This window comes from Cervus elaphus, chromosome 11, assembly GCF_910594005.1.
Source record: "Cervus elaphus chromosome 11, mCerEla1.1, whole genome shotgun sequence".
NCBI lineage: Eukaryota > Metazoa > Chordata > Mammalia > Artiodactyla > Cervidae > Cervus > Cervus elaphus.
The window spans coordinates 100,094,523-100,163,640 of record NC_057825.1 but is presented as its reverse complement, the minus strand read 5'-3'; the positions used below and the strand labels follow the sequence as shown (position 1 = coordinate 100,163,640).

Sequence of the window (69,118 nt, the reverse complement as noted above, 5' to 3'; positions counted from 1 at the left end):
CACTGTCGAGTTCACTTTGGAGAAGGAGACCTGAACTCTTCCTTTTTCCAGACACGACCCCTTCTCCTTCCTTTTACAGCTGTGGTTTGTTTTTGAAAGTGATGCCAAGCTGGACCCTGTGGGGCTCCGGGGTGAGTAGGCTTTTTTGGCCTCCAGCCTCCTGGACCTTCTCTGAGTTTCAAAGGGCAAAAGACTTGCTAATCAAGGGAGGAGCAGTCACGAAACCACCTGGGGCAAAATTAAAGGGACCAGAGAGGTTCACCATGATTAGACTGCACCACCTAACACCTTGTGTTGTGTTCAGTTGCTAAGGCATGCCTGACTCTTTATAACACCACGTGGACTGCTCCATGCCAGGCTTCCCTGTCCTGCACTATCTCCAGGAGTTTGCTCCGATTCATGCCTATTTGAGTCACGGATGCTATCTAACCATCTCATCCTCTGCCACCCTCTTCTACTTTTGCCTTCAGTCTTTCCTATCACAGACCCTAATTTTGTCAGTAACCTCGCCCTTTTTGAAACTTCCCAAAAGAATGGGAGACTGTTACTGCCTTGATCCCTATCACACACCCTACCTGACTGTATAACCTCTCCCTGTTCACCAGGGAGGGGAGCGCAGTTCTTGAAGTGCTAGCCTACTGTGTTACCCCTTTGCCTGGCAAAGTAATAAAGCCACTTTTTCTTTCTCCTCCCCATAACTCTCGGTATTTCTGTTTGGTCTTGGTGCACAGAAAGCCAAGATTTTGGCATCAAAAGGACAACATGAACATGCTTGCTGTCTCCATTGCTGTACCTACCTATCCATTCAGCTTTAGAAGTTTCAAAATCCATTTCTTCTATACCATTTTCTCTACCACTTTGTTGTTCAGACCCTAAGAGTACTCTGTAGCCTAACCTCTCTTCCAGTCCATCAACAAACTTTGTTTTGCTTGTGTATTCCCAGAACAACGTTGAAAAAATGTATTTTGGAGAAATATCTTTTATTAAGATCACATAAAACTGCTCATGTAGGTACATTAAGTGCGAAATTTCTAAATGCACTCACTGCCTTGGAATGAGCAGTCTGTCACATGAAGACTTCCTTTTACCATACTGTAACATTTAAGCTTAATATAAGTTTAAAAAATAAAAGAATTTCGTGTAAGGTTTTCCTGCTGGACATCCAGCCCTTTCTATATTTTTGACTTGATCCAAAATTCTTAATCATGAGCTTGTCTTACATAAGTTAGGTTCTGCCTATTAGACTCACCAAAACATAAAGCTGAGTAGGCATAATAATCCATAGTAAGTGGTGCATCCAGAATTGGGGTGAGAGGCCGGGGGCACAGTAAGGCACACAAACAGATGACCTAGACATCCATGTCACCTCGCATTTATGCACTGAAAACAGGAAGGGACAGGGAACAGCCTTCCAAAGAGTGACATAGCCGTTGAGGACACACGTACGCTGGTTAGAACCAACCAGATCCAACACAGCAGACAAGTCGACTTCCACCTGAGCCTCAGGATACAGGATACGCTCATTGTAATACATCAGCTCAATGACACACCCGTAAGTGCCAATGACAGTTCCAAGGCCCAGCACAAAAGACCAAACAGTGGGTGGTGACCCAATTCTGGGGCCCCTCTCCAGAAATATTTGGAATGATCCTCCCACCTCATTAGCCTATGAAATTACCCAGCCCATAAAAACTAACCACCCCATGTTTCAGGGCCTCTCACCTGAGATGGCCCACCCTCTTGTCTATGGAGTATCTTCCTGAATAAACCTGCTTTCACTTTACTATGACTTGATCTTGAATTCTTGCCTGCATGAAGCCAAAAACCCACCCTTGGCAGACATCCCAGGGACTCGCCTGATATCTGGGACGAGCATCCTCCCCACCCATTCTCTTTCCTGATACACATTGATGCCTCTCCCTCAGCCCTGCCTCTGGCTGCATAGAAGGTGGAGTCTCTTTATGACCATCTGACCAAGGAGGAAAAAAAGCAAAGCTTGAACTTCTCTGGTATTACAGGGGTTAAGACTCTATGCTTCCACTGCAGGGAAGTGCAGGTTTGATCCCTGGTCCAGGAAGTTCCACATGCCACTTGATGTGGCAAAAAAAGCTTGATTTGCGGACTTCCCTGGTGGCCCAGTGGTTAAGAATCTGCCTTGCAATGCAGAGGATGTGGGTTCAATCCCTGGTTGGGGAAGTAAGATCCTACATGCCCCAGGGCAAGGAAGTCCATGTACTATGAGGAGCAACAAAAGAGCCCATGTGCTGCAAGCAAGACCCTACACAGCCAAATAAATAAATTAAAAAAAAAAAAAAGCTTGATTTGCTCATAGGTCAAAGTGGTGTGTGGGTGCAAGCTGAAAAAGAACCGTGGCTGCACTACAGCCCCTCCCTAGGGTGATCTTGAAAGATGGTGCCAAGGGAAATTGTCCCAGTGAATAATTTCTCTCACACTTGTTGTAAACAGAAATGTAGGCAAGGTTGGACTATATGTGGACTTAAGGCACTAGCAATAACCTCAGCTATGCAGATGACACCACCCTTATGTCAGAAAGCGAAGAGGAACTAAAAAGCCTCTTGATGAAAGTGAAAGAGGAGAGTGAAAAAGCTGGCTTAAAACTGAACTTTCAAAAAATGAAGATCATGGCAAATAGATGGGGAAACAATGGAAACAGTGACAGACTTTATTTTCCTGGGCTCCAAAATCACTGCAGATGGTGACTGCAGCCATGAAATTAAAAGACGCTTCCTCCTTGGAAGAAAAGCTATGACCAACCTAGACAGCATATTAAAAAGCAGAGACATTGCTTTGCCAATGGAGATCCGTCTAGTCAAAGCTATGGTTTTTCCAGTAGTCTTGTATGGATGTGAGAGCCGGACCATAAAGAAAGCTGAGAACAGAAGAATTGATGCTTTTGAGCTATGGTGTTGGAGAAGACCCTTGAGATTCCCTTGGACTGTAAGGAGATCCAACCAGTCAACCCTAAGGGAAATCAGTTCTGAATGTTTATTGGAAGGACTGATGTTGAAGCTGAAGCTCCAGTACTTTGGCCACCTAATGCGAAAAACTGACTCGTTGGAAAAGACCCTGATGCTGGAAAAGATTGAAGGCAGGAGGAGAACGGGACAACAGAGGATGAGATGGTTGGATGGCATCACCAACTCGATGGACATGAGTTTGAGTGGACTCCGGGAGTTGGTGAAGGACAGGGAAGCCTGGCGTGCTGTGTAGTCCATGGGGTTGCAAAGAGTCGGACATGACTGAGCGACTGAACTGAACTGATGGTACTAGCATGGCTTGGCTGGTTGCACAGGAGCCCGGAAGGAGAAAGAAGACCAAGGACAAGGATACAGGCATGTGATGGATTATGTGTTTGGGCAAGAATTGAGCAGATGCCCACCAGAGAGCACCAACTGTGCAAGAGGCAGTAAACAACCAAATAGAAAGAATGACTCACCAGTCAATACCAGCCAGATGTTGTGACCACCTCGTACTGGCAATGAATGGAGTAGCCAAGTGGCAGGGATGGGAGCAACACGTGGACCCAAGAACCTGGGCTCCCATTCACAAAGGCTGATAAAGTTCCTGCCATTGCTGAATGTTCAGTCTACCCCCAATGAAATCAATGCCGAGCCCCTAGAATCAGTATTCCTCATAGACCACAGTCAGCTGCTTGATGCCAAGTTGACTACAATAGATAACTTCCATCCTGGGAACGGGCAGCGATTCATTTTGATTGGAGTTGCTGTGTTCTGTATGGTTGGCCTTTTTTGCCTGCCAGGTCTCAGCCAGCACTGCTATCTTGAGTGTTTATGGAGTGTCTGACACATTGTCACAGGATGTATCATCGAATCAACACCAAAGGACCCACTGCACAGCAAAGAAGGTATGTGACAGTGACGCATGACCATGGAATCCACTGGCCCTACCACATTCTGTACCACCCAAAAGACACCAGCCTGAACAGAGAGAAGGCATAGTCTGTGAGGGCACAGCTGGGCACCAGCACAGAGATGCTGCAAACTAAGGATGGAGCAGCATCTTCCAGGACACAGTCTGCACTCTATCAGACAGTCAATATGGGGCTGTGTCCCAGTAGGAAGGATAGGTTCAGGAACCAAGGGGTGGGAGTAGGAGTGGCTCCACTTACCATTAATCCCATTAGGGTATTTATGTCACCAGAACTGTGAACTTTGAGGATTTTGAGGTCCTGTTTTCCAAAGAGGAAATATTTCCATCAGGAGCTACAGCAAAAGTCCCATGGAACTCATTCACAGTTGGCACCAGGCGCTTTGAGCCAGAGGACCAGCAGGCAAGAAGCACTAGTCGCCATCCTGACAGCAATGCTAAATAGGCAAGTGCAGCAGCCGTGACCTAGAAAGGGCATGGTGACCAGGAACTCAGCAGAGGTGCTTCCTGTCAGTGAGAAGAATAGAAAATGGGTAGTAGAGGAGGGAGATGGTGAGTAGTATTCGGGGCCTCAGGACCAGCTGCAGGGGTGGGGGCTGTGGTTCATCCCATTAACCATCTGTTGTCCCCAGAAATAGCAGAGCTGCCCCCAGAACTTACACAAAGTGGGTCTGAGAGGCGTGAGGAGTAGCAGACACTAGGATGTGCAACCCGGGTTGCCCTTCATGACGGAAGGTCTTTTGCCGCTTGCTACTGAAAACAGGGCTGGCTTCTAGCCCCCTGTTATCAGCCCTCTCCAGGAATTCCCCTCAAGTGAAAGGAGAACTTCACCCAAAGTCACACCTCCACCCTGGGGATAGCATGCATCCAATGACTGGCTGAAGCTGGAATATAAAGGCCTGGGCTCCTCACCCCAGCTCAGGGCAACTCAAAAAGCCATCCCAGGGACTTCCCTGGTGGTCCAGTGGTTAAGAATCGCACTTCTATTGCAGGGGTCACAGGTTTGATCCCTGGGTCAAGGAACTAAGATCCTAAAAGCTGTAGGATATGGCCCGAAAAAGAAAAAAAAGGTGATCCCAGCTTCAGAACCCTGTGGTCAGCTAAGGCCTTTGTTAGAGCCCACCTTCTCCACCTGACAAAAGCTGCTTCCTCCCCTTCCTCCGTAGATGTGAAACTCCCAATCCACACGCTAGTCTCTGTCTCGAAGCCTGCTGCCCAGGGAACCCTGCCTGAAACAGGCTCTTTCATGGAGCTCAACAGGGTACACCTGTCCAGAGAGCGGGATTCCTAGGTGGCTAAGTGGTAAAAGAATCTGCCTGCCAATGCAGGAGACACAGGAGATGCGGGCTCAATCCCTAGGTCGGGAATATACCCTGGAGAAGGTAATGGCAACACACTCCAGTATTCTCGCTGGGAAATCCCATGGGCAGAGGAGCCTGGTGGGCTACAGTCCATGGGGTCACAAAGAGTCAGATGACAGCACACACACACACGGACACGTCCTGAGGGCTGGGATGGGGGGCTAGGTCGTGGGCCCTCTCTCTGCCTGGTTGGGGCACTGAAACACCCATCCAGCCGTCCTTCCGGGGTGTCCCTTAGCACACGCCCTTTCCCCTGTTCTGCGCTTCCTTAGGGCCTGCAGGTTTCAAGTCCTAAACTGGGCATCATCTCTCCTAATTTCAGGATGTGGCAGAGAGACAGAAAGCACCTATTTATTGGCTTAGTGATGGTGTGTGTAGAATTTAGTTTTTAGGCATTACACCTGAGGATAGGCATTCCTGAAGGTTAAATGGACCCACTCTAAGTGAATTAGGGTTGTTGTTCAGTCAGTAAGTCGTGTCTGACTCTTTGCGACCCCGTGGACTGTAGCATGCCAGGCTTCCCTGTCCTTCACCATCTCCTAGAGCTTGCTCAAACTCATGTCCATTGAGTCAGTGATGCCATCCAACCATCTCGTCCACTGTCATCCCCTTCTCCTCCTGCCCTCAATCTTTCCCAGCATCAGGGTCTTTTCCAGTGAGTCGGCTCTTCGCATCAGGTAGTCAAAGGATTGGAGCTTCAGCTTCAGCATCAATCCTTTCAATGAATATTCAGAGTTTATTTCCTTTAGGATTGACTGATTTGACCTCCTTGGTGTCCAAGGGACTCTCAAGAGTCTTCTCCAGCACCACATTTGGAAAGCATCACTTCTTCGGCGCTCAGCCTTCTTTATGGTCCATTTGAAAAGACCCTGTTGCTGGGAAAGATTGAGGGCAGGAGGAGAAGGGGACGACAGAGGATGAGATGGTTGGATGGCATCACCGACTCAATGGACATGGGTTTGGGTGGACTTAGGGAGTTGGTGATGGACAGGGAGGCCTGGCGTGCTATGGTTCATGGTGTCACAACAAGTCGGACGCGACTGAGCAACTGAACTGATACTGATACTGGAAAAACAATAGCTTTGACTAGAAGGACCTTTGTCCCAAAGTGATGTCTCTACTTTTTACTACGCTGTCCAGGTTTGTCATAGCTTTTCTTCCAAGGAGGAAGCGTCTTAATTTCATGGCTGCAGTCACCATCTGCAGTGATTTTGGAGCCCAAGAAAATAAAATCTGTCACTTTTCCCCCATCTGTTTGCTGTGCAGTGATGGGACCAGATGCCATGATCTTCGTTTTTTGAATGTTGAGTTTTAAGCCAGCGTTCTCACTCTTCTCTTTCACCCTCATCAAGAGGCTCTTAGTTCCTCTTCGCTTTCTGCCATTAGAGTGTTGTCGTCTGCACATCTGAGGTTGTTGGAATAGAGTTACCTTTTTTCCCCCGCTGTGCCAGGCCTCAGTTGCAGCATGCAGGATCATCAATCTTCATGGCAGCATGCGGGATCTCTTAATTGTATCATATAGGATCTAGTTCCCCGGCTAGGCATGGAGCCTGGGCCCCCTGCATTGGGAACTCGGAGTCTTAGCCACTTGACCACCAGGGAAGTTCCGAGGGTTAGCTTTGATGCCTATGCTTTAGTCAGTCCCTTTCCTCCAATAACTTGGAAAGTAATTTGCTTGAATCTGATGCAACCCCTGGGCTCCAACTGTCAGGCCAAAAGACAGTAATTACCTTTTTTCCCTTCAAAATGATACGTAACCCAAAGCTCTATTCATCTATTATTCAGAATGGAAAGTGTTTACAGTATTCACCCACTTATTCATCAGTATGTGAAGTCTTTTCAGAGCAGGCAATTTCCCCCTAATTCATAACCTAAAAGCAGTGCATGAAAGCATCCATTTGTGTTATCAAGATGGGGCTGCACATGGAACTGTAAGACCAAAGACACCTCAAATCAGCTCTTCCCAGAAGCACATCAAAATCCCTGATGAGCATCACATTCAGGCAACCTCCAGGAAGCCTGCCTTTGGAGCAAACCCTCCTTGCCTCGTGGAGGCAAGAATTGCTCCCCTTTTCCCAGCTGGACAGTGGAGGGCCTGGAGCCCAGGGAGTGAAGTGGCACATGACTCCTACTGCTTCCTTCCCTCCCAGCAACCAGTGCTTTTCTGGCTCAGCTCAGGTTACCCTCATCTTCAGCCTGGCCTAGTTCACAGTGGGAAGAAACCCAACTCCACGGGCCGCTGCCCCTGGGAACGGACTGCTCATTGCAGTGTAGGGCTGGGGTAGGACCTTCGGTACAGAGGTGCACAACCATGTGCAAGCAAGTCAGGACCCAAGTGACCCAGCTGGAAGGCAAGCAGGAGAGCAGTCATTTAGGACCATGAGACAGAGAGGTGACTAGAAACTGCATCTTAACTTCCCTGGTGGTCCACTGGCTAAGAGTTCCCCCTCCCAGTGCAGGGGGCCCAATGTTTGATCCCTGGTCAGGGAACTAGAGCCCACAATTAAAGATCCTACATGCTGCAACTAGGACCTGGGGCAACCAAATAAATAAATATGAAAGAAAGAAAGAAACTGTATCTAAGAGTGTTGGCCTGAAGCCTCTTCAATGCCTCCTGCTTGGAACCCAGTAGACCATCTTGAATGCCCACTTCCATAAGGCCATTTCCACCTGAGGAAACCTTCCCTGTTTCCTTCCAGGTGCAAGGAGCTCCACTAGTGGTGACACTCCTGTCCTGTCTCTACCCCTTCATTTACTTTCAAGGAGAGTAAAAGATGACCACTCTGCGGACTTCCCTAGCAGTCCAGTGGTTAAGACTCCAGCTTCCAGTGCAGGGGGGCGAGTTTGATCCCTGGTCAGGGAACTAAGATCCCACATGCTGCACAGCACAGCCAAAAAATAACGACAAACAAACTGTCAAAGTCCATACATAAAGCTGCCCATTCTGGTGGAGGTGTGGGGTAAAGAGGGGCACTGCTCATGCATCGGGCAGCTCCACCCCTCCTTCCTCTTGGAAGTAAGCTGCCTGCATGTTACAGAGCCCCGCTGCTCTTGCTGATGTAGGCTCTACCCCTCTAGAGCTCAAGGTCAGGGGAAGCTTTCTCTGGGTCTCCTGCTGCTGTGACTGAGTGGGTTAGTCGGCCTCTTTACAGGATCTGTATTAACAGCCCACTTAGCGAACAAACCTAAAACCATATCCTCCAGCTCAGCCTCTCTACCAGTAATGAAGGAGATATTTTGGCCTCTCTTAGCCACTCCTTTATTTCTTAGACCCGCAGAGACACCTTAGTACAGCTTTCCTGACCCCATCATCTTGCCCTTCTCTGAATTCCCACTGCACTTTTTTGTTGTATCTCTAGAATGACCTTCCATCACCTGTTTCCTTTCCCTTCCCAGCGGAGAAGATCTCAGAGGAGACACTGGAGATCAGCTGGGGAAACAAAGACGAATAAAGTGAAAATCTTGAGGCAGACGTGGAAACAAACAATGGCGAGGCCACGTCATGAGGATGCTCAAGAGGATTTTGGACAAGGCTCCATCAGGGGTGCTAAGGAATGGAGCCTGACCCTGCAGGGGAGGGGAAAGTTCAGCATGTAGATTCACCAGCTCAGCATCCTCCCCATTTCTGGGAACCACTGGGCCTCAGCTGCTCAGCCTCCATCCCACCTTCTCTTAGTGAAATACTTTGGTTTCCTTTTCATGGAAACACCCCTCCCTACCCCGCCTTCCTTTCATCCATATGATCCTACTCCTAGCATCAGGGCTTGACGAGTGACCCTCGACCAAGCCAGTCAGGGCATCCAATGCTCCTGGCCAGGAGTGTGAACCCTGGGTCCTGAAGAGTGAACCCTGAGATGTTTGTAAATGGCGGAGAAGAAAAGCTTGCTGTGTTTTCAGCTGAACTTGGTGCTCGAAGGAAAGCCTGAAGCTAGCTGGTCTCTGTATCACCACTAGGGAAAAGCCTGGCTAGGAAATGGAGCCAGCTTCCAGGAGTGGAGCAGAGAGAGAGAGAGAAGTGGTCCAGAGAGCACCTGTGGAGCCACAAAGTCACTGCATTACTTGACTTTCCTGGTTCTCAGCCAGTAAATCCTTTCTTGCATGACCAATTTGAATTTTGAATCATTTTTCGACTTAGGTAATGTCAGAAAAGAGGTTTCAACATGAAGAAGGAAAAACAAGTGTTGGCGAGAATGAAACCTCGTATGTTGCTGATAGGAACGTGAAATGGTGTGGCTACTTTAGAAAACAGCCCAGCAGTTCCTCAAAGTCTTAAGCATAAGAGTCACCATGACCCAGCAGTTCCTCTCTTAGGCATATATGCAAGAGGACTGAAAACATGTTCACAGCAAGGCTTGTACAGAGATGTTCATGGAAGCATTATTGACAATAGCCAAAAAGCAGAAACGTGTCACTTGCCTGACTGATGGATAAACAAAGTGTGGTATGTAACTATGGTGGAATATTCGCCGCACAAATCAATGAAGGATTGACATATGTTACAACATGGATGAGCCCTTGAAAGCATTATGCTAAGTGATACAGTGAGTGAGTGAAGTTGCTCAGTAGTGTCCAACTCTTTGCAACCCCATGGACTATAGCCTGCCAGGTCCCTCCATCCATGGGATTTTCCAGGCAAGCATACTGGAGTGAGTTTCCATTCCTTCTACAGGAGATCTTCCCGACCAGATACTAAAGGACACATGGTCCATTTATACTAAATGTTCAGAACAGGCAAATCCATTGAGACAGAAAATAAATTAGTGGTTGTAAAGGGCTGGGGCAGGGACAGGAATAGGATGTGACTGCTGATGGCCACAGGTTTCTTTGGGGGATGATAAAAATGTTCTGGAATTAGTGGTGATGATTACATAACCTTGTGAATAAATTTAAAAGTACTGACTTATACTTCACAAGGGTGCATTTCATGGTATGTGAATTATGTTGCCATTTAGTCACTTCAGTCGTGTCTGACTCTTTGTAACTACACAGACTGTAGCCTGCCAGGCTCCTCTGTCCATGGGATTCTCCAGGCACGAATACTGGAGTGGGTTGCCATCCCCTTCTCCAGGAGATCTTTCCGACCCAGTGATCAAACCCATGTCTCTTGCATCTCCTGCATTGGCAGGTGGATTCTTTACCACTGAGCCACCTGGGAAGTCAGGTGTGCGAATTTTATCTAAATAAAAATTAAACATGACAAGAATGTTGCCATTTGGTACATCTAGCTGAAAGGTATATGGGAATTCCTTGTCCCATCCTTACAACTTTTCAGCAAGTACACATTTTTTTTTTCAAAACAAAGTTTTTTTTTTTTAATGCTTAAAGTACATTCAAAGTCATTCTGTCTTGATTCCCCCAGAGTGGATATGGAAGGTGGCACCTCTTTCTGAGGATGCTGGAGATTAGGATGACAAGAACATTAAAGTTCAGTTCTGCTCCTCATTTACAGATGAGGAAACTGAGTCCCTGAGGGCAGTGCTGACTGTGTGCGACCCCATGGACTGTAGCCCACCAGGCTCTGTCCATGGACTTCTCCAGGCAAGAATACTGGTGTGGGTTGCCATTCCCTCCTCCAGGGGATCTTCCCGACCCAGGGATCAAACCCCAGGTCTCCTGCATTGCAAACAGATTCTTAAACTGTCTGAGCCAGCAGGGAAACCCTTTTAAGGTCCCACATCTTTTTTTTTTTTTTTTAATTGGCTACAAGATGTGGCATGTGGGTCTTAGTTTCCTGACCAGGGATGGAACCTGCAGTAGAAGGCAAAGACTTAACCACTGGACTGCCGAGGAAGTCCCAAAGGTCACATGTCTCCTTGGTAACTATCTCTTCACACGTTTCAGATTGTTATTGCATCCTTTTCTCTAGAGCTGTTTATTTTTCTCCCAGTCTTTCATCCATGTAGAATGCTTACCTTGACTCTCTCCAATTTCTCATCATCTTTCTGAAGTACGTAGGTCCCAGGTTAGGGGATGGAGACCCAGCATACAGACATGTGTATTAGCTGTGGAACATGTGTAAAAGAAGGCATCATTCCTTCAGAATGGCATTTCAGGAGTTCTGAGTTACTCATGCAAAAGTGCACGCACCTGGTGGCGCGCGGTGTCAGCCCCCTGCCTGCGCCCTGGAGCCTGCTCCCTCCCCACCCCATTGGACTGACTTCAGGATGGGACTGGGGTGAGGTAGGCAGTTCCCCCAAACAGCCAAGATGCACACAGGCTGTGTGTGTCTTCAGGGGTGCCAAGCACCACTCAAGCAGAGTACTGAGCTCACAGTAGACAAGAACAAAGTTGGGAAAGTCAGAAGCCAGGTGGACCCAGGAATGGAGCTGGAAGAAAAGGGCTGAGCATCAGAGAGAAGGAAAAATAACAATTCCTGAGAACAGGGTCAGGGTGATCCAGGCCGTTTGCCTGTTTGAGTGTGGGCCAGCCTGATTTCAAGGCTCAGCCCTGAGATGGGACACACAGAACATCTGCAAGAGAGCAGAGCTGGCCAGTGGCCACGTGTCACTGCGTCCCAGTCAGGAGGGCTGGGGGCCAGCGACCGGGGGGATTCTGGGCATTTCATCTCCATCGTGTAGGCCGGTGCCAGCAAGGGTCTCTTCATTGGTGTTGGCCTCATACATCCCAACCAACACCATGGTGCCATTGCTGAACCCAAGATCCCAAATGTCACCATCCTCATCCAGACCATAGGATAGAGCTCCAAACCCTCAGCCACAGTGGAGGGGAAGGGCCATGATCTCGGTTGGGCAAAAGAGACCCATCCCGGTCTTTAAACAAGAGGTTAGTGTGCAGCTGGGGCTGCGTCTTCACTGCCTGAGCCCACTCACAGAGCAGAGGCCTGGAGAGAAATCACGCCTTCACGTCATTGTCTGAGTCCCCTCGTCACCAGCCCTGCTGGCTCAGACGGTAAAGAATCCGCCTGCAGTGCAGGGGACCCAGGTTCAATCCCTGGGTTGGGAAGATCCCCTGGAGAAGGAAATGGCAACTCACTCCAGTATTCTTGTCTGGAGGATCCCTGGAAGACTACAGTCTGTGGGGTTGCAGAGAGTCGGACACGACTGAGTGACTAACACACACAGTCACCAGCCACCTAGTCACCCAGCCAAGTCACCTTTCAGTTATGGAACCAACACATTCCATTTAATTACGATGGTTCTGTGTTAAGAGTTCCATATCTCGCAACCATGTTCTGACAATAAGGTTGACATTCCAGATCCACACGGGCTGGGTCCATGGGTGTCTCAGAACACCAGCTCGCTGTTCCCTAAAAGCCCTGACCCTCTCCACTGACCTCCTTGTTCTCAGGAAAGCCTGCCCGTTCTTCACTGCCCGTGCGCAGTCTCTGTCTCTATGAAGCTCTCCTGTTTCAAGGCTGAGCCTATAGTCTCAAGGGGCATCCTGTGCCCCTTGTCAGGTTTCTGCCTTCCGGGGGGCCTTGGTGGGGACAGAAGCTTGTGACCCACTTAGGGGCTGAGACACCTGTGGGCAAGATGCCGGCCGAAAAGACTCTCTAGTTAAGCAAACTGCTCTCCCACAAGACACAACAGCCTCTTCCTCTTGTCCCCAAGGCTCTCTCCCTGGTGCCCTTCCCCTCACACACACTGCCTTCTAGCTGTGATGAGTCAGCAGGGACTGGGGCTCCTGCCTTCCAGGGTCCCGGGCTCCACATGCCCTCAGAGTCTTCCACTTGCCAGGCTGACCCTCCTTCAATCACCAGTCATTCAGATAAACCCTCTTTTCTCTTCACAAAATCCTTCCAGGGCTTTCCACTGATGCTAGTCCCTGCAGTGCCCGCCCCCCCCCCGCCCCCCGCCTTCCTGACCTCTTCTCTCACCACACACATCACACACATCCTGGCCGCAAGCTGTCTCTCCTCCTGCTTTCCATCAGCAGGAACTCCCCCCACCCCACTGCTGACACCCTCTCAGGCGAAGCCCTGCCTCGTCCAGGATGCCTGAGGTAGGAACCCCTCTGGGCATGGCACGTTCCCAGCTGTCTGTTAGTCACTTCTCTCTTTCCACGGACGAGTCCATCTCCTAGACTAAGAATGTAAAATCTTTGGTGAACGGCCTCTGAAGCTCATCACATTTCACTCACGGAGACCAAAACAGTGCTTTTTATGCAAAGCACCTTTCATTAAGTGTCCGAAATGAAATGAGAAGAAAAGAACACATTCCCAGCTCCTGAGAAAGACATGTGTACTCTTCCCAGTAATAATAATAATAAATGCCAAGTTGGCTGCTCCTTCCAGGGAGCCCTGAGCTCTGTCACCGTGATGCACACTGGGGCCCAGGTGCCAGCTGACACTGTGAATGGATAAAGGGAACAAGGGGAACCGTCAGGGATCATTCCCCATGGCTTCTAAAGAAAGTGCATCTTCTTCTGCAAGTCCTGGCCCTGAAGTCTGTGCATCCCCACACACGGGCTGGACTTCTGAAGCCACGCTCTTCTGCAGCTCACAGGATATAGAGGGAAGAGCTCAGGGTCTGAAGTCAAGACCTGGGGGGAGGCATCCTTGGTTCCCAGCCTTGGAACCTCGGGGTGGAAGTTGTTAGGATTAGAAGACTGTTTAGGTGCAGATGCCTCGGAAGGAGCAAGCAGGTTCAAGTTCCTTCTAACCTTTTAAAAATTAGGGCACAGTTCCTCAATTTCTGTTGTGTGTGTGTGTGTGCGCGTGTGGCCATGCCACAGAGGATCTTAGTTTCCTGACTAGGGATTGAACTTGTGCGACCTGCAGTGGAAGTGTGGAGTCCCAATCACTGGACCATCAGGTAATCCCTTCTTCAATTTCTCCTGCTTCTCCAACAGGCAGGGAACAAACCAAATTGGAGAAACCGGGACAGAAAAATGACCAGGGAGCCATTGGCAATTACATTCTTATTTGTGGTTTCTGTTTTTTTTGTTTTGTTTTGCTTTTTAATTTTTTTTTTCTAGGAAAAAAAAAACAAAACACAACCAGGGGAGTTTATATGACAACTATCAGTGTCAGGAGGGCAGGGGAAAAGAGAAAGAAAGGCTAGAGGCTTGGGGAGCTAATAAAAACTGGATTCTGAACCACATGGAACGGCTCACAGGGTCCTGGGTGTGGGTCCTCGTGAGATGACTGGTCACTTTGGCATGCGTGTTCGGTGCCCGGTCTCCTGGTCTGTCAGCTCAGACCCCCAGGGTCAAGAGAGCTGTCCATGCCCTGGAAATCTTCCAAGACAAACTCGCACAAGTTACAGCAAGACGAGACTGATTTGCGCTCCATGACTGTGCTCAGGTATCACACGTTCTTGCCTGAGAGAAGAGTCCGGAAGAGTGTGAGTCACCACGGGACGCTTTGGCATCACACTGAGCCCCGGGCGGCCGCTCACACAGACGCAGGCACGGCTTTCACCAGCCCCACGGACATCTGTCCAGACACCCTTGGGCAGCCTGCCCACGGAAGGACAGGGGACATGGCAGTCCCTTCAAGTCACAGGTCGACGATGGTGTCCATTCTCCAGTCTTACTCTGTCCATGGCCTGCGAAGGACACGAAGATCTGTCTGCTTTTCTGCTCAACCCTGGACAGATTCCCAAGAAGCATGGCCATTTGGATCTGCACCGAAGCTCTCAGATTTCTCCCACTTGATGCCCCAGGTCTCAGGGCAGAAAACTCAGCTGATCCAGGGCCACATGTGGCAAACAGGACAGCCAGTGATGGCCGGGCAAGAAAGAGCTGGTAGCGCACTGTGAGACCAGAGTACATTCAAGAAGGGGAGAGGGGTGTGCAGCAAGCCGCCGCCCCGAGTCACAGTCCAGGGGGCCCGTCGAGCCTGGAGGACATAGGCGGTCTGCCCGTCTTGACCAGGCAGCTCCGACGCCTCACGCGGCGGGGGTCCCCTGGGCGTGGTTCCTATGTGGAGGGCGGCGGGCTTCCTGCCCTGCTGCCCCTGCTTCTACACGGAGGCCAGGTTATGTCTCAGCGCTGCAGTCCTGAGGAGCACCACGCTGGCCAGCCAGCCAGGCCACAGTCCTCAGCCCGCCGCCGGGCAATGATGCAGCTCTGGGTCCCATAGGGAGGCCCCAGGAGCCACGGTCACTGGGATGGAGGAGGGGGGTATGCAGGAGGGCTGCATTCTGCCGGGAGAGATTCGGGGAGCAACGGCCAGGGACTGGAAGGGACAGGGCCCCAAACGCTGCAGGGCCAAAAGGGATGGGATCAATAGACAATGTTCTTGTCACTAGTTTAAAAAGAGAGTATTGGTGGTGTTGCTTGGCTGTTTTTCCCTTTTAAAAACCACTCACATTTTAAGAGGTGATGGGGCTGGGGAGATGCGGCCCTCTTCACAATGGTCCTTTCTGGGCCTCAGGAGACCCACTTTCCCCACCGGGCCTCGGGCTACCAGCCAGGGATGGGGCAGGGCGGGTACTTGCTCTGCTTCCTGGAGGCCACCCCTTCTTCCCGCAAAAACAGGACCCACGTGACGGGCAGTCCAAAGACTAAAGTGCAGAGAAATCCACAGGGCAGGTGGCCCTGTGCTGGGTTTTCCCAGAAGGGGCGGGAGAGGGGCTCGGTCCAGAGTTACCGCTGGGGGGACACATGGGGACAGCTATGAGGCGAGCCTGCGGGGCATGGTCCCCTTTCCCTTGGGTTCCAAGGATGCTTCTCCCATCAGGGACTGTCCACTGTCAACAGCACCCCAGGGAAAATCTCAGCCTCAGAGATCAGGCCCACAAAGGGGGAAACGTGTATGACCGTCCCTGGTTGGTAATGACTAGTGACCGTGGAGGGAGAGGCAGGTTCAAGAGGGAAAAGAGTGTGTTATCTAAAATCAGTGAACCCCAGGTTTTGAGGGCGGGGATCCAGGAGCAGCCCTAAAGGTAGAGTGTCCCCTGGGGAAGGTTGGTGGCGGTGGTCAGGATCCTGCCAGTGAGACCCGCTGGGGAGAGGAGCACCTCTGGGTGGGGCGGCGCTGTAGAGCGGGGAGGGCGCCCAGGACCGAAGCCCACGGGGCACTAGGGTGTGTAGGCTGGGGGCGGCTGGAACTGGTTGATGACTTCGTACTCTGCCGGGTAGGGCTCGTTCTCCTCCATCTCCGAGAGCAGCTCCAGCGCTTGCTCCTCCTCCTCCGTGGGGTAGTGGCGCAGGAGGTTGGCCGCTGTGGCCAGGATGGAGGCCCCACCAGCGCCAGCCACCAGGTAGAAGCTAACAGCAAAGGTGACGTACACCTGGGACCCGTGGTACTTCTTATGTTGCTGCTGCTGGGCCAGGATGAGTTCGGAAGCCCAGTAAGAGAAGCCGATGACTGTGGCACACTGCAGGACTGGGGGGACAGAGGGAGAAGGGGTTAGCAGGCACCCCGCAGCCTGGATACTTGAGGCACCAGCTGCAGCCTTTCTACCCAAACCCCATTCTCAGAGAACCTGCCTGGCCCCACACCCTGTGACGGGGAGCTTTTGTGGCCAGGGCTGGGGACAGAGGCCTGACCCTGCCCAGGCCGGTGAGTTTCTGTCTTAAGAATTTGGAATTGGGCTACTAGGCCTACTGGAGGTCATTGGATGCCTGAGAGGAATAGGTATCTGGAGTCAGTACTAACCGAAGTGAAATAAACACAGCAGCCCCATCATGAGGGAAGAGAAGCCTGGTCTACAGGAATGGGGAGGAGAGGGAGTCTGAGACCATGCACTCGAGGGAGACACAGTGTTTCCTCTCTGGCTCCTTCTGGGCCCCATGAGCCCAACTGAGCTTCAGATCCCACTCTTAGAAATTCTAACAACATTTGCTCCCTCCAGCTCGGCCGAGTGGGTCTGCCCCACCGCCCCAGTGCTCTGTGAAAGGCCAGAGCTGGAACAAGCAGCGGGAACTGTGTCTGCGCGTGGAAAGCCCTTGGCCCCCGCCTGCAACTCCAGACAGGATGCCCCAGCCCCGTGGCAGTCACTCACGCACTGGGAGCGGCCCGGGCTTACCCGTGAGGATGTGGGCGAAGGCATAGCGACGGGTGATCTTTAGGGCAGGATGCTTGGGCCCGAAGACATCCAGAAGGAACGCAGAGAGGCTGCACAGGATGCCCAGGAAGCAGAAGGCAGCAATGACCCGCAGGAGCAGGACTGTCTGGGGATTCATGCAGAAGTCTGCAGGGGAAGAACCAAATCCTCAGGGCTCCCAGGAACACCCTGGGGCAGGATGTCCCCACCTCGGAATTCTCCCCACACCGCAGTCCAGGGGAGCTAGGAGAGGACTAAAGGGTCTTGGCTCCTGCTCCCAGGGGGTCTGCAGAGAAGGGGGAGGAGCCTCTATGAGCAGACAGGACCCCTGGGTCACTGCTCCCATGAGCCTTGAGTCCTTCCTCCCTTCCCATCAGGACTAGTCCAAGTGCAGCACTCCACTTCAGTGTACAGTGGACCCTTGAACAATACGAGGGTCCACTTACAGGTGGATTGTTTTTCAAGAGTACTATATGATCAGAGTTGGTTAAATCTGAGATGTGGAATCACAGATCCAGAGGCCAACTATAAATTACACAAATCAAACATGATTTTCAACTGCTGGGAGAGTCAGCATCCCATTGTTGTTCAAAGAGTTAACTGTATTTGCCACGCTCTTCTAATCATCTTGAAAGACCCTGAGAATTAATGTGACATATTAACCCATTCTGCTAAAGCGTGCTTCCAGGTGGCAGGAAAAGCCCCTTGACTTCTAAGCTGAGACAGCCAGAGGAACAAGGGCCAGAGTCCCATTTGAGTCCATTCTCTACCAGTCACTCATTTGTCCCCTTTTTCATTTAAAAAGACACTGAAGGGACTTCCCTGTCAGTCTAGCAGTTAAGGCTCTGTGCTTTCACTGCAGGGGGCATGGGTTTGATCCCTAGTTAGGGAACTAAAATCCCACATGCCAAACAGTGCGGCCAAAATAAGTAAATAAATAAAAAAGAAGCTGAAGCAGTTTAGAGAACCATATAATTACAAGAGAGAACTAAATACATGAGGAGAGCTGGTAGACTGGACCTCCTTATTTATTTTTGCTCATCCCCAAATCCTACTAAAACAAAACAAAACAAAAAAATTTTTAAGACCTAGACCTGCACAAAGAGAGGAAGGGCCAAACAGAATTCTGAAAACTGGGACGTAAAGGGCCTCAGAGCTAGAACGGACTTGACACAAGAGATAAGCTGAAGTATAAGCCAGAAATGGGAAAAGCTAAGAAGCAATCAGATTTATACCACAAAAGCGTGGAAGGTTCAGAAGCTGACAGCACCAAATACCTTCTGAAACGAGGGCAAAGCCTTTGGGGGCTGCTCGCTCTAGCAAAAACGAGGGAAGGGACCAAGAAAAAGGAAGATGCTAAAACAGGAGGCCCAACATTCAAAGAGTAAGGCGTCCCCAGGGTCCTGGTGAGACCCCAGGCTGACAACTGCACACTGGACACAGTGAGCAACCTGCATGTCCTTCTGGGGCTTTAATATCGTTCTTGCTTTCTTTTAAAAAAATTTTTTTATTCCATCTAGACTGCACTGTCAGTTCCCTTTGATATCTACACAACCTGCCATAGTTCTAGAAACACAGACAGGATAAAGGCTGATCCAAAAAGAAACTATTTTAAGCTTTGATAAAAAGTAGAAAATGGGCCTTAACTTCCCCTATTCAGCCACCAGCAAGTTCTTCTTTTATTTAGATCACCAAAATGGATTTGGAAAATTGTGAAAAGGGCTGACGAGATTTACACTGTCCACTCCTTCCCTGAGTTTGGATCTCAGGCTGAGAGGCCGCGGGATGGTGGTTATCCCTCCCAGGCGCACAGAGAAACAGCAGGGTGCTGGCTGAGCGCATGTGCCCAAGCTGCAGAGGTTCCGAGCTCTTGGTTTGGAGCAGGGCCTGGGGGTCTGAATCGCCACAAGCAGCGCAGGTGGCTTGAGCCTTACACTCCAGGAAACACTGGACCCAGAGGAAGGTGAACTGACGAGGAAGAGTCCAAAAGCTGGGGAGGGCACCTGAGCTCAATCAAGCTGACTCAAATCACCAGACGTTGACTAGCCTCATGGGGTCACCTGGACTGAGGCCTGGCCTCCCACACAGAAAAACCAGACCAGATACCCAGAGGCCCTGGGCCTTTGTGACAGCACACACTTCTGCCTTGGGTGCAAAATTCACCAGGCAGATGTTGCCTGAGCCCACATGACTCATATGCCTTGATCTGGCTTCAGGTCACCTGCCAAGCTGCCCTCAGAGCTATCTGTCATTCTCCTGTCAGCTGACCATCTGTTTGGAGCCCACTCATCCAACCTGGGTGATCGCCTGCTGCCAGGAGGCCTGCCTGTGCCTAAATTCTGCCAGCAACGAGGTCCAGGCTTCATTTAATCTGGCCCTGCAGGCCTGAAGGAGTCTAGAAGCCCACAGGGCCTCTCTAAAACAAAAGTTCCCAGAGATGGGCTGTTTCCTGGCTGCACTGTAAATGCTGCTAAAAGCTCTCTGTGACAGTTCTTCTGGGGGTCCACGTGGCACACGGCAGGGACCTGCCAAGACGCAAGTTTTCTTCTAGTGCCTCCAAGAATAATTTGTGAGCAGCAGGGTGGAAAGGTTTGCATCACAGTCTGCTCTGCAGCAGGCTGGGTTCAGATTCCTCCCACATTACTCAACATGGCCAGGCCCTCTGAGCGATGCTTTAATTGTGCTACTCAGTTTTAATTTAAAGGCTGATCCAGTTTTAAATGAAAAATGGAACACCCAGGGCTTCAGAGATCCCTTCTTAGGTGGCATGGTGACTACAGGATGTTCATTGTATTAGCATCCTTTACAACGTACATCCACTGGACACACATCCAGGGGTCTTATGTTTCAGAATATCCTTATTTCAGCCACAAGGAAGACTTCCACAGATGTTCAGCTGCCCCTCCCAAGAGATAAACATCTTTTTTTTAATTTTAATTTTATTTTGGCCACACCACATGGCATGCGAGATCTTAGTTCCCCAACCAGGGATTGAATCTGAGCCTCCTCCAGTGGAAGTGCAGTGTCTTAACCCCTGGACCCCCAGGGAAGCTCTGAGACAACCTTGTTGGCAGTTTCTTGTGTTTCTCTCCAGGTATGCCTGCCTGTGCACACAGGTGGGGCAAATGTTATCTTAGTTAAGCCTCACTCCACTCCAGGGGATTCATCATATGGTTCAGATGAGGAATCAGAGGCTCCAGGAGGTTAAGTGACTTCCTGCAGGTCACACACAGCACAGAGCTGGGCTCCGAACCAGTGTCAGGCTCCCTGGCACCGTGATGCTCACCATCACTGAGCACCAGAGTCAGCCGTTTCATATTTCCCCGATGGAGCTAATCGATCAGATCCTGAAGAGCTGGATCTGAGGGAGAAGTCAAAAGGGACCGTGGATGCTGGCAGAGCCGTCAGCATCAGTGGCTGCTGAGCTCACTACGGAAACAGCTGGAAGCATGGATTCTCTTCTAGGCCAAAAGGTTTGGGTCGTTGAATGATGAATGGAGGTCCTCCAGGGAATCATTGAGCCGAACCTGCTGGGTGTGATCTAAGCTTCAGCAACCGTCAGAGCCTGGCTCTTATCTTTTTTAATTAAAAAAATACATATACAGTGTGACTTTATTTGTTTATTTTTGGTTGCTCTGGGTCTTCCTTGCCGGGTGCGGGCTTTTCTCTGCTTGCAGTGAGCAGGGGCGACTCTAGTTGTGGTGCATGGGCTTTTTTCATTGCAGTGGCTTCTAGGGTTGCAGAGCACGGGCCTAAGGCCTTGGGCTTCAGCAGTTGCAGCTCCTGGGCTCTAGAGCACAGGCTCAGTAGTTGTGGCGCATGGCAGATGGGATCTTCCCGGATCAGGGATCGAACCCGTGTCTCCTGCATTGGCAGGTGGATTCTTTACCACTGGGCCATCAGAGAAGGCCAGAGTCTTGACTCTTAAAAGCAGAAGGCAGGGGACTTCCTTGGCGGCCCAGTGGCTAAGACTTCGAGCTCCCAACACAGGGGGCCTGGGTTCAATTCCTGGTCAGGGAACTAGATCCCACATGCCGTGATTTAAAGATTCGCCTGCTGCAACTAAGACCTGGTGCTGCCAAATAAAGAAATATTAGGAAAAAAAAAAAGCAGAAGGCATGTGAACTGGCCCCCAGTCTCAGTCCCACCACAGGTTATGCATCACCTCGGGCAAGCTGTCCTTGACATCTGCCCGCTCACCTGTCAGTGGAAGCAATGACACCTGCCCCATCTGCACAACGGCCCTTGGGGGCAGCCAGACCCCAAAGTGCCAGGAAGGAGTAGCCTCACTCCCTCTGTGCTGGGTGGCCCCAACAGTGTCTTCCTTGGCATGCCTTTCCTCCCAACACCAAGAACTGCCCTGTCCATGCACATCAGCCAGTGGGGGCTAGAGCATCAGCACCCCGGGGGAGATGACGTGGTCCAGAGAAGGGGCTTGGCACCCACAGTTCAAACAGGTTTTGTTTCCACCTGACTGCCTTATGCCTTTCTCCACTCCAAAGCTCTGAGCAAACCTTCTGGGTCAGGGGAGGGGGAGCCAAATGGGAACTTCCCTTGGAGTGATGCTGACAGATATCCCAGAACCCTGCCCCACGTCCCCGGTGGGCCCTCATCAGAGGGTCTGAGAGCACACAGCAGAGACAGGCAGCGCTACCCAGCCCTGCTTAGAACCCTGCTCAGGCTCTCCTGGGGTCGGGATCTCAATGTCCCTTTCTCTCCTCCCCTGCCAGACATCGGTGTGGCAGGGAGGGCAATGAATATCTGCTCTGTTGAGAGGGCTGCCTAAGAGAAGCCCATCCTCAAATGCTATGTGTGTGTCATTTTATTTGTGAAGAGAAATGGCATGCGGAGCAGAACTCTGAATTAAAATTCCACCAGCGCCGCATCCACCACGCTCTGGTCAGACCGCACGCACCCTGTGCTCCAGTTGCGCGGTAGCCTGTTTACTTTGGTAACCACTGCTTGCCTGTCCCCTCCAGTCACCGGGGAGACGGTGGCTGCTGTGTAACAGGATCCCACAGACCTGACTTTGCCCAAGGTCATTGGTGAGTCACTGGGCTGGATTTGTTTGGAAGGCCCCCGCTCTTCCTGTCTACCTGCCCATGGCTCTCATCCCCTCCTGGCCCAGAGAGGCAGCAGGCAGGAAGCTTCTAGTGGCTTCTTGCCAGTTCCCTTCTGTTCCTTCTCCTGTTGCCCCCTCACTGGAGTCCTTGAGTCAGTCCTTCCAGCATTCATTCACCCACTTTATACAGCTGCACCCCTCTCTTGACTTTTTAGCTTCCAGACAAGGCTTCTGACACAAGACTCCAAGAGGGCCCTCCAGTGCCCGGCTGGGTCGTCCCACAAATCCCAAGGGTCCTGGCCCAGCTGCCTCCAAGGACATGCTCCTACAGGATCCAGAAATGCCAGGTGCATTGGTCACTACCCCTCAGACATGCCAGCCCTTCCCAGAAGGCCCTTGACCTTCCCATGACTTGCTGTCAATTGTGATTCCCCCGACTTCACATCCTAAACTCCCTCATTCTCCAGAGATGCTTCCTGAGCCTATGGTCCCCGCTGCCCCCTTGCTGGGCGCACTTGAGGGGCAGAGAGGGCTTGAGGCTCAGAAGGAACGGTTATCTGGGCTCCCCTGCTGGGGGCCACCAGAGGTCTGGACACATCTCTGGCCCCCTGGCCCAGGCTGAAGAGCTGTGTGCGAAGCGGGCAGCCCGGGGGAGTAATGGAATTCCCGACAGGATCGTTTGAGCCATGGCATTTGTAAAAGCCTTCAGGCCTCTGGGAATGAGAGAGGATGATGGGCTTTGACTCAGCCCAGCAACGAGAGGGCAAGAGAAATAAAAAACAGTTTTGCCTTGGCTTGTGAGAAAAACTCAACCAGAATGGGGAAGTAAGAGGTCCAGGACAGCTCTGATGGAGGAAGAAGTCTAGTGTGCCCTAAGGCTCAGTGGTAAGGGTGTAAGACAGCAGCCTGGGCCTAAGGCCTGCGAGTGTTTGTGTGTGTATGATGGGGGTGATGACAGTTACCTACCAAATAAAGACGTTGTTTAGGGGACACTACAGCCAGGCACGAAGGGTGCTTAGTGCAATGCCCGCTACTCAGGCAGGGGGCCAAGACACGGGAAGGCATCATGCCAAAGCCTGGTGACCCGCTCCACTCCCCATCACCTGCAGAGAGCTGGCAGGGTCTGCTCTCCCTCTGGAAGCACCTACAAGCACCAGGCCTGTACCCCACAGCTCTGCCCTCTCCTGAGATGGGGAAGAGCCAGGCCTCCACACTAGGATATCTGCTAGACCCAGAGGCTCGGCACAACCCTACACAGCAGCAAATGCCTGAAGGCCCAGCGGGCACCCAAAAGCCAACTGGTACAGAGAAGAAGGGGGCTTCCCTGGTGGACCAGAAGGTAAAGAATCCACCTGCAATGCAGGAGACCCGGGTTCGATCCCTGGGTTGGGACGATCTCCTGGAGAAGGAAATGGCAACCCACTCCAGTATTCTTGCCCAGAGAGTCCCATGGACAGAGAAGCCTGGCGGGTTACAGTCCATGGGGTCACAAAGAGTCGGACATGAGTAAGCAACTAAGCACGCACAAAGAAGAGAAGCAATCAGGGACCTTCAGATTCTTTACCACCTTCTGTGATAGCTCATGAGGTAGCACTGTCAACGCCTTTATTAAAGGACACCAAGCGTTCCCAGCTTGCAATGGCCAAGGAGACCAAGGAAAACCAAGCTGAAACCATTCATGGGTTAAGATCCCTAAACACATGAACAGGCAGGCATCATGTAAAGGTGAAGGCGACCTGCTTTATAAAAGACAAAATCCAGCTTGGATAATTTCTCAGAAAAGGTAGATATGTGTGTGAACAAAGGAGAACAGAACCAAGAATTTATTTTTGATGTGCCTTTGACAGGATGTATGCCAGGGTGAGATAAACCATTGTGAGGTCGTTCCTTATGACAGCTGAAGTAAAGCAAACATAAACGAGACAGCATCACTTTATACTGGTGTCAAAAGTGAGGTGCACTCAACTCTGCTGTTCCCAGCTGTGTGCCCCTGCACGGATCATTTCACTTCTCTGAGACACAGTTTCCTGGACCTTTGGAATGAAGACATGGATCAGATGGGCCCCTCCCTCCATAGCAGGAATTTTACAAGCCTTCCTAGGAACAATCTGAAATAGAGAGGCATCGTGAATTCCCTTTCAGGTTGGGGGCTTTCCAGGAAGCTAGTGGTTAAGAATCCGCCTGCCAATGGAGAAGATGCAGGAGATTCGGGTTCTATCCCTGGGTTGGGAAGATTCTCTAGAGAAGGAAATGGCAACCCACTCCAGTATTCTTGCCTGGAGAATCCCCATGAACAGAGAAGCCTGGCAGGCTACAGTCCATGGGGTTGTAAAGAGTAGGACACAACGGAGCATGCACATACACTCCCGGTTTTGATATGACACCAAGCACTTGAAATATCGACCACCAAGGGGCTCAACTGCCAAGGTCTGGACGAAGCAGTGGAAAGTGGCAGCTGTGCCTCAAAGAAGGCAAGTTCTGGGGAACATGCTAACAGAAAAGTCACCCTGACTCAACTCAAGCTTGATGGGCTTTTGGCCACAGAGAAAGCTACATAGCACGTGGTCTCCATCCTGTGGGTAAGTGTTAGCGTTAGTGACTATGCTGTGTCTGACTCTCTGTAACCCCAGAAGCCTGTGAGGCTCCTCTGTCCATGGGATTTCCCAGGCAGGAATACTGGAGTGGGCTGCCATTTCCTTCTCCAGGGGATCTTCCCGACCCAGGAATCAAACCTGGGTCTCCTGCATTGCAGGTGGATTCTTTACCATCTGAGCCACCAGCGAGGCCCATAGGTATTAGTGAGCCAACACAGTGAAAGCAATCATCACGGTGATATCTGGAAACAAACCAGAAGCCCCCATCCTGTTCTCTACAAAATCGTCTGAAAGCTTTGAAAACTCAAAGAGAAATGCAAACCAGCAAGAGAACACTCAGAGAAGGACAACATGAGGCCACAAGGACAGGGCTTTTCAGCCTCGACCTGCACAAGTAGTATATGATCCCAGGCACTCAAAGAGAACTTGACCTTTTCACCAAACCCCAGGCAGTTTGAATCCTTAGACAATGCTGAAGATACTTAACAGGAAGGGGAATCTGAGACATGGGGCAACACACATCTGGAATGAATTACAGCCAGGAGTGGCACATGGAGAAAACCTTCAGGAATGGTTCAAAAGGCCTTGGGGGTAATGAACTCTGCTGTTAATAAGGGCTGTTTGCAATCCACCGACCATTTTCCCTGTAAAATCCAGGCAGTGCAATACTGCCCCCACACCACATAGCCTGTACCTTCATTGCCAGAGACGAAGGCTGGGAAGGATGGGCTACAGGCCCCCTCTGCATCCAGTAAAGATGATGGTCTGGTTCCTCTTTCTTCTGCTTCCCTGGCCGGGAAGCACCATACTGAATAAAGCAACCTTACCTCATTCCGTCACACTTGTGAGGGTTCTAGGAGCCAAATTCCTATTGTTTTACTGAGGGTGGCAATGGAGCTGACTTTTGGTTATTGAAAATACCATAGACTCCCTTTTTCTCTTAACAATCCAAAGACTGCAGAACTCACAAACATCTTTTAAAATCTAGCCATATTTTAAAGTTCCTTTTTCTCAAGCTGACCCCCCCCACCCCGGCCCCCAAAAAAGTCTTCCTGTATCTCCGACCCCTTAGAAGGAGACAGGTAATTGTGATGCCTAGCACCCTTATCTTTTCTCTGATATACAGCGCCCTTCCCCCAGCAGAAGCCAAAAATAGCAGTCCAGATTACCATGGCGTTGAGGAGTGGGTGCTTGGCTGAATAACATCAGAATTAATGAGGGGCCGGACCCCAAACAGAGCCACCTGGTGGGTAAGAACATCAGGCAGCAATGGGCTGTTTCCTTCAACCAGGTGCCTACCCCAGGCTATCTCAGCTCCAGTCCGCACCCTGCAGAGGAGGCCCGGGCGCCCAGAAAGAAGAGGGCTGGCGCGCAGCGCCCTCACCTTTCAGCAGGTCCGGGTGCACGTAGCCTAGGACGTCGGAGACCCCCAGCTCTTGGCGGGAACAGGTGCCACCGTGGATGTGCAGCCAGGCAGGCTCGGCGAGCGCGGTGCAGAGCGCGGTGATGGACAGGGCACCCGGCAGGGCCGAGGCCAGACTACGCTCCGGCTGCTTGGGCAGAGCGCTGCCTCCCGGGCTTCTCCGCCGGCGCCCGCCGGGCAGCCCTGCGCCTCCGGGGGCGTACATGTCAGGGGCCGCCCGCCGTCGCTCTGCGATCGCTGCTGGTCGCCGCCGACCTCCGCGGGGCGCACAGAGCCTGCCTGTCCGGGGGGAGGAGAGCAACGTACGGGGTTCGTAGCAGGTGAGGCTGGAGGAAGGCGGTCAGGGCCGACCCAAGGGGGTGGGGGTGGGACCGAGGGCCGAGCAGAGACAGGAGAGCAGCAGAGCTTCGGGGGGCGGGGACGGGGTCCCCGGAGTGGAGATGCGGAGGTGAGGGACGATGACCCGGAGAGGGCTGGGGGCCCGCTGGACCTTGGCAGAATACAGTAGGGAGAGGGGCTGGGGCAGAGGTATCCGTTGCTGGTGGAAGAAAGAGCCGGACTCGGGGTCCTGGCCAGAGGGTGTCCAGGGGCGGAGGGCCAAGCTGGGCCGCAGGGATCAGGGACCCAGGATCTGGGAACTGCGCTCTGCGGGGCGATCTATGCCCAGATAGGACCCACCCCTCAGCGACTCCTGATCCTCACCAGTCAGCAGGCTTCAGTGTCGGGATGGCGTCGCTCCGTCCCGGTCACGAGCTCCTCAGTTACCCCGACCCGGGCGATTTCAGGGCCCAAACCCGCAACGCCCGGACAGACCCCGGCCCGATCCACTTCCGGCTTCCTCCACCTCTGACCCCGCCTCCTCCGGCTCCCCGCCCCGTTCTCGGCGCGCGACACAGGCCGGGCGCGCCGCCGGCTCCCTGCGCAAGGCCTGACGGGACTGGTAGTTCCAGGCCGTGCCGCGATGCTTTTCGTTGGAGGTGGGACCGGGGTTGGGGGAGTGGGGTGGGGAAAGGACGACTACAGCTCCCAGAAGGCAGCGCGGCCGAAGCTGCGGGCGCTTCATTTCCAGAGTAGACCCTGGATTCGGGCGCAAGGGGGTTTCCTCTGTGGGAACCGCAGTTGGCGCGGCTAGCTCTGCTCATTTTTGTCTCCTCCTGCGCCGGGCAGCCATGAAGGACTCGCTGGTGCTGCTTAGCCGTATCCTGGCGCACCCGGACTCCCGCTGCTGGTTCCTGGCCTGGAACCCCGCGGGAACCTTGCTGGCCTCGTGCGGCGGCGACCGCAGCGTCCGCATCTGGGGCAGGGAGGGTAAGCCCCGATCCGGCTGCACGACCCCTGCCGCCAAGCGGTCTCCTTGCGCTTGCTGTGGGTGCCAGTCTCGGGGAGTACTCAGCCTGCGGGGCAGGCAGACCCTGGACGAGGGTCGCGGGCCGAGGGAGAGGATGGAGGGGTTACCTTCGAGTTGAACCTTAGCCACTTTGAGAACGGGTTTTCCGGTGAAGGAATCAGCAGCCACCAGAAGCTAAAATGTCAATAGAGAGAATGAAACTGTTAGGGAAATTGTGATAGTTGCTGAGGTAGGAAAATGAGAAGAGAAGGAAGAAAGTAGGCTTCAAAGTAATTCTCAGCAGTTGAAGAAATTTAGATTTTATCCCAAGGGCATTTATCAGGTGGCGACTGCCAATGCAAGAGAGGCCAGTTGGATCCCTGGGTCAGGAAGATACCCTGGAGGCCGGAATGGCTACCCACTCCAGTAGTCTTGCCTGCAAAATTCCATGGACAGAGGAGCCTGGCAGGCTATATGGTCCATGGGGTCGCAAAGAGTCAGAGGTGACTGAAGTGACTTAGGGCGGGCACATACACACACACACACACACACACGTAGGTGATTCCTCAGATTTGTTTCAGAAGGATGCCTCCAGCTTTCTGTAACTTTAACTGGAGTCAATTAAAGCCTGTTGTTAATACACTCACTGAGCTTCGACCCCCAGCTTGGCTCTCAAGCTGGACCCGATTACCCAATGGCATGGCTAGTGCTTCCGCACCTTCTTGTGCACCCAGCTCCAGAGCCTGGCCTGTCCTCTGCTTTTAGGTGACAGCTGGAACTGCAAATCTGTCCTTTGTGAAGGCCACCAGCGCACCGTGAGGAAGGTGGCTTGGTCTCCGTGTGGAAATTACCTGGCCTCAGCCAGCTTTGATGCCACCACTTGCATTTGGAAGAAGAACGAGGATGACTTTGAGGCAAGTACATGGGACCAGGATTGTTGCCTGTTTGATCCCCAGGGCTGGTTTAGGAACTTTTTTTTTTCTCTAGTATTTTATTTTTGGCTGAGCTGAGTCTCTGCTGCTTTGCGTGGGCTTTCTCCAGTTGTGGAAGTGGGGGCTACTCTTTGTTGCGGTGCATGGACTTCTCCGTGTGGTGGCTTCTCTTGTTTTGGAGTAGGGGCTGTAGAGCTCTTGGGCTTCACTAGTTGTGGTAGACGGACTTAGTTGCTCCAGGGCATGTGGAGTCTTCCGGGGGACCAGTGTTGGAACCTGTGTGCGTTGCGTTGGCCGGCTGATTCTCAGCCGCTGGCCCACCAGGGAGGCTCCTGGTCTAGGAACCTGAGCTGGCCCGGGTTAGGGGGACTGCGCTTGCGAGGACCACGGGGGTCTCAGCTGTCACTGAGTCTTGTCCCCCTTCACTGTGCAGTGTGTCACCACTCTGGAGGGCCATGAAAACGAGGTCAAGTCAGTGGCCTGGGCTCCATCTGGCAACCTCCTTGCCACCTGCAGCCGAGACAAGAGTGTGTGGGTCTGGGAAGGTGAGTCCAGATCCCTCCAGGTACACTTGAGAGCCTGCCACCGAATCTCCCCCCCACCCCCCACCCTTGTGTCCCTGACAGTCAGCTTGTGTGCCCCTTCTCATCTCTCCCACAGTTGATGAAGAGGACGAGTATGAATGTGTCAGCGTCCTCAACTCCCACACACAGGATGTCAAGCATGTGGTTTGGCACCCGAGCCAGGAGGTAAGAGCCAGGTATCTTGGTGGGAAGGAATTGTGATGTGGAGGCTTGTACCCAGCTGCCTTCTGCTCTTCAGCCTCAACCTGGCTTTCCCAGGAATCTCTGTCTGTGACTAGAAGACATCAGTGAGTGCCTTTATAAAAGCACATCCCTGGGACTGTCCTGTCCTGGGAGGGAGAAGTCTTGGAGCCGCAGACACTCCCAGGCCCTACACACACATACTGTGTTGTCCTTGGCCTCCCTACAGCTGCTGGCTTCCGCCAGCTACGACGACACAGTGAAGCTCTACCGAGAGGAAGAGGATGACTGGGTGTGCTGCGCCACCCTCGAAGGCCACGAGTCCACCGTGTGGAGCTTGGCCTTTGACCCCAGTGGCCAGCGCCTGGCGTCTTGCAGTGATGACCGCACCGTGCGCGTCTGGCGCCAGTATCTCCCAGGCAATGAGCAAGGTGAGGGCCCACCTGGGAGCTGAAGACCCATCTCTGCTGAGGGGCTGAGACACATGGATGAGTCACAGAAAACTGGGCCCTTCATAGATGTGCCATGGGAGGGCTCCAGGGAGGGTGCTGGAAGAGTCCTGGGAGGCTCTGGGGAAGGGGGGCCATTTCATCCAGACGGAAGGGAATGTGTAGCATTTTAACATAGGAAGAGACTGCTGTGATTTCCGGTGGTTAAGACTCCATGCTTCCAATGCAGGGGGGCAGGGGGCACTGGTTTGATCCCTGGTCAGGGAACTAAGCTCCCACATGTTGCCAGACATAGCCACAAAAGAAAAAAAGGAAATTCTAGATGCAAAGAGGACCACATGAGCAAAGGCTTTGAAAGTAAAGACGGCCTAGATTTACACCAGGAACAGGGATCTGCGTGGGGTAGATGGAGCATAGGGCATAAGGAGTTTGGAGAGAAATAAGGTAGGTTGGGCTGGGTAGCTGATGTTTAGTCACTAAGTCGTGTCCGACTCTTTGCAACCCCATAAACTGTAGCATGCGAGACTTCCCTGTCCTTCACCATCTCCCAGAGCTTGCTGAAACTCACGTCCATTGAGTTGGTGATGCCATCCAACCGTCTCATCCTCTGTTGCTCACTTCTCCTTCTGCCCTCAGTCTTTCCCAGCATCAGGGTCTTTTCCAGCGAGTCAGTTCTTCACATCAGGTGGCCAAAGTATTGGAGCTTCACCTTCAGCATCAGTCTTTCCAGTGAGCATTCAGGGTTGATTTCCTTTAGGATGGACTGATTAGATCTCCTTGCTGTCCAAAGGACTCTCAAGAGTCTTATCCAAAAAAGCAGGATAATTTGTCAGACATAGTCAGTAGCAAAAGGGATTTTGAGGAGCAGGACATCTCCTTCTCAGAATCCTGCTGGGAAAATGCCAGTCCGGCTGCGGTGTCTAAGGCAGATCAGGGCAGATGGGGACAGAGGAGTAAGCATGAGGCCTCAGATGATGTGGATGGGGGAGGGCAAGCTAGGGTCTCCTGCGGTGGGGCAGGTTCTCCCCTGAAGTGCCCAGGGCATGGATACGCCCAAGGCTTAAGAGAAATCTGTCACACAGGGGTGGCATGCAGCGGCTCCGAGGCCAGCTGGAAGTGTGTCTGCACCTTGTCAGGCTTCCACTCCAGGACCATTTATGATGTCGCTTGGTAAGAGCTCCACTCCGCCCCTCCACCCTGCCCAACCATTCTAGAGATCCTCGAGAAGTCAGGGCGCTCTTTCACCTTTGGGAATACGTGGGGATATAGAGCAGCCACCCTTGTGTCCTCAGATCAGGCTAGACTGTCTCCATGCTGGTTTAGCACTGGCTGGCCCCGGGTTCTCAGGAGCAGGGGACAGACTTAGACCCAGGCTGAGGGTAGCTCCATACCATCCACAGCATCAAACCACCCAGAGATATGTATTCTTGAAACTGTGGCATCATGGCTGGGGTTTTATGGTTTGGTAACACAGCTTCTACCCTTAGGGAGTCTAGGAAAGCCATACCATTCACATAGAGTTGGTCAGAGGGCAGTTCTGGCCCTGAGAATCTGTCCTCAGGAAATAACCCTAAATAACTGAAAAACTTGATGGGCATCTAAGTTTTATTTATATTAGCATACATTTGGAAATAGCAAAAATGGACTCAAGTAAAAGTATGGTAAAATTAAGTGACCTGTTGTATCAGTTTAAAAAAAACAGGAACACTTCATGTCAGGGCAACTGCTTGTGCCAAGTGAGAAAAGTACAATTGAGAGTTATATGTAGTTTTTTAGGTTAATTATATTGAAAGAAACCTAGATGGCAGCACTTGAAGCTTGGGGTGATGTTTGCAGCTACATGTTTGTTAGAGAGGCTCCAGGATAAGAGACTTGTAGCTGAGTCCTCAAGTTTGGAACTAGAACCAGCTCCTCGCACTTGACTTGCAAGTTTGGGAGGGAGGAGCCGCTTGCACGCTCACCGACACGCCTGTTCCCCCCCACCCCCCAGGTGTCAGCTGACAGGGGCCCTGGCTACTGCCTGTGGGGATGATGCCATCCGAGTATTTGAGGAGGATCCCGGCTCAGACCCGCAGCAGCCCACCTTCTCCCTGACAGCCCACGTGCCTCAGGCCCACTCCCAGGATGTCAACTGTGTGGCCTGGAACCCCAAGGAGCGGGGGCTTCTGGCCTCCTGCAGTGACGATGGAGAGTTGGCCTTCTGGAAGTATCAGCCGTCTGAAGGCATCTGAGCCACTTTGGCTTTGGACAGAATCGTGCTTCCCCAGAAAATGTCCTCAGACTTCCCCAGCCCCCGAGAGGACCAGGAGGAGCATTCTTGACCTTCCTTTATTTGGCCCTCCTGCAGTCAGACTTGGGGAGAGGTGCAGGGCCACAGGACCACTCACCCTTCCCCCTCCTTAGACACGGAGCCCCTGGTAAAGAGCTGCAGAACATCTGTGCATTGTACTTAAGCCAGATTTTGCTTTAGGGCAGTGTTCAGTTTGAGAGCAGAGGTTAAGTATACTATTTATAATCATCATATTTTTATGTAGGAGGGATGTAGCTCAGCCCTTTCTGAGACTATAAGCTTTATACAAATAATCCGAGTCTCAAGTCCTATTTTATGTTATAGGGGCATTCACAAATTTAAAAGAATTTCTTGGTGAGTCCTTCTTTGAAGTAGGTCCTGTCTTCCCATTTTCTGGGTAAATCCTTGCATTTAAGACAGGCAGTCAGTACTGAAATTAATTCCTTAATGTAGGTTTGTTAGAATAAGAGACCCCTTTGCTTTTTCTTAGAAACGCTTACAACCTCCTGTGCCAGGTGCTGTGATGACAGTGGGGAGTGCTGAGAAGTACGTGGGGAGAATGTGAACCCTAGCAGGGAGTTACTGTTGGCCACAGGTCATACATTCTTAGTGGGGGTGGAAACTGGGTATTGGGTGAGGGGCAAAAAAATCCTAAAGGGACAACATGTGCCCTCTAAAGGACCACAGTACATAAATATACTGTGGTCTCTCTTAGATTTCCACAGTGGAGGTGAGTGGTGAAAAGAAGCCCCTGGCAAAGAGGTGGAGAAACACTGGCAAAGGCAGGCAGCGCTGGGTCTCAGGTTGTCCTCGGACAGGCACAGCCAAGGGGGGTTTGACTTGAAGACCATCCTCAAGGCCATGGCCTTCAGTTCAGTTCTGTACCGCAGAAATCATAACCTTATATTTTGAAGACAGCTGAGGCAGTACCTAGAGCCGTGGTTCTCAAGATGTGCCTGCCAGTCATTGGAAATCCCTAGAGTGCTTCAGGGCCGGTAGAGGTCAGCACCTCCAAAACAAGGGAGTGGCACCAGATACTGCAGTCGGGTCTCCATGCTTTGCCCTCAGTGGAAATACTGCCTGCCAACTGCACTGAGAAATATCCTCAATAGAACCAATACAAATAAGTTGTATTAGAGCTCCACCCTTGGGCATACCACGTTCTGTCGGAAGCAGGCATGCAGCAGTCCTGCTGCACCCGGAGGCGAGGCTGTCCTGAGGGAAAGCAGTTGTGCATGCATGCTCCATCAGCTGTGCCCGTGGCATAACCATTTCTACTTGGAAGAAGTAGCAAACCATAGTGTTTAGACTTGGCTATTTGGGAGACATTTTCTGGGAAATAAATGGAATGAGCCTGTCACTTCAAGGGAAACTGATCCTGTTGCCGATGATAAAACAAGCTTTCCAGCAAAAATTCAAATTTGTGAAAACTCGTATTGACATCATGAGCTTGACATCATCTCAATGCTTAGGCTTTTCTGAGGGGATTGGTGGTGATAAATCACACATGTGATTTATGATGAAGTGTATTAACATTTGAAAGATTTGCATAATTTAGTGAATGACCGTTTTCCAAATAACTAAGGCATGTTACAAAGACACTCATGGGCAAGACTCATTAAAAGTATAAGTGAGACAAGTGGGTTTTAATGCAAGAGTGTTGCTCTTGATAAGTATTCTCATTGATAAGGTTTCATATCCACATTGCCTTTAAGAAACTACCACCTGTGTAGTGACATAGTATAGCCTCTGTTACCTGAGATGCCTATTTAGAAACTTCTAACTTCCTATCTGTGTGAAGTCAGCTTTACATCAGCTCACACAACAGGTTTTGGAAACAGCTGTGAGAATCCAACTGTCTTATTAAGCTGGACATGAAAGAGATTTACAAAAATGTAAAATGCTGTTCTTCTCCCTGAATTTGTTTTGGAAGTTGTTCTTCATAAAATGTTAACATAATTTACTGTTATTTTAAAATGCATTTACTCTAGTAAATAAGCATTAGTGGCTATAACCCAAATAATGAAAGCTGTTTGTGGAGTTCTTAATTTTTTTGTAGCGTAGAGGAGTCCTAAGACTAAAAAATTGCCAACCTAGGGAAATTACCCATCAGAATCATCTTCCAGTTTTATGCACATTTATTCCTAAAAAGGGGCTTCTCAGGTGGCTCAGTGGTAAAGAATACACCTGCCAATGCAGTAAATGTGGGTTTGATCCCTGGGTTGGGGGAGGAAATGGCTACCCACTCCAGTGTTCTTGCCTGGAGAATTTCATGGGCAGAGGAGCCTGAAGAGCTACAGTCCATGGGATCGCAAGGAGTCAGACACAGCTTAACACACGCACAACAATATTCCCAAAAAACAACAGAAGGTGAGAATCTGAGAAGAAAATTTATAGATGTGAATCTTACAACTGCTTTAAGTACCCAGCTGGTGTGGCCTCCTTATGGGAGGGGACACTGCAGATCTCGAGAAAGCGCTAGCCTGCTGGTTTCCACCAAAGTTCAGTGCTCGCTCTGCGGCAACGCCGACACAGAGGGCCCCCAGGCACAGTCCCGACCGAGGACAGGGCACCAACACTGCCCTCTGCTGGCTCAGCGGGTGCAGCCCGACTGAAGAACAGCCTCGGCCGCTAGAGCTAGCGCTCACTGTACGCAAGCTCACGGCTGAAAAACGACCCTTCGACTGGGCAAAGCAAACTTTTAATTTGGAAACACTGCAAAGACACATGGTTTCTCCAAGTCATTTTATTAGAACATGTGAGTCAAAAGGAACTACAAAGAACATGCCTCAAAATGCTGTACACGGTTTGTGCTCGACACCTACAGACACTAGAGCCAGAGTGTGGATGGCAAGGGAGCCAGGGAAAGCAGGAGCTGGGGCGGGAGCAGGTTTCCACCACTGAGGTCCCATACGCTGTACACGTCCCTAACTCAGGCTCAGCTCTCCTCTCTGTGCAAGAGTGAAGGCCTCTGGGCTCAGTCTGAGTCACTGTCTGTCTCGGCTTCTTTCACATCCACGCTGAATTTGTACTCCTGGTCACATCCCATGTAAGCGTCACTCATGAAGTACAGGGTGTAGTTGTGGGCGCCAGTGGCCGGGGCCACGAAGTCGAGTTTCACCTGGAGAGAGCAAGCAGAACTCAGGGCCCGCTCAGATACCTGCCCCCTCTCGCAACCCGCTGGGGCCAGCCGACACACTCACCTTGGCCTTCTGCTGCAGGGTCAGCCTCTTGATGGAGATGAGACTGTTGGACTTGGCGTCTCCGATCACCACCCACCAGCCCTCTTCACGTTTCTGTAGTGACCAAAACCCAACAGTCAGTGTGTAAAACCTGATGGCTGTGACACCAGGCGAAAAGTTACAGAAACAGGAAACCAGAAAGAAGGCTTTCAAAATTTTTGTACCAAAAGATAACTGGATACAGGATTTTAAACTAAGGTTTCTCATGTGAACTCAATTTTAAGTAGACAGATGAACTCTATTGGTTCTGGCTCACTTCTTGTCCCAGAGTACCTTCTCCGGTTTAGCGCCTGACACTAGATCCAAGAATCCACTATCAGACATCTAGTCTTTGCGGCTTGCAGCTTTGAGTTCCTCAGAGACCCTTTTAGGTAAAAGGCAGACATGCCAGAGGACCAAACATGTTAACATGGAGGTGAGCCTGCCAGCAGAGCAGATCCAAAGTAGGCCTTGTGCCAGGACTTCCCTCAGCAACCAGTCACCTAAATTGCCTTAAAGCAAAAAAAAAAAACCAGACTTCCACAAAAAGCACTCACAGCCCCCAAATTAATCATCACTGCTCTAGACTTCTCTCCCCTGATGACTATATGCCCTTGCAGCACAGACCCTAGCCAATGGGCAGGGCCTCGAGAGGACCCCAGGAAGCCAGTCCCAGCACGTACCTGGGGGAAGAGAGGCGCGATCACAGGGCCCGTGACTTCCTCCTCCCGCTCCAGCTGCACCAGCACCACGACTGGCCCGCCACTGTGGGGAGACACCCGGGGCGCCGTCACAGCTGTGCCCACTGGGGGCCAACCTGGGGCGGCCCACCCGGCCCGCGTGGCTCACCTGCGGATGGCATCCTTGTCCACCACCTCGTAGGACAGTTCAATGTTGGGGTAGCGGTTACAGAAGCGGGCCACGTCCGCGATCTGGCTGTCTGACAGCTGGAGCAAGGCGTTGCGCTCTTCGTCCTCCATTTCCATGATGTCGAAAACACTCTCCACCCCCTGGGCAGGCAACAGAGAGGTCAGAAGGAGGCAGACGACCAGCAGAGGAAACTGGCCCCGGCGATGCATCCTCAGCCAGGTGACTCCGTCAGTACTCTAAACTCCCCTCCCCAGTGACTCTGGCCCAGACTCCAGCCAATGGAGAGAGTCCACTGGCTCCACAGGGTGGCCAATTTTATTCCTATGCTATCAGATCATCCAAAGAACACAGCTCACAGCAGTCAGGCTCCCTGGAGCCTTCTTGGGTAACACCTTCACAGAAGCCAAAACCGAGATGTCTCCCCTCCCACAACCAACCCCAGTGCAAGACACCTGGCCTCCAGACTTGGCCACCCAACACTCTGATGAAGGCCCAGCTCACCTTGTCTGTGCAACGCTTGATGTGCTCGGAGGTGAAGTGTGGCAGCTGTTTCAGGTAGGAGTCCTTGGACCACATGGCCTGGGTGACCATCTGGGCCAGCTCCATGGCCGCCAGGGCCGGGCTGAGCCAGCCATTGCTGGAGAGGACGTCCACACAGGCCTGGATGAGCCGGATGGCCTGCAGAGGGACAGACGAGCACACACGGGTGGGGTGGGCACTGCTGCCTCGCAGGCCACACTCAGGCCTGCACGCCCCGGACGCCTAGCCTCCATACCTTGCTGAGGATCTCCTCAGTGTCCGACTGCAGCTCAGCGCTCAGTTGCATGCGGGACAGGTGAGCCTGCAGAAGCAGGTTGGTCTTGACGTGCGGGTCGTTGAACTTAGGGTTATTCAGCTTGTGGGGGACCTTCTGGGCCAGCTGGAAAGTGGAACAGAGAGCAGTTGGTGAACGGGTGACCCTGCCTGAGACCCGTGCTCAGGCCCAAAGCACCACTAGTCCCAGGCCCACAGCCATTCCACACTCGGGGTAGACGGTGGCTGTGGGTGGTGGGGGTTGAGATGTGTGTGCAGTGTGTGAGGGAGCTCGGGGGCGGGGGAGTGGGTGTTTTCCTGACCTGACAGCGGGATCCTGTGCTCTGGGCACGGGGGCCGAGTTTCACCCGGCTCGGAAGACGCGCTCACCTGCCGCAGGAGGTTGTCTTCGTGGTGCCGGATGGGGATGTTCTCGTACTCGGCCGCGTTGGAGATGATCTCGATGAGCCCTCGCACCTTGGTCTTGGCGTTCAGGGACATGCTGAAGAGCTCTGGGAGGGGAAGGGAAGGACATGTGGGAGGAAGCAAAGCAGGCAGAGGAGAGTAGAGTCAACCGCTGGGTAGCCTGGCTCCGCCCTGCAACGCGTCCCTCTGACAAGCACACGAGGCCCTGGCAGCCTCGTCGTCTGTCATCCCCGTGGCTGCAGGCCGCCGGCCCTCACCGATGGTGGTGTAGTTGATATAATAGTAGGCGGCGATCATGCCCAGGTTCAGGGGCGCCACGTCCATCTCATCCTCAACACTGATGCACTTGGACTGCTCCAGGTCACTGAGGGTCTGCTCCACGAGCTCCGACAAGTGGTCAGACAGGTGACGATGGGAGATGCCTGTGAAGGTGAGAGGTAAGCAGGGGCGTCCCAGGGAGACGGCGAACGCGGGCTGTGCAAACCACCGGAGGATGACGCGTGCGCCACCGCCACTGACCCTGCAGGTTGTAGTAATTGGGGTTCTGCGTCATGCGGCGGTACAGGAAGGTCCAGGTGAGGTAGTCCACAGCGTCCTGCTTGTTCTCGATGGTCTTGGTGACGATCTCGGCATTGAAGTGGTCATGCATACAGTGGTCCAGGTGAGACTCCACCGGCAAAGGCTCATACAAGAACTTCTTGAAGAAATCCTATGGGAAAGAACGTCAGTGACGTTACAGTACACAGTCAATGACAGTACAGTCACAAAGGAAGGCCAAGGGCCAACGTGGCCCCTGGGCAACAGGCGCGGCTCATACAAAATGGAAGCAGCCGGCTGCACGGACAAGGGGGGCTGGGTGTGTGTGCCTGCCCCCCGCACCACGGTTATTCCCACCGTGCAGGAAGGCACTCCGAGCCCCGCCGTGAGCAGGGCATGGGGAAGACAGCGCCAGCCAGAGGGCAGGATCTCAACACACACTCGACAGCAGCAGCAAAACTCAAAGGCTACAGAATCCTATGCGGGGAAAGGCTTGTTACAAAAGCAATGTGGAAAAGAAAAGAAGACAATATAAAAAAGCAAGCAAAGACACCTATGGGAAGAGAGATTAAAGAGTCTGTCCTGAGGCCCAGGCTCGGAAGACCGCGCCAGAGGCCGGGGCTGACCTTCTTGGAGCCCTGGCACATGATGACGCAGCGCCCCTCATCATCCTGCAGAGGGCGGTTGGCATGGCCCACCATCTGCAGAACATCGTAGATGGGGTAATCCACATACCTGCAGACAGAGGAAGAAGAGGACTCAGGACGCCGCCTCCCTGAAGGTCGAAGAATAAAAGGCAGATACAGGGAGATGTGGAAAAGCACAGCAAACCTCTGTGAGTGTGCTCAGGCCCGAGTGTCACAGGCAATCTATACATCAGTTTAGTTTTCCAGTGTAAGAGTCACGACTTGTTGCTCAGGGTCTGTGAACCAAAGGTGTGAATCCATCTAACGTGTGTGTGCGTGTTCCCTCATGTCCATCTCCTTGTGACTCCATGGACTACAGCCCGCCAGGCCCCTCTGTCCATGAAATTTTCTAGGCAAGAATACTGGAGTGGGCTAACATTTCCTCTTCCAGGGGATAGTCCCGACCCAGGATCCAACCTGTGTCTCCTGCACTGGCAGGTGGACTCTTCACCACTGCGCCACCTGGGAAGTCAACCCATCTAATGCCAACAGCCAAATAACTCCATATTAAAGCATTTGATATGTAAGGCAGGCTCCCAAACCTCACAGCCATATAGTTCATGAGTGATCAAGTCCACCCCACTCAAATCCAAACATAGAAGCAGGTTCAAGCATCAAAAATAAGTCTGCACAAATAAAACCCTCGCTGGGGTGGAATCTCGGCTAGTTATTTATTTCCCTAACACCTTTTCTTCATAATAGTGACCTGGGTCTGCAGAGGTTATGCTCATCTTAGGGGAGAGGGGCCCGATCACGCACAGCACACTGCACTCACGCGTGGATCTTGCCGTTGTAGTACTGGGTGTCCATGATGATCACCAGGTGGGCGGCCACATTCATGCCCCAGCAGAGACTCCGAGAAGCGACCACCACCTGGATGGCTCCTGAGCGGCAGAGGGGAGAGGAGACTGAGCACAGGCCCCCGGGTGGGGCAGGGCCTGCTGCCTCTGGGGCAAGCCGCGGCCTCCCTGCTCCACAGCGCAGAGCTGAGTGCAAAGCGGGGCGGGGACGGCGTTTCATGACTGAGGCCGACGGTGCTACAGGGGGGTCTGCCTGCTGCTCTGCTGGGGGCTACCATGCAGGAAACGAGGTCACGCTGGAACAGACCCCCAAGCCAGACAAAGTCAGGCTCACACTCCTGCCCGACAGGCAGGCTGTGCCGACGGGAACACGCAACACCAACTCACCCACAGGCTGGCCAGTGCATGGCAGCAAAACCGGGCTCTGAGGGCGCCCCAAACCAGGCAGACTCGGGAGTCAAAGAGTGACAGATTCTGGCAGGAGCACTGCTGCTGCAGCTCCCCAAGCACTGTCAAAACACTGCTCTGCATGAAACGCCCAACGCCAACGAGAGAAAAGCCCGCAGCCACTCAAGGGAGACGCGCAGCACGGACTCCATCTCTACAGCCCAAACACCCTGCCAAGTCCCTGTCTGTGGAAAACTCGGTCCAGAGGCCAAAAGTCCAGGTCTAAAAACCCAGGTTCTGACAGAGCACGACTTTATGTGCCTGCCTGCTTTCTCCTCTACCAAGTAGGTTGTTCCACCTTCATCTCAAGGACACTGAGATAAAAGATCAAATAAAAGACGAGAAGTATTACGAAAACGATGGGCGTGCCTGCTGCCGAGAAACGTCACCCACACGCCAAAGTGTACTCCACACCCCGCGGACACCTGGAGCTGGTCTCACTGCACCGCAAGGCCTGCTCTCTACCTGAGCTGAAGAGCTGCTCCACCAAGCGCCGCTCCAGGGGGCTGAGCCCCTCGTGCAGGTAGCCCACCCCGTTCAGCAGCGTCTCCTTGAGCGTGCTATCACTCAGCTTCTCCAGGTACGGGATCAAGTCCTTCTCGGTGCAGTGCAGGAACCTGGGAGGCAGGAGCACTGACTCAGCCCGGAGCGGGCCACCCCACCGCCCCAGAGCCCCTCCCGGGGGTGCCCGCTCAGCCCCACCGCACACACAGCACCCGGCAGAGGGCCGCCCACCTCTGGCGCTGGATGTCGGCCGCACACGTGGTGAGGATGTCGATGGCGGTGAGGCGCGTCTGCTTGCGGGAGGGCACGAAGACGATGACAGGCTTCTTGGGCGAGTGCTTGGTGATGGCATGGTACACGGGCTTGGCCATGGACAGCAGGCGAGTCTGCGTGTGGCTGATGTTGAAGCCCTGAGGCCAGGGAGGGAGAGGAGGTTAGGAGCCCGGGGAAGCTGGGCAGTGGGGCCGCGCGGGAGCCAGAAGTGTGGGCCCCACCTGGATGTGCAGCTCCAAGGGCACGGGGCGCACGTTTGGGTGGAAGTTGAAGGTGGAGGTGGCGCTGCAGCCCAGCCAGTGGGCCACATCCTTCGCGTTGGAGAGCGAAGAGCTGAGAGCCACGATGCGGATGGGCCGCTCGATCTGGGAGGAGATGTAGCGCATCCGGGAACAGATGACCTCCAGGACAGGCTGCGGAGAGGGGCGACTGATCACTGCAGGCCTGGGTGCTCTGGCCTTGGCCCTGAGCACCCCGTGGGCAGCCCAACGTCCTCGAGAGGATCTCCTAATGCTCCCTTCTGATCAGGGGCTCTCCCGTCTCTGGGTGCACCTCTCCCCAGCCAATCTCCTCTAAGCTATGCTAGCCTCAAAAAAACCTACTAACAAATCTCAGGTCCTCCTCTGGAGACAAGGCGACAGGCAGAAGCTGCCCCTCATCTGGGCCCACACGTCAGGCCCAGGGCCACGGCTACACTGCGGGCCCAGCACTGCCTCTGTGTGGCGAGGCCAGCCAGCCGTACCCCATTCTCGCCCCCGATGAGGTGGACCTCGTCCACCACGAAGAGGTTGATGTTCTGCACATTCTTGCGCTGCTTCCACCGCCGGGAGAGGATGTCCCACTTCTCGGGCGTGCTGATGATGATGTTGCCTTTGCCCAAGAGCTTCAGGTCCGTGCTGGTCTCCCCCGTCAGGAGTACCACCTTCTTGCTGAGCCTATCCTGGAACTTCTCATACCAGTCCATGTATACCTGGCAGAAAGACGTCAGAGTGTCAGCATCAGTTCATTCATCTAAAGAGAAACCTGAGAGGCCGAACACAGAGACCTGTTGCCCTTTAGATCTCAACCTACTACACCAAGTGACCAGAGAGCTTTTCTTTAGAGTGCAAACCGAGGAAAATGCCCCCCAGCAGGTAAAGCCTTGCCCCAGTTGGCTCTGCACATTTTAGGGCTCAGAAAAACCTCAATCCAGACTCGCGATGAGAACGGCTTCTGGGAGAGTGCACACAGGACGCACCTGTTCGGCCAGGGCCTCCATGGGGGTGATGTAGACACAGCGGCCCTCTGAGTTTTGCAGCAGCATCCGCAGGATGGCGAACTCCGCACAGATGGTCTTCCCGCTGCCCGTGGGGGCCCCCACAAACACATTGTCGTCGCTGTTGTACACAGTGTTGAACACTGAAAATCGACAGAGAGGCAGTGTGACCCCCAGGGAGGCTCAACGGAGGCCATGTGGGAAAACCCCGCCCATCAGTCCAGAGAGGCAACCAGCAGGGGAGAGGAACTGCGGGCCTGCGCCTTCCATCCCCCTCACCTGCCCCTCCCAACGCGAGGAGCAAAGAGACCCAGGTAAGGAGCCCAGGTCCCCTGGAGGTCTGCCGGAGGACGCAGAGGCAAAACAGGCCGGGGCTCCCTCCTCGCCTCTCCGCCGGTCTTCTCAGTGACCAGGAGGCCAAACCGAACGGGACTGGCTCCCCTCCTCTACCCCTCCAAGCTCTGTCTCCAGGGGACCTTTAAATGTCCCCAAAGGAACTGCCCACCTGGAAACGCAAACACCTACCCTGGGTCTGGATGGGGTTGAAGAAAGGAAACTTATCCTGGTAGAGGCTCTCAAAGGCACTGTTTCTCAGGGCAGACACAGGCAAAGGCTGAAGGTCTAGCAGCTCGGTTGGGGGCGGGTACTTCTCTGGCAGGATCAGGTGCCGGAAAGAGACGGGCAGCTGGGTCTCACAAGCTGCCAGGAGAGAAACAGGAAGGGCTGTGAGCGCGCTGGGAATCCCAAGGCAGGTCGCGTGTCAGTCTCCCCAGCTAAGGCCAGCCCAGCACAAGGGGCCAGATCTCGTCTAACAGCCCCAAGGGGAACCTGGCCCCGGGGGCCCCGTGGAGGAGGTGCACTCACAAAGCCAGCGGTCGGACACCACACGGATGAAGTACTGAGGGGGCAGTGGCTCAAAGACGGGCACGAAGAACGTGATGAGGTGCTCGTCCTGGGCATACTTGGCCTTGAGCAGGAAGTACTCGTGGTGCAGGATCACCTCGCTGTCCACGTCCTCCACGAGAATCCAGAAGGCCTCCGACGAGCCGTGGACCTGCCCCCCGGCGCGAGGGATGGGGACGTGAGCCGAGGGGTGGGCAAGGGGGCTCAGCCCTCCCGCCCCACTCGCCGCCAGGCCCGAGACCTGCCCCCCCGCCGCGAGGGATGGGGACGTGAGCCGAGGGGTGGGCAAGGGGGCTCAGCCCTCCCGCCCCACTCGCCGCCAGGCCCGAGACCTGTCCCCCCAGCGCGAGGGATGGGGACGTGAGCCGAGGGGTGGGCAAGGGGGCTCAGCCCTCCCGCCCTACTCGCCGCCAGGCCCGAGACCTGCCCCCCCAGCGCGAGGGATGGGGACGTGAACCGAAGGGTGGGCAAGGGGGGCTCAGCCCTCCCGCCCCACTCGCCTCCAGGCCCCTGAGACCTGCCCCCCGGGGCGCCCAGCCGGACCTTCTCGTCCCACTGGAAGTCGGGTGTGATGGTCAGCTCCACCTTCAGGGTGGAGCGCGTGATTGGCTGCAGGTGCACTGACAGCTCCAGCTTGGGGAAGAGGTGGACGTACTTGTGGATGGTCTTCCCCATCTTGGGCATGCGGATGAGCTCACCTGTGAGGACACAAGGGTGCGCGTGGCTGCAGCCCAGCCTGATGGCCAGTCTGGTGGACCCGGCCCTGAGAGAAACTGGTGGGTTCCACTCCAGGCATGGGCTCTCCCCCCAACTCAGGGGCCCAGGGGATTCAAAGCTCTGAGACCAAGTGCACGGAGCCCAGCAGTAATGGGACAAGACATGTGCGCGCAGGGCTTGGGGCCAGGAATGGGGAAGCAGGCGGGCGCAGGGAGACACCTGAGCTGTACAGATGAGGAGGGAAAGACGGCTTCCCACACACCTATCTCATTGTGGTTCAGGTCGTACAGACGCTCAAAGGGGAAGTTTTTCTTCTCGATCTTCTTCACAACCTCCTCAGGGAGCTTCCGGAACTGGCGCAGAGGACACATGGACTGCCACCTATCCAGGAGGGAAACGGGACCTTCCTGGTCTCAGCTTCTCCCCAGGTGCACACATCACACATCAGAGTGTGCTCTAAGGCTTGCCCACCAGGTCCTCAGCCCGAGCACCCCCAACCCAGGACCAGATTCCAGCTCGCTGGGACTTACATGCGTTTGTCGATCATCTTGCAGAGGTTCAGGGTCTTGTCTGTAAGCTGCGCCCAGCCTCGGTTCAGGACAATTTCAAAGATGGCCCGCATCAAGCGGCCAGCCGACTGGGGAAAGAGGAAGCATCTCCTCTGTTAGGTACCCACTGTCCCCAGACCTAATGAAGCCACTCTACACACAGTTTAATCACCTCGAGCTGTGATATAATCAGCCACATCAACTCAAAAACCACGTCTCCCAGAGATGCTTGGGGACATGACAAAAATGGGGCTTGAGCTCACTGCCCAGTGAATGAACATACCGTTCACTGCGTGACTTTACAGCTTTTGGCCCATTTAGCATTTAGGATCCTAGCAAGAGTAAAGGTGCTAGTGACTTGCCCTGAAGAAAAGACAGAGTAGCTAATAAAGCCTTTGGCCATTTCTAGGTTTATTTAGGAGCCCAGCAACTATAGTGGGAAGTGCTTCTCTGCAGAAAAGCAGACACGTGGACCTCCCAGGTCTCTCTAATGACCTCACCTTCCCAAGAACTCAAGATGGGCAAAACAGAGAATCCACACCATTCACACAGCAGCCAGCAAGCCAGCTGAGGCCCAGCTCAGCATCCTTCCCCCTCGCTAGGATCAGCCTACTTTCTCCCAGATGCACACAGCACAGGGGACCATGACAGACCAGGGCAGCACAGCCCACCCTCACCTGGGTCACATAGACCATGTCAGCCATCAGCGCAAAGCCCTCCAGCTTCAGCTGCGAGATGAAAGCCTGCAGGAGCACGTTGATCTGCAAAAAGGCAAGAGGGAAGGGCGATCACTGCACCATTCACGGTGAGTAACAGTTCTGCTCCAGGCCTTCATGCCAGGTAAGATCTAAAGATCTTCATCTACAGACACTACATAATTGATATTCCATGCAAAAAGATGTGAGAAAGACACAGGGACTGGGAGAAGGGGACAGGTTGCCCAGCCCAAGCCCAAGTCCAAGGCTCACCTTTTAGAGACAAGGAAAACCACCCGACTCTGTCCCAGGCAGAGAGGAGCTGGGCTCACCTTTGCACTGGGCTCCTCAATGCTCTCCTTAACGGGGATGGGCACCCTCTCCAGCAGCTTCTGCAGCTCCAGCTTCTCCTCCTGCCACAAGCAGGAAGCGGGTCAATGAAAAGCCCAGAGATCAAGGAGAGAACCATCCGGCAACATGGTGGTGAGTACCAGCTTCCGGTTTCCACATACTGGGTGGACTCACCTCTCTCACGGTGATGTTCTTGAACTCTGAGGACAACGAGAAGACTCTGAAGAGCTCAATCTCGCTGAGGGTCGGCTTCAGCAGCTGGTTGTAGGTCTGCACGGTATCATTGGTGATGTAGTAGTGGCTGGCTATACGGCCCAGTTCTGTCACCTGTGAAGAAGGAAGACTCAATTCAAGGCCAATTGTTAACAAGCAATAACCTCTCACTGTGGACAAGAGATGCCTACAGAATGGACTCACAGCAATACAAGTGCCTGGCTCACGTGCGGGAAGAAAGACGGCACAGGGATCTCCCTGGTGGTCCAGTGGCTAAGACCCTGAGCTCCCAATGCAGGGGGCCCAGGCTCAATCCCTGGTCAGGGAACTAGATCCTGCACACCCCAGCTAAAAGATCCCCCATGGCACAACTCAAAAGATGCTACATGTTGCAACGAAGAGCCAAGATCCTGCGTGCTACAACTAAGACCTGGCACAGCCAAGCACATTTATTTATTTTTAAAGAAAGATGGCCCAATTAGCTGACCTACAGTGACCTGATGCCAGCCCAGAAAAGAGAGCACCATCAGCCACCACAGCTCAAGACGCAGAAAGGAGGCACCATCAGGTTGTACACCACTTTAGAAGCTCCTAAGTTCAAAGGGCTCAGTCCAATACTGTCTGTTTTTCTGCTCTTCCAAGCAATGGGTTAAGTAGACAGGCAGGCCTCCAATCAAGAAAGCCGTTGGAAAGACTGTCTCCAGGGGCTACAACTTTTGTGGGGATCTGTGCCTCCCTCCCTTGGCCCACTCACCTGGAAGTTGCCCGTCTTCTTGTCGTACTTGACCAGGTTGTTCTTATCCAGCATCAAAGCAGCGGTATGAACCAGATCCAATCGGCGCTGGTCTAGCAGTGGGTCTCCCTTGAGGTCATCGTGAGAGATGCCATAGAGGGTCGGGGACCGGAGCATTCGGATATACAGGTAGGCGTAACCCAGCCAGTTCACTGCATCCTATCAGAGACAGAATGTGGGTCTCTGCATGCAGAACTGATGTCCACATGAAAAGCTCTCTTGGAGGACTTCAGAGTTAATTCCCAACTATGAAAATATATCTTAGTCTCATGAATGTTCATAATATTTCATTATTTAAGAACACAGTCCTTACTGAGATTTTGGCAACAAGAGAGTCAGTCACAGACCCGAGAAGCTTGAAAGCACACTAGAAGTGGAGCCCAGGGCTGGAGGACCCCGGTGCCGATGGCCCACACCACCTCACTCCTGGTGCCCCAGCCCCTCTGGAAAAGGCAAGAGGCGCAGAGAGCACAGGCCGCCCCACCTTTGCATTCTGAACATTCCCCAGCACGATCTCCGCGTTGAGCATGTCGGGCAGCTTGGACACCATCTGGCTCTCAATGGGAAGCTGCTGGTTGAGGAGTGACAGGTAGTACTGCAGCTCTCCGTGAGAGGTGATGAGGATGCCTTCGCCCTTGGTGTCGTACTGAGGTCTTCCCGCTCGTCCCAGCATCTGGTCAGAGACAGCAATCCAGAGGGCCATGGCCACAGAGCTTCCGGCTTTTGACTCCGGACTCCTACATCACAGAACCTCACCCTCCACCTGCCATCTTTGGGGTATGCTGGCATCTTATATACAGCATGCTTTTCCCCACCAAGAATAAACTCAGAAGCTCCATACTTGCAGGATGTCCAGTGCTCCTAGTTCAGTCCAGCGCCCCTTCTCCGGACTGTACACCTGGGTGCCTTTGATGATGACAGTGTGGGCAGGGAGATTCACACCCCAAGCCAGGGTTGCTGTGGAAACTAAAACCTACAGAGGAAAGGCAAGGCAATAAGAAAAACAGACCCTGCCACCAAGGGAACATATCTGCAACATATCCTCAACTTCTCTAGGCACCCGGACTCAGGGCTTCTAGTAGGACTGAGGTGGGTCCCGTACTTGTCAATGAAACATCAGAATAAAGAGGAAAGGAGTCTTTGGGTTCCTCATCTCTTCAAGAATCATTTCAAGGCTCTAGAGACACTTAAGAGGCAGTAATGCAGACCTGTGTGAATCAAGGTTGTGCTCAGTCACTCAGTCGCGTCCAGCTCTTTGTGACCCCATGGACTGCAGCCCGCCAGGCTCTGTCCATGGGATTCCCCAGGTAAGAATACTGGAGTGGGTTGCCATGCCCTCCACCAGGGGATCTTCCCAACCCAGAGACTGAACCCAGGTCTCCCACATTGTGGGCGGATTCTTTACTGTCTGAGCCACCAGGGAAGCCCGAATCAAGGTTACTAGACAATTAAAAATACAGACTCTCCTGAGAGAAGGAATGAACAAGGTCCTGACCTTACGAGGCCTTGTGTGACAATATCTGGAGCCACCCACATCCTGGCTTTGCTGTGCGTCTCAGACGCTTTCCTAAACTTACTCAGCTTCCCTCATGCATGACAAGAAGAGTTGGGACAGGTGGTAAGGAGTTACACTGACTGTACCTACCATGACCCTCTGATCGGGAATACCTGGGCCAGAAACAGCAAAGCACCCGGCAGAAGCCCACGGCGCCATCCCCAGCGTTTCCAGTCTCCCCCGTCCGAGCTCTGCCCCCCTCACCTGAATGTGTTTATCAGCGAAAAGGTCCTCTACAAGCGTCCGGTCAACTCTGGTCATGCCCGCGTGATGAATAGCAAAGCCATAGGGCAGCAGGTCCTTCAGCTCCAGGTTCTGGGGAGCAGGCAAAGAACAGGTGAGGCGGTGAGCCTGCTGGAGGGGACTCTCCCAGAGAGGAAGCAAATCTCCTCAGCCAAGACGCTGCCCCTCGCCCAGCCCACAGAGACACAGTCACCAGGCAGCCCTGGAGGACGGCCCAGCCGACTGGGGCTGAGCCGGTGAGCAGGGAGGAGCGAGGGACCCGGGCCCGTCCCCCCTCACCTTGCACTGCTCAGCTTCTGTCCGGAGGACCTCTGTGGAGGCTGAGCCCTCTCTCAGAAACAGACCCAGCGTGTCCTTCTCCAGGCACATGTCCCGGATGGCCCTGGCTGTCTTCCCGGTCTCCTTCCGGGAGTGCACAAACACCAGTACCTGAAGAGAAGCCACAGTCGGCCACAGTCAAGAGACACCGCTCCGACAGCCACCCCCCTGGCCCCGGGGAATCGGCAGCAGGAAGCAGAGGCTGCACCATTAGCAGGCCAGAAACTGAAGTCTTGAAGAGGGGAGATGGTAGGAAGGCATACCGGCTTGGAAGCCTAACGGAGCCCTCTAGACCCTAAGCAAACAAACCTACCAAGGATGGTGACAAGGGTCCTGTTACTAGGAAACCCAACTAACTCCTAACACTTTGTCTTTAATAACAAGTTTAAATATAATATAGATGAAAATTCAGGAGTCTCAATTAAAAATTTGTGTTCAGGTATCTGATGAGATTCTAAACAGTTAAGACATATAACAGGCACTGGCCTATATAAGTGAACTTAGGAAATAAGTCTCAGTAGAAAACCAGCACCATTTTGCAGGAAATAAAGTCGTCCAAGTCTTTCTTGCCACAGAAGATTTGTCTCTTCCTCTAAATCCTTATACTTCTTTTTGAGACAAAATACAGTGTTCAATTAAAAAATTACACCACACTATCCAGCAAAATGCTCTTTCACTAAGTTTCCATTTTTATCTTTATTTTTAGAATATTTTTAGTGTAAGCCACTCAAATCTTTCATGGAAGAACCCCTGATAACCTAGATAGCAGACTGCTTATCTGTGCATGGGGATGCCTTTTCTGGGCATTTTATAATTACAGGTTCAATTTCTTTAACGGTTATAAGACGATTTATGTTTTATCTATTTCTTCAAGGCTGTTCTACTAGTTGGTAAATTCTAAGAGACTAGCTCACTTCTTTAAGGTCACCAAACGTACGTCTAAGGCTGTTCACAGTATTCCTTTAACAGCCTTTCAAATTCAAAGGTAACAGATTCTGCAGTAATATCCCGTTTCGTTTCTGGTACTGGTGATTTGCTTTGCCTCTTTCTTTGTCTCTATCAGTGCTACCCAATTATCAGTAAGTCAAAAATTCAAAGAGGTCAGGAGTGACAAGAAACCACGACAGACCTGATTTTTTCCAGCATGTTCCATGATTTTCTCATAAACAATTTCATTCATGATTTGGAAACGCTTGATGGCTTTCTTCTCCGTGATGCCCACATACGTCTGTTCTAGAGGCACTGGGCGGAAGCTAGAAGTCCAACAGTCAAATCAATGAGGATTTGGCACAAAACACTGAATAAAAAGTCCTTTTCACTGCCAGGGAGCAATATGCCTCTTTTAGGATTTCTACCACATCAAAACCAAGGGTCATTCTAAAACTTGAATCTAATAGAGCTAGCTGGCAAAGAAGGAAGACATCAGGAAGGTCACCCTGCTTAAACTTCTTCCCGTCTCTTCTTTTACCTGTTGTCAAAGTAGAAGAGGCCCTTGGCAGGATCTACACGTAGAAAGGTAGCCACATCTTCGTAGTTGGGGAGGGTGGCGCTAAGGCCAATGAGGCGGACGTCCTCCTGGGTCATTTCAATGTTCCGGATGGCCCTGGCCACCAATGCTTCCAGGACAGGACCTCTGTCATCGTGGAGAAGATGGATCTCATCCTAAGGAATGGGAGGACAGCAAATTACCTTTGGGACCGGAGAAATGAGGCCCCCTTTCCTGAGAGTAATCCCGTTTTTTAAGTACATAACTACTACTGCAAATGAAGAAGACAAGAAAAGGAATCCCAGGCCAGGGAACCTCAAAGGATGAGACAGTAGTCACCATGAAACATCCCAGCAAACACGCTCTGAGCATGAGCTGCTTTGCTCCAGTTCAGTGGAAGAATGCTTTATGGTTAGGAAAATCTGACACTTTGGGTAAAGGAATTCCTAGCTCACCTCAAAGATAAATTTCTTTACTAAAAATGAAGCTTCTGATGAGACCAAATTTGTATCAAATAAAGTTTCACCTCTGGGCAGTTATCTTTACCAAGAGCAAACAATATGAGTATCAAATAAAGAATTCACAAAGCCTAAGGCAGTGCATCCCAAATCTCAGCAGGCATGCAAAGCATATGGAAACCTTACCAAAATGCAGACTGTATTTCAGTAGGTGGGAGCGGGGCCAGGGACTCTATTTCTAACAAGACTTTGAGTGGGAGGCTCTAAGCAGGGGGTGACCAACTTCCTCTCTGAAGGCCAGAGAGTCAACACACAAGGTCTCCTTCCTGCTTTCCCAGAAAACCTCAAGGAACTACCCTCAGGCTGCCGCTCCTCCCTGGGGGCTTCTGAGTATTCAGAACACTGCACCCTGATTCCTACTCATTCCCTCTGAGAAGGGATTACTTATAAAGCCCTTACAGTTCTGGGAATACTAAGCAGCTTTTTAAATTGTCTGCTTATATTTATTTCAAAGTATTTCAGGCATAAAAACCCACAAACGATACGGCAGACACCATGCCCCTCCTGGGAAGTGCTTCCCCTTAGTGCAAATCCTCACTCAGCAGTAAGAGCAATGCCGCAACAGCTGCCATCACCAAGGCCAGGGACTGGAGGACAGGCACCGCAGGAACACTGAGCGCGAGGGCCCGGCAAGCCCTCCCCGGCTGGCTGGTCTCCACGTGCCCACAAGGACGCCCTGCTCACCAGGATGATGAGCCGCACGAGCTGGGTGTAGGTGCGTTCCCCGCCCTTGCGGGTAATGATGTCCCACTTCTCGGGGGTGCAGACGATGATCTGGGTGGCACTGATCTCCTCCTTACACAGCTGGTGGTCGCCAGTCAGCTCCGCAACAGTGATGCCGTATGTGGCCAGGCGCTGGGGAGGAAAGGCACGTCAGGCAAGAACGCTGGGGCGGGGTGGGGGTGGGGTGGGGTGGGGTGGGGGGGCTGGACTCCACACTCCGTGAAGTCTGAGTGCGGGGGTTAGAGGCAGGCATCAGCCCTTCAGAGAATATCAAGTGTATGAGATCAGTGATATGAACGCTTATTTCTAAAACAAATCTGGAACTTCCCTAGTGCTCCAGTGGTTTAGACTCTGTGCTCCCACTGCAGGGGGGCTGGGTTCGATCCTGGTCGGGGAACTAAGATCCCACATGCCACACAGCATGGTCAAAAAATAAAAATTAGTAAAATAATAAAAAGATTCTCTGGGGGCTCTACACACAAGAGGGGGAAATGAAAGCTTATAGAAAACAGACCTGGAGTAACTTCAGGTCTGTTACCAAGCACTCATGTGAGTGTTTCATAAATATTCCAATAATGCAAATGATACCAACTGCAGAAAATGGCTAAGAAGAAATTAGAAAAATAGTAAACCCTTGTTAAAACCCAAAACAGACCCAGGATTTCTTTCTTCATAAACACTCTTTCTGGGTCAAGCTCCACCTTTGAAGGAAGAAAGAAATACCACATGAGGAGTTCTGGAGATGCAACAAGAATGTAAGGCGAGAAGCAGAGAAGCACCAGAGCTGTCCCCAGGACTTTGAGAGCTGCACCCAACACCTTCTGGAGGGAAGTTCTACCCTCTTACTTTTCCAAAACTGCCCACCATCTCCTGCACCAGAGACCGCATGGGGGCGATGTAGATGATCTTGAAGTCATCCACGTTGATGGTGCCGTCCATGTTAATGTGCTTCCCTATCTCCCGGAGCATACACATCAGAGCCACGTTGGTCTTCCCGGCACCCTAGAGACAGGGACAAGAAGGCCTGTGTACCTAGTATACTCACGGCCCCAACTTCTAAGGGCTTATGGCCAAAACAAAGTGTGTCCGGGGAATTTTATCTTACCATTTAGTACCTCTTCCACCAAAGGATATAGAATTAAGGAGTAAGGATGGGGAGAAACAATCTTGGCACCTAAAATACACACCGCGCTCCACAAGAAAAAGGGAGGCAGGGCAGTGCTTACTGTAGGAGCGCAGAGCAGCAGATTTTCATCCGTCTCCAGGGCGGCACGGTAGAGCTTACTCTGGATCCGATTCAGCGTTTTGAAGCCCTCAAAGCCAGCCTGGGCATACTTGGGCAGCTTCTCCACTGGAAGAAGTTGCTAGAAAAAAGAAATGCCGTGCACATCTTATTAACATCCCTGAGCAGACCGTGGCTTTGCAAGATTACATTTCCTGGAAAGCTCCATGTGTAACTCTCCTCTGAAGGCCAGACCAGAGAGATCAACACTGTCCCCTGGGCTCAAAACCAAAATGGGAAAACCCTGCAGCAGCTTCCACTTCTGGAATAAACCCACAAGACAAATAAAATCTACAAGACAAGGACACATGGAAACGGTTGCAACACAAACTGGAAGGGAGGCAAAGTGAGCAGAAAACTGAGAACAGCAATGCCCTCACTTCTTCAGAGCCGAAGGGCTTGGGCTTCAGGGCAGGCACGTGCACCTCTTCGTAGCCCTTGCGCTGGCGCCGGAAGGACCCGTCAGGAAGCTGGCAGCGCTTGTTGGCCATAAAGTGGCTCCCCTGGGTAAATACAAGGTCCTCCAAGTCCAGAACCTGCCGCGGAGCCAGTGCCTGGGAGCATATCAAGGACAAGAACACACAGGAGTTAAGTGAGCTGCACAAACGAGTCTCTACCCTCCATGGCTTTGGACATGACCCTGGTCCTACCTCTCCGCCCTGGTCCAGATCCATGGTTTCCAGGTCCGTGTCCATCCGGGACTGACGCACTCGCTCTCTGCGGGACCGTTCCTCCTGGGGTGGGGAAGACAGAAACAATGGCAACGGTTCACCACCACCCCAGCTTCTTATTCATTTCAGTCCCTTAACTGAACTTGGCTCACAGGTCAAGTCACTAGCAAGTCCTGAAACAGACAGATGGCCCTTTATGTTCAGACACCTGCCATGGGGACCACCAGAATGACGGTATCAAATCACTTACAAGGGACTATACACGGTCTAGAGGTCTCAAAAGTCAACATTCAACACCCAGCGCCAAGGGCTGCCCTGAGGGGTAGAGTGTGGGTTCTGTGTTCAGCAAACACCTGCTGTGCTGCTGCGCTGTCAGCAGGCACGACTTAGCGTGTGGACAGACGGCAGAAGGCCTAGGTCCTGGTGATGACAGCGACAGGTCAGCGGTCTCTCAACCACACCAGCGTGCAGGCCTTGACTCCATTCTGTACCGATGACCACACTCAGAGCATCTGGAGAAATACTTCACTTCTTCACCTTCCTCCTTTAATAGGAATTTGGCTTTATGCTGTAATCTTCTAACTGGTGTCTCTTTTCCAAAGCAAACACTCTAGCTCAGCAATCGGAGAGGCAGACAACCCAGCCCTCACCCGGATCAGATCCTCCTTCTCCGTTTCGTGCAGCTGGTAGAGGAACTTGGACAGCTCTGGGTCAGCCTCCATCTTTCCCATGATCCTCTCCTTCTCGGCTTCACTCTGTGCGCTGGCCAGCAAGGTACAGTACAAAACTGCCAGCAACCAAAGGGAAAAGGGGAGGTGAGATAAAAAAACAGCCTTCAGCCTCGGGGTAGAGACAGAAATAACCACGTGAGGCTGTGAGAGCAACACAACCTCCATCTCTCTCTCTCTCACACACACCCACAGACACACACAGAAGGGTCCACAATCTACTCACTCATCATCCTGTGTTGCCGCAACACCTTGATAAAATCAAAAGTATTGAAACCAAGGAGCAGAACCAGCTGGTTCTCACACTCCCGGTCGTCGCTGGCTGTCTGCAAAGAGAAGGTAACACCACGATTAAGGCCACAGCCACCGGCTTCCTACACTGCCCCATCTCCTAAGCTACACAGGACACAAAAACAGTATCCTGGCCGTACCTTCAAAATCTCCAACACCTCATCTGCCTTCTTCTGTGACACAATGGCATCATCGTAGAAGCGACTGAGCTGCCGCTGAAGCCAAAAGGCATCAATGTCCCGAGGGTGCAGATCCTTCTTCTTGGAACTCATCAGTTCCCCTGAGGCCACAAGCTATGAAGGAACCAGGCACTGGGCTCACCCTGTTGCCCTCTGCCCCAAGCGCTTTCTCATGGTCCTGCAACAAAGCTCTGCAGCCTACTCACAGCCTACCCTCTTCTGAGGGCTTTCTGATGGGAAGCACAGGGCGGGGGGAACTCTGCTGTATCGAATTCAGAAGCACACCAACCCAAGATTTCATCAACACATGCCTTTAAGAAGCAGGGTGCATCGACATATGTACAATACACGGGTAACACAGACAGCTAGTGGGACACTGCTGTCGAGGACAGGCGTTCAGCTCTGCTCTGTGATGACCTGGGGGGGGCGGGGGGGATGGGATGTGGGGTGGGAGCAAGGCTCAAGAGGGAGGGGACATATGTACACATGTACCTGATTCACGCTGCTGTAGAGCAGAAACGAATACAACATTGTAAAGCGATTATCTTCCAATTAAAATAAATAAACCACTTACATGGCAGGGGAGGAAAGTGACTGAAATCTGGCGAAAATCAAGACACTACACATTTATTACAGCTCGCCCTATAAAAGCGCAGCTCAATAATCACTACATAAGAGGACCAAAGTACGGGGAAAAGTGCTACACCCAGAATCAACCTGCACTGCGGCAACAGGCAGGAGTAATCTATACTCACGTTAGCTGAGAGGGTGCAGCGCACCACGGCCTCGTCCCCTTCCATGTCATCGTCAGATGCCTCTTCACGAACCTCCCCGTACACATCTTCATCACCTTCCTGTGCGAAGAGCCCAACCCCAGCGCGTGATCTGAAGCTGATCCTGGCATCCCCACAGAACCTCTCCCTGGCGTCTCACTTAAAAGCGCGCTCCAGGGTCAGAGCAAAGGCGTCTGTGGTGAAACCAACAGCTTACAGGAAGCAGGGTCAGCCTCACTTCAGAGCACACTCAATGGGGGTAATACAGAAGCACGCACGGGAAAGCACACAGTGACCAGCACACTTCGCTTGCTCACTACTGTCTTTACTCACACTGTACTGTGTGCCGAGCACAGGGTCGTGGTAAAAGCAAGTCCCGGATAATAAGCATTTATTCAAAGAATAAATGCTGTCAGCAAAGCATTCTTTCAATTTGTTGCTACTTGCAACCATAAAATCCTACTAACTCTATTGCAGAAGGAGGCTTAGCAGTCTTCTGTTTCAATCATCTCATCTGATAGATGGGGACACTGAAGCAAAATGACCTGAGATACACGACCAAAACTCAGCCCTCTTGGCTCCCAGGTCAGTGCTCTCTCCTCTGACTCTCCTGTGCAATCCCTTCTTCCTGTCCTAGTTTATGATACTGCAAAGTCAGCATCAATGATCAGGAGCCAAACACACCCACCAAGAACTCGAATGCAACTCTGCACATTTTTTTCAAGTGTTCCACTGGTTCCTATTTTTACTTCTATTCAAGAAATCCTAATTAGATGGTAAACCTCATCTGCTGCTGCAACTGTTACTGAAACAACCACACACAAAATACAGGCGCATTTTTGGGCAAAGGCGCATCCTTGTGAAACTGGCAGTAGTGCTGAGAAGAAGAGAACTAACACAAAGGTGAAAAAGCACTAATTCCACAATGAAATATACACTGTACTTATCTTTCTTCTTTTTGCTGATCCACTGGGTTTACCCTCAGTTATCATACAATTAATACAAGTTCAAATTGCTTTATAATATCAAAAGATAACCACAACAATTTCTTAATAAAATACCATTTGTGCCGAAGTTTGACATCCATACAATACCATAAAACTTATCTGACTTAACTTAGGTAGCTTCTTTACACTAGAAGTGGTCCCCTCACCATAACAATTTAAAAAACACTGTCTGGGTTTGTTTATCACTTACCTCCTCATCAGACTCAAACTGTACATTCACACCATATGTCTCATCAATGTTGTCGTCTGAAACAGTGAGGGATTAGGAAAAGAGGACAAGGAACAGTTAGTAAAATGAGGCACTTAGAAGCTAATTTCCTCCTTAACTGCCTGACATGCCTCTCCTCAGGTCAGACCTAAGGTCTAAAGACTGACGGGCAAATGATCAACAACAGAGGGCCTCCTGTGCTGCCGCCACGAGGCTTGCTCCAACCTGCCAGCTTCGGACACAGCTCCGCTCTGCCTCCTCAACCACTTGCACCCCACCCCCATCCAGGCGCTGTCCAGGTTTTCTCCCACGTTCCATACAATAAAAGGGTCTCAGAGTAAGAAATGGTGACTGGAATCTAGGGATTATGCTACCCACCAATCATAACTCCTCCAAAAACACCAAATAGGATATGGGACCCTTTCAAGGCATCTTTCAGCTGCTTTCATGACTGAGGCTAGAAGATCATGTTGAACGGTCAACAAGCAGCCAGGTGACATGGTCTGGACACCAAGAGCTCCTTACCCATATTCTGGATCTCCTTGTCTCCACCATAGTCTGTGATCTTTTTGCCCAAGTTTACTAGCACATGGTATCTGGTATCATCTGTCTGACCCAGCAGCAGATCAATCTCCTTTCTCCTTTCCTTGTCCCGAAGCTTTTCATTCTTTAGAACAGCGAGAACTTCATCTGCTGCCCCACAAAGGATATCACGTGGCTGGAGGCAAAAAACAAAATTATTTAGAAAGAAGAGACCAGGACAAAGAACATCAGTGATGAGCTTCACACGACAACAGGACGCGGAGCCGCATGTTTCTTAACGCCTGCACACCAGGCTCTGAGCAATTTCACTAACGTGAACTTAAAATGTTGCCAAAGGAGATCCCTCTGTTTCAAAACAAGACTACATTCAAAAAAAGAAGGGGGACTTCCCTGGTGGTCAAGTGGTTGGGACGCCACACTTCCACTGCAGGGAGAAAGGGTTCAACCCCTGGCTGGGGAATTAAGATCCCACAAGCCATACAATGTAGCCAAAAATAAATTAAAAAAAAAAAAAAAAGACACAGCTTGCACAGCTGTCTGCCACATTCCTCTAGATGACAGAGACACTTGGCAGTCCTGGCCTGGCCCGCCAAGCTTTTGGTAATTCCTTCTCCTCACCTCCTCTAGCAACCACCTCAACCAGGGTCTCAGAGACTCACAGAGGGCCTTAATCTAATCACGGACAATCTTAAAGAGCGCAAATTCCAGATACAGACTACCTGGGCTCATACCCTAGCTCTGCCAAACACTACTTCCATGACTTAGGGAAAGTTAACTTAAGTATTCTTTGCCTCACATCTCTCCTGCAAAATAAAAAATGAATATTAATAGCACCTAGTCACAGAACTAACAAGACTGAAAGAGAGAACACACATAAAGTGCTACTCATGTAAAGTAAACATCAGCCACTTCTGCATATTGGTACAGCCCACACAGGAAAATCCACAAATAAGGTTCCTCTGGGGGCCTTCTGGCTGTGACTTCCTCCCTCTCCAAAGAAACGTGGCTTCACCCTCTGGCTGCCTCACCTGGTCCCCAAGGGCAGCCTGGATGAAACTGAGCAGCACTTCATAAGTCTCCCGGGTCTCCTTGGTCTTGGGCTTATAGATGATGCCCACCATCTCGTCGATGCCCTCTGAGAGCAGAGTATAACCCTTCATCTTGTTGATGTCGTGCCGGTCCTCATCACGCTTTCTTCGCCTAACAAGCACATCGTATGACATTGAACAGGTAGAACATTCCCGGTTAATGGTGAGACTAAGGCAAGCCCACCCTCCTCTTCTCAGCTTCATGATTCACAGGTAGTATTTAAAACCACAAACATGTGCCCCAGCAAATGATTCCCATTTGGCCTTGATCACGTGCAGGAGTACTTCTTTATGGGAACCCAGTTAAGAGCAAGGGAATCCCCTGTAATCCTCTCACTAGATGGCACTACCTGCTACATGAGACATCCTCCCCATTCATTTAAAGAGACAACCCTTTCTACTTTGTATGACAATATTATAAGATTGGATTGGACTAGTTTTCATCGCTCAGACACATCTTCCTTTCCCAGCCAGGGAACTGAAGCTCCAAAGGAATCTACTGCCATTGATTCCTGGAAAAGAAGTCATACTCTGCAAAGTGGAAGACCAATGATACATAACTCATCTCAAATATAACTGCTTTAATCAAAACTGGACCTACGAATTTTTGAGACTTCATCATGGGACAAATGATGATCAGGTTCGAAGGGTAACTGTGAGATAAGTTCAATGATTCTTTAAAGTTTGGAAAAATATCACCTTCTCCCAAAGTAAAAAACCAAACAAACCCTAACCCTAACTCAAAAAAAGCAAAACAAAACACCAGCCTTTCATGCTCGAATGGTAGTTTATAACAACAAAAGAAAAGGCAGGCAAGAGCAAACGAAAGTAGTAGTGGAAAGTTAATAATAGAAAAAAAGAGTTACTGTGACAAGAGTTTACCAAGAGTCTTGAAAATACCATGAAGAAAATTAAGATCTCTCTATGGATGAGAAACACATGCTGGAAAAGGGTCTAAAAGTTGTTTTCCACTTCAGGCCAAAGAATCTCAATTCTTATGTTTTTACCTTCAGTGAGTTGTCTTAACGCCACTGGTGGCTCAGCTGTCATCAAGCAATTGAACAAACCACTGCTCAAACACCAAGTGAAAATGGAGTCTGCATCTGAAGAAAAGTCATTTTTTCCCTTTGTTACTCACTTAGCTCTTCTTTCCTCTTGCATCTGTGGTTTGGTTCGTTGAGCCTTATCTCCCATCCGGGTGCCCTCCAACTTCCCAACCAGGGATAGCACTTCTCCTGTGGGTTCATCCCGGCGGGTCCGGTCAATGAGAGAGCGGTCAGCTTGGAGGACAAGATTCGAGTTCTGCAAAGACCACAATATTATTGAAGCTCTGAGGTAAGCAGGACTCAATTCCTATATCACAGGGATACCAGCTGACAACAAAGGAAGAATCGGAACGACTAAGCATGGATAATCACTAGTCGGAATAAAAAGATGTTTTCCTTGAGAAGCGCGTCGTATAATCGCGCATGAGCAAAGGGCAAACAAATAAATATATCAATCACTGCTTCTAACACTGCTCATAACTCCCACCTGGGAAAAGTGTCGGGCACGTTGGGGAGGACACATGGAAGGGGGCGGGAAGAGCGCTGACGGGACCGGGACAAACACTCCTAGCAGAGCTCTTAGCCCATCCCGGTAAGAGCTGAGCCCCAATCACCAGTGGGGTTATTCATATCGCCGTGTACCCCCACCTTCGCCGGGTTCTGATTTCTCCTCTGCTTTCGCGGTTCTCTCGTAGACCTTTAGACTGAAAACTCCCTTCCTCAGCCTCCCTCTCCCTATCGGACTCCCCCGCCCAGAGCCCTCCGCCGAGCCCATACGCACCGCTTTGTACTCGTATTGCAGGCTACGGGCGGTTACATCCGCCATGGCCGCGGCTGCTCAAGAGTCTCAGAGCTCCGCTCCCCGAACCACACGCTACAAACGGTCGCCGATCTCCGCTACCACCGTGCCGGAACGACGCCTGAGAGACGCACTGCAGCTGAAAGAGAGCGATAGGCTCCCTTCCGCTTCCAGGTCGGGCGCCGGAAGTGCAGGCGGGAAATAGACCGGGCGTGTGCGCTCCGGTTTGGGACCGGCGAATCCTGGTACCCTCGAAAGATGGTTCCGGAACCACGGCCCGTACTCTCCTGGGCTCTGGCCTTCGGCTCCCAAAGACTTCCCACACCAGAGCGAAACGTATGGCTGCTTAGCACCCTATCCTGTCCCAAGTGCTTTTCTAACCCCTTCTTCCTCTGGTAACAGTTCTATGAGCTATGCAGGCAGGGAGGGGCTAATGAGCCGGATTTCTAGCTGAGGAAACTCTCGCACCTTACAAGAGACTGAACCGTGCGTGTGCGTGTGCGTGTGTGTGTGTATTATCTTTCTTTCGGTTTTTCCTCTGTATGAAACAATTCATACAAAGCTCTGTTCCTCACCTGCCCCCACCTAGAACCCATGCTTCTGCGACCTTCGTTCTGGGCACCCAGGCGACTCCCCTTTGCCCCCAAATGCTTGTCACATTCTGCAGCAGGGCCCTTTCCAAGGCCCCAGGAACATCAGTGAAGGAAGTAGCTGCCCTCCTGCCAGGGCCAACTCGTTGAAGACAGTGACTTAATTTCTTCTCCAACAATGAAGTGCCCCCCCCCCCACCCCGTGCCACGGAGAGGGGCAAGAGGCATCCCTGCCCTCCTACCACTAGTCAACAAGTTCTACTCTGTAAAGAAGACCCTGATGCTGGGAAAGATTGAGGGCAGGAGGAGAAAGGTTAGCTACAGAGGATGAGATGGTTGGACGGCATCACCAACTCAATGGACATGAGTTTGCACAAACTCGGGGACAGAGTGAAGGATAAGGAAGCCTGACACGCTGCTGTCCATGGGATTGCAAAGAGTCAGACACGAACAAGACTGAACAAGAACAATTCTGTGGAATGGTGATGAAGAGCTGAATGGTTACTTAGAGCCTGTTTGCCTTTAAAAAAAATTTTTTTTATTAACTTTACATTCGCAGAAGAATTGATGCTTTTGAACTATGGTGTTGGAGAAGACTCTTGAGAGTCCCTTGGACTGCAAAGAGATCCAACGAGTCCATCCTAAAGGAGATTAATCCTGGGTGTCCATTGGAAGGACTGATGTTAAAGCTGAAACTCCAATACTTTGGCCACCTGATGCGAAGAGCAGACTCATTTGAAAAGACCCTGATGCTGGGGAAAATTGAGGGCGGAAGGAGAAGGGGACGACAGAGGATGAAATGGTTGGATGGCATCACTGACTCAATGGGCATGAGTTTGGGTAAACTCCAGGAGTTGCTGATGAACAGGGAGGCCTGGCATGCTGCGGCAATTCATGGGGTCGCAAAGAGTCGGACATGACTGAGCGACTGAACTGAACTTTACATTTTTCCATGCAAATGGGTGAAACTTTACTGTTGACAGAAACTTAGGTTGTGTGCCAAGGCAATCTCCAATTAGAAGCTGGTATCACAGAACTCACCTGACACATGGAAATTACATACGGGTCACAGAAAACAGATCAGTAAAGGCATTATCAGGAAAATGCAAGGAAAAAGAGAACAACAGTGGGAATCGCAGTAATAATCTCATGGAAATGACAGGAGCCAGGGCATAAGGCAAAATTCATCATGATGGTCATGGTGATTAGAGAGCGCCCCCATAAGGATATGCAGACAATTTCTGAATTGCAGTTCCCAAGGTTTTCTCCTGATTTCTCTCATCTCTTCCATGAACACTTCCATATCATCTCCATCTCCATGCATCCCATTGTTGACCTGCCTATTGGGTATGGCCCATCAGGCTTCCCAGGTGGCACTAGTGGTAAAGAACCCTCCTGCCAATTCAGGAGACATAGGGACATGGGTTTGATCCTTGGGTCAGGAAGATCCCCTGGAGGAGAGCATGGCAACCCACTCCACTATTCTTGCCTGGAGAATCCCATGGACAGAGGAGCCTGGCAGGCTATGGTCCATAGGGTCGCAAAGAGTCAGACTCGACTTAGTATGCTCGCACACTGGGAATTAGGGGCAAGTCTGCAAGCCTGTCCCCATCTATGATTTCTTTCTGGCTGGTGGCCTTCACCCCCTCCCAAAGGGTGGCCTTCTCCGTTCTGCACTGGCTGCTCCATGTCTTCGTTTCCCTGGTGGATATATGCCATGATGGGATTTTTTTCCCCCCTTGGTTATTTTTCTGGGCCTATCCTCACTGTCTCCTGCTCCTTCCAATTCTCACCTCAAGTGTGCTGCTATCACATTTAGTTTCGTAGACCTGCTCAGCTTGCCCCGGCCTGATGCCAACCCACTGTGTGCAGGGCAGCGGGGAGCTTGTACCCAGACAGGAATTGCCGGTTTGCTTTTGAAAAATGAATTAAAGGAGGCTTAAGGAATTCATCCTCAATGGCCACCTGCTGGGCCAAAATTGGACCTATGGAGATATTTTGACTCACTATTGGTGCCTTATTTAAAAATTGGGATAGTTCACACCATGTGGATTTCTGGGACCTAGGGAAGAGTCAGAATACCAGCCACATGAGACACACATCCCTACATGGTTGCTTGCCCAGTGCTAACCAGCAGCTGCACCCTTAGAGGGTGCACATGCTTCTCTCACAAAACTTGTTTTCTTTCTCTTGAATCCCTCACTCCTTGGTGTTAGCTGCCTGGCCCCCGTAGGCAAGGAATTTGCAGCCCTGACTGTGTTTTGATCTATCTAACTGGGTCTTCCAAGGGACAGTCAAGTCCTGTGACAGCTCTGCTCCTCAGCAGCTGTGTGACTTGTAGCTACCTTGTCTCTTTAGGTGAGTGTCATTTTGTCATCCTTAAAATTCAGGCAAGGGCCTTCCCTGGTGGTCCAATGGCTAAGACTCTGCCCTCCTGATGCAGTGGGGCCAGGTTTGATCCCTGGACAGGGAACTAGATCACTATGAGTTCAAATGCCACAACTAAAAAAAACATCCCACATGCTGCAACTAAGACAACCATTTGGTAACTTGCATATTGGATCATGGAGTGGCTCCTGAACGAACTTTTTGGCCAATCCAATACATGTGTGGTTGTCGATGGGGTGGGAATACAGTGAGGGAGATAAGTGGAGTGTAGGAGAGGATGGATGGTGGGTAACTGCTAGTGGGAACACATTTTCTTGTTGTTGTGATAAAAATATTCTAAAATGCAACTGTGGTGATTAATGCACTTTTTTTTTTTGCTACACCATGTGCCATGTGGAATCTTAGTTCCCTGACCAGGGATTGAAAGTTTTTTTGAAAAAATTTAAAATAAAATTTAAATTTATTTGAAAAAAACTTTAAACATAAGGATTTTTTGAAAAAATTTAAAAACAGTGTTACTCCCAGGAAGCTGAAGGACCTGGAAGAACTCTGAAAGGCACAGACCGTTGAGGGGACATTAGTTAGCAAGTTGGGCTCAGCTCTAGCCTCATTTCAGTTTGTGTGGGCCCCATTGTGTGGCCTCTCTCCAAAGATGACCTTCAGGATTCACTGCTCCTTAAGCCTGAAACCGGACATAGGGTTACTCAGACTTTTAGGCCCTGTATTTCTGCACCTTAAGACCTGTCACCTCATTTAGTTACCGCTGAAATATGTATATGTGCACTAAACTCCATGAGCATTTATGGGTACACAGAGAAAAATGAGACACAATTAGAAACCTTGAGAAGTTACAGTCTTACAGGAAAAATAAAGCATAAGGAACTGCAAATAAAAAGCAGAATGCAGTCAGTGCCACAAGGGGGCACTGGACAATCAGAGCTCACTTCTGATTTAGGAGTCAGAGTGAGGCTTTGTAATTGTGATGTAAAATTGCCCACCTTTCAGTAGAGGCAGGGAGTGGGAAAAATTTCAGAGAGACACAGAGAAAGCAACAGCACAAAGGCAGAAAGACGGAGGCAAGTCCCAGGAAGTGTTAAGAGCTCGATTCAGCTGCGTGGGCGCCTGTTCAGTTGTGTCCGATTCTTTGTGACCCTGTGGACTGTAGCTCACCAGGCTTTATCCTTGGGATTTCACAGGCAAGAATCCTGGAGTGGGTTGCCATTTCCTCCTCCAGGGGATTTTCCTGACCCAGGGATCGAACTGGCATCTCCTGTGTCCCCAGCATTGCAGGCAGATTCTTTACCTGCTAAGCCATTGAGGAATTCAGCTGAGTGCAGGGCAAATGTAAGGAATGGAACAATGTGACATAATTTGGGTGGGCTTCCCTGGTAGCTCAGCTAGTAAAGAATCCCCTGCAATGCAGGAGACCCAAGTTCGATCCCTGGGTCGGGAAGATCCCCTGGAGAAGGGATAGGCTACCCACTCCAGTATTCTTCCCGGGAGAATCCCCATGGACAGAGGAGCCTGGCAGGCTATAGTCCATGGGGTTGGACATGACTGAGCGACTTACATTGTTGTTACAACTTAGAATCTGTTGAAAAAATAATGCCATTGTAAAGAGATTTTGCTTTTTCCTAGGAGACAATGGGGCTTCCCAGGTGGCAATAGTGGTAAAGAATCCACTTGCCAATGCAGGAGACATAAGAGACATAGATTCAATCCCTGGGTTGGGAAGATCCACTGGAGAAGGAAATGGCAACCCTTTTCAGCATGCTTGGAGCTTCCCAGGTGGCTCAGCGGCATAGCACCCACCTGCCAATGCAAGAGATGCAGGTTTGATCTCTGGGTCAGGAAGATCCCCTGGAGTAGGAAATGGCATCCCATTCCATTATTCTTACCCAGAAGATTCCATGAGCAGAGGACCCTGGCGGGCTACAGTCCAGAGTCACAGAGTCGGACACGACTGAGCCATGAGCACACACAGCAGACAATAGGAAGCCAGAGCAGATTTCTGGTTTGGGAGGAACTTTATAGCAGGTGTTTGATTAGAAGGATCAACAGTTAGATTAAGCAACAATGAAACCATACTATTGATCATGCGTTTGGGAAGCATTTGCAAAGTACCGCTTTAGCATACATTATCTCATTTAATTCCCACAAAGTCCTATGAACTATATTGATTTTTTCCCCGTTATGCTAAGGAAGAATCTGAGGCCCAGAAAAGATAACTGACTTGCCTGGCTTCCCTTGCCTCAAAGCCGGGCCATCTCATTCCATGCTCTGTAGAGGGGTTTCCTCACAGAGTTAGTTATAGGGAAGGTGATACTTAGATGGACAGTGGAAGGGTTGGGGTGGGGGGACCAGAGACGGGGAGTATGGCTAGGAAGCCATTGCAGGAGGTGGACCGGGAGACTAGGGGTGTCTGATGGAGGGGCCATGGGCAGCAATTGTGGAATGCTAGAAATGAGACTGAAACACCAGGGGACTAGGTGATTGGTGCATCCAGGGAACTCTGAACTCTTGGGGCTGGTAAAGAGGAATTCTGGGTTACCTGAAAGCCCTTTGGTAACTTGCATGTTGGATGGTGAAATGGGTCCTGACCTGGAATTGAACGTACACCTTATAGAGTTAGAGTGAGTTTAAATCAAGTGACTCCAGAAAACACAATGTCCTACAAGGACTTTTATTGATTCCCAAGGACATTTATTATGTATTGATTCCCTTCTACAAGGAGAAGAGACTCAATAAATGATACCTCTCTCTCTGCCTAGAACACCCATTCATGCGTTAATGCACACTTTGAACTACTTTATTCATTCACTGTCATCTTCATTTAGCAAAGTTTATTGTCTCCCATGTGCCAGTCACTGTACTAGGTTCCAGGGCTGTACCAGTAAATCAGACAGATTTTATATATATAAATATATTTTATATAATGTATATACATTATATATAACATTTTTATATAATGTATATGTAAATATATATTATATATGGGTATATGATTTAGATATGTAGAGGCAAAATTGATTTTCTAACCCTTTTATCTGGTGTATGTTTCTAAGAAAGATTTGTTCTCTTCCGAGTGTTCACCTTAAGAGGCAATGCCCTTGTTTTAACCAAAAGGCCACTTGTAGTGATTAAAAGCATGGAGTCTTGGGCTTCCCTGGTGGCCCAGAGGTTAAGAATCCACCTTGCAATGCAGGGGACGCAGGTTCAATACCTGGTCCAGGAAGATCGCACATCCTTGTGTGAAGGCAACTCAGAGCATGTATCACAATTACTGAGCCTACGTGCTGCAACTACTGAAGACCCTGGTGCCTGGAGCCTGTGTTCAACACAAGAGAAGCCCCCTGCTCACTGCAACTAGAGAAAGCCCACACACAGCAGCAAAGACCAGCGCAGCCAAAAATAAATTAAAGCATGGAGTCTTGTGTCAGACTGCCTGGGTTCAAATCCAAACTTCACCCCTTACTAGCTGTGCAATCTTGGGTAAGTTCTTAGTGACTCTGGGCCTCAGGTGCATTGTCTGTGTAACAGGGTAGTTTTACATCCTCCATAGGCCTGCTGGGCGCCTAGAACTATGCAGGAAGTAACGTTTCTCAAAAGCATCTATGAAACGCTGTATTTGGAGGCAGTTTGTAACATAAACACAGGAAGACTGTCTCATTCTTTGTCATATCCTTCTTTTCTTATCCCAAATGGCCCTATGAAAGCTGATGGCCCTTCGACACAGCACACTCAGTTTTTTATTTTTTTTTGCCATACTGGGCCGTTTGTGGCATCCTGGCTCCCTGACCAGGGGTTGGGTCACTGCAGTGAGAACACTGACTCCTAATCACCGGTTTGTTGGGGAATGCCTCAGTGCGCCTGGCTCTGAATGACTGTTGGCTCTTCCCCACATTCTAGCTCTCTCAAAGATAACAGGTTGTCGGCATTTGGTGTGTCTAGCAGCGTGGCTGTAGGTTGGGTGGCTGTGCCGGACTGCATTGTGAGGCTGACTCCCTCACCAGGTGGCTGATTTGTAGGGACTGGGAATTCATTTTGGTCTGCAGGTTTCCATATGCTCATTTTAAAATGAGATAATATCGTAACTATGTGTAAATGTAGACTCCTGCAAAGGCAGTCCTGTGTCAAGGCACGGCTTGGCATTTGGAACAATATTGATTCTGTGACAGATCCATCCCAAGCCAGGTAGGGGGTGACTTGCCATTTTGAGGACTGGCTCCTGCCACAGATGGAGGAGAGACTCCTCTTGACCGGCTTATCTCCTCCTTATACTGGGGCAGATCCTCCGTTAGGCTTCCCACTTCGGACCATGCCATCCCCTCCAATTTTTACGGCCAAAAAAAAAAAAAAAGAAAAGAAACCTGCACTACACTCCTGCCCACCTTTCTCTCTAGCGTCTGATTTTGGTTTCAACTCAGCAGCTCCAATTCTTGCCTATTAATCCCCTCTCCAACCCAGACTGCTGGCTGGGAGCAGTGCCAAGTTCTAATCATTTTTTTCCCCAGGCACCATAGTTTTCCCAGCTGTGTATCCAACCGGCCTTTTATTGTTATTATTTCAACCTCGCTGTGCAGCGTCTTAGTTCCCTGACCACGGGTAGAGCCTGCACGCCCTGCAATAGAAGCTCACAGTCCTAACCACTGGACCACCAGGAAAGTCCCCAACCAACTGTTTAGTAAGCCAACAAGCATGGACACAACAGCTGCGTGATTGTGCCCGGTGAGACGAGGATCACCAAGCTCTTCTCAGAGGCAGACACACACAGCTGAGGGCAGGCTTCGGGGAGGTTTGGAATACAAATTGCTGCCTGAGACCAGTGTGCCAAGGAAACAGGAATAGAGATCATATGCCTGTGTGTCCATCACCCTAGTACCTCAGAAACCCCGTGGGGGGCTCCAGTGGTTCCTCCCACCATCCCCCCACCAAAAGTAACCACTTCCCTGAATTTTCGGTGCTATTCTTTTGCTTTTCTTTATAAATTTACTACTTATGTATGATCTCTAATCAATATATTTTGAGATCACTGAGCCACCAGAGAAGCCCCATATATATACACATATACATATATATGTATTCTTTATAGGTTATTACAAAATATTGAATATAGTTCCCTATGCTATACAGTAGGTTCTTTTTATTTGTTTTATATATACTAGTGTGGCTCTGTTAATCCCAAACTCCTAATTTATCCCTCCCTCCCCAGGACTCTAATTTTTTTAAGAGTGTCTTATTCTAGTTTTATGGATTAAATGTTTTCTCAAAAGTCTTTGAGGATATTAATGATAGTTTCATTCATGAAACATTCTTCTCACTGCTTTGTAATGAATTCAGGCTTAATTGAAATATGTAATAGTGGTTAATTTTGTTAATCTACAGAATAGATTATAATGATTATATTTACAGAAAAGACTAATAACATAGGAGTATCATGATACATCTTACAGCAAAAAGAGCAGGTTAAACAGTACCACAGTATTATATATGCTTTTCCCCACATTTTATGTATTATTATAAAAATTTTTATTGTGAAAAATACCAAAAAGTTGAAAGAATTTTATGATGAACACTACCTCAGTTCTAACATTAACATTTTAGTATCCTTGCTTTATTGTGTTTCTACCCATCTAGCCAACTCTCTATCCATCCATCAATCTACCTCATTTTTTGACGCATTTCAAAGTAAATCATACACGCCAGTATTGCTGTTGTTGTTGTTCAATCACTAAATCGGGTCCAGCTCTTTGCAAACCTGTGGACTGCAGCACGCCAGGCTCCCCTGTCCTTCACTATCTCCCGGGGTTTGCTCAGATTCATCTCCATTGAGTCAGTGATGCCATCCAACCATCTCATCCTCTGCCGCCCCCTTCTCCACACCAGTACACTCTCCCCTAAATACCTCAGCATGAACGTCATTAACAATATTTCAATATTAGCTTCCAGTGCCTATTCATCTAAAATAAAATGTACATATAATGAAACACATAAACCTTAAAAGTGTAAAATTCTCAGAGGTTAGACAAACTCATATATCTGTGTAAACTCAAATGCCTCCTGAGGTGTAAACATTATTCATTACACCAGGAAGTTCCCTCATACCCTTCTTAATCAATGTCTGTCCCCAGGGGAGTCACTGCTTTGATTTTTTTCTACCTTAGGTTAGTTTTGCCTGTTATTTCAGTTTTTAAAAAAGAAGAGAAAAAGAACATTATGTAATATGCATGTTGTTTTCCCATATGACTGGCATGTGCCAGCACTTGTTCTAAGTGCTTTAGAAATTATGAACTCACCTACTCATATCAACACTTTGAGCAAGGTAGTATTATTTTCTCCATTTTACAGATAAAGAACCTGAGATGTAAAGTAGCTAAATAGCTTAATCAATGCCTCATTACTGAGGAGTAGGGCTTGGGCCCCACAGTCCCCACTGTTAACCACACATCAGCCTCTGTGTGAACATCTTTCAGACCTATGTCAACTTCAAAATGCTGACAGCAGTTCTCTTGGGCAGTAGGGTTGTGGGTGACTTTTGTTTTATTCCTTTTGCTTATCTGTATTTTCTAATCCCTGAGTAATCATT

At 51.1% G+C, this 69,118-nt stretch overlaps 3 protein-coding genes and 1 pseudogene across 3 annotated transcripts; 1 reads left to right on the top strand and 3 right to left on the bottom strand.

Moving 5' to 3' along the window:
- Positions 1-14,142: 14,142 nt before the first annotated feature.
- TMEM127 (transmembrane protein 127) lies at positions 14,143-27,162 on the bottom strand. Its single transcript, XM_043918719.1, has 4 exons — positions 27,006-27,162; positions 26,265-26,582; positions 17,207-17,371; positions 14,143-16,563 (listed from the first exon to the last, which is right to left on the bottom strand). Exons 2-4 carry the CDS (start codon positions 26,506-26,508, stop codon positions 16,256-16,258), a joined length of 717 nt encoding a protein of 238 aa, XP_043774654.1. The 5' UTR covers positions 26,509-26,582; positions 27,006-27,162; the 3' UTR covers positions 14,143-16,255.
- Positions 27,163-27,305: 143 nt separating this feature from the next.
- On the top strand, positions 27,306-34,105 carry CIAO1 (cytosolic iron-sulfur assembly component 1). The gene is made up of 7 exons (XM_043918718.1): positions 27,306-27,611; positions 28,396-28,544; positions 28,996-29,107; positions 29,223-29,311; positions 29,556-29,757; positions 30,858-30,945; positions 31,766-34,105. The coding sequence occupies exons 1-7, from the start codon at positions 27,473-27,475 to the stop codon at positions 32,004-32,006; spliced, it is 1,020 nt and encodes a 339-aa protein (XP_043774653.1). The 5' UTR covers positions 27,306-27,472; the 3' UTR covers positions 32,007-34,105.
- A 691-nt stretch (positions 34,106-34,796) lies between these two features.
- Positions 34,797-59,731, bottom strand: SNRNP200 (small nuclear ribonucleoprotein U5 subunit 200). Its single transcript, XM_043918717.1, has 45 exons — positions 59,537-59,731; positions 58,848-59,011; positions 57,650-57,821; positions 56,604-56,796; positions 56,061-56,116; positions 54,846-54,944; positions 54,052-54,204; positions 53,847-53,946; positions 53,543-53,679; positions 52,872-52,955; positions 52,602-52,775; positions 52,166-52,303; positions 51,786-51,941; positions 50,901-51,071; positions 49,681-49,874; positions 49,342-49,465; positions 48,174-48,323; positions 47,856-47,966; positions 46,938-47,069; positions 46,581-46,769; positions 46,058-46,255; positions 45,265-45,417; positions 45,072-45,152; positions 44,722-44,805; positions 44,027-44,133; positions 43,759-43,877; positions 43,323-43,477; positions 42,741-42,930; positions 42,402-42,575; positions 41,859-42,019; positions 41,364-41,591; positions 40,843-41,034; positions 40,580-40,758; positions 40,310-40,461; positions 39,373-39,481; positions 38,538-38,646; positions 37,894-38,083; positions 37,632-37,796; positions 37,339-37,460; positions 36,932-37,075; positions 36,658-36,834; positions 36,136-36,296; positions 35,970-36,051; positions 35,269-35,361; positions 34,797-35,186 (listed from the first exon to the last, which is right to left on the bottom strand). The coding sequence occupies exons 1-45, from the start codon at positions 59,579-59,581 to the stop codon at positions 35,043-35,045; spliced, it is 6,411 nt and encodes a 2,136-aa protein (XP_043774652.1). The 5' UTR covers positions 59,582-59,731; the 3' UTR covers positions 34,797-35,042.
- Positions 59,732-61,149: 1,418 nt separating this feature from the next.
- Positions 61,150-62,063, bottom strand: LOC122704031 (annotated as a pseudogene).
- Between the last annotated feature and the right edge of the window lie 7,055 nt (positions 62,064-69,118).

Bases quoted from the DNA above. Each gene is read 5' to 3' on its own strand.
- TMEM127 (XM_043918719.1), bottom strand. From the start codon at position 26,508: ATGTACGCCCCCGGAGGCGCAGGGCTGCCCGGCGGGCGCCGGCGGAGA. The intron at 17,372-26,264 runs GTGAGGGCGCTG...CTTCCCCTGCAG, and splicing joins GCACCCGGACCTGCTGAAAG to ACTTCTGCATGAATCCCCAG. The intron at 16,564-17,206 runs GTAAGCCCGGGC...CTGTCCCCCCAG, and splicing joins CTTCGCCCACATCCTCACGG to TCCTGCAGTGTGCCACAGTC.
- CIAO1 (XM_043918718.1), top strand. From the start codon at position 27,473: ATGAAGGACTCGCTGGTGCTGCTTAGCCGTATCCTGGCGCACCCGGAC. The intron at 29,108-29,222 runs GTGAGTCCAGAT...TCTCTCCCACAG, and splicing joins GAGTGTGTGGGTCTGGGAAG to TTGATGAAGAGGACGAGTAT. The intron at 30,946-31,765 runs GTAAGAGCTCCA...CCCACCCCCCAG, and splicing joins ACCATTTATGATGTCGCTTG to GTGTCAGCTGACAGGGGCCC.
- SNRNP200 (XM_043918717.1), bottom strand. From the start codon at position 59,581: ATGGCGGATGTAACCGCCCGTAGCCTGCAATACGAGTACAAAGCG. The intron at 53,947-54,051 runs GTACGGCCAGGA...TTCTCTTTGCAG, and splicing joins AGGTGTTGGAGATTTTGAAG to ACAGCCAGCGACGACCGGGA. The intron at 35,362-35,969 runs GTACGTGCTGGG...TGGTCACTACAG, and splicing joins TCGCGCCTCTCTTCCCCCAG to AAACGTGAAGAGGGCTGGTG.